The sequence below is a fragment of the Hypomesus transpacificus genome, chromosome 14, assembly GCF_021917145.1.
Source record: "Hypomesus transpacificus isolate Combined female chromosome 14, fHypTra1, whole genome shotgun sequence".
NCBI classification, from domain to species: Eukaryota; Metazoa; Chordata; class Actinopteri; order Osmeriformes; family Osmeridae; genus Hypomesus; species Hypomesus transpacificus.
The window spans coordinates 7,042,298-7,114,386 of NC_061073.1; the positions used below are offsets into that span (position 1 = coordinate 7,042,298).

General features: G+C 43.0%; 2 protein-coding genes across 6 annotated transcripts; one reads left to right on the forward strand and one right to left on the reverse strand.

The window, feature by feature from the left end:
• The first annotated feature begins 10,085 nt into the window (after positions 1-10,085).
• LOC124476810 (proprotein convertase subtilisin/kexin type 5-like) lies at positions 10,086-15,430 on the forward strand. Its single transcript, XM_047034193.1, has 9 exons — positions 10,086-10,126; positions 10,332-10,529; positions 10,626-10,868; positions 11,082-11,327; positions 11,482-11,677; positions 12,068-12,273; positions 12,473-12,573; positions 14,900-14,990; positions 15,310-15,430. Exons 3-9 carry the CDS (start codon positions 10,679-10,681, stop codon positions 15,336-15,338), a joined length of 1,059 nt encoding a protein of 352 aa, XP_046890149.1. The 5' UTR covers positions 10,086-10,126; positions 10,332-10,529; positions 10,626-10,678; the 3' UTR covers positions 15,339-15,430.
• A 1,228-nt stretch (positions 15,431-16,658) lies between these two features.
• bnip2 (BCL2 interacting protein 2) lies at positions 16,659-24,274 on the reverse strand. Of its 5 annotated transcripts, none has more exons than XM_047034167.1 (12): positions 23,902-24,274; positions 22,887-23,298; positions 21,738-21,833; positions 21,500-21,582; positions 21,195-21,377; positions 19,865-20,047; positions 19,671-19,773; positions 19,433-19,564; positions 19,239-19,325; positions 19,051-19,149; positions 18,574-18,609; positions 16,659-17,599 (listed from the first exon to the last, which is right to left on the reverse strand). In XM_047034167.1, the coding sequence occupies exons 2-12, from the start codon at positions 23,261-23,263 to the stop codon at positions 17,542-17,544; spliced, it is 1,437 nt and encodes a 478-aa protein (XP_046890123.1). In that variant the 5' UTR covers positions 23,264-23,298; positions 23,902-24,274; the 3' UTR covers positions 16,659-17,541. The 5 variants fall into 5 exon arrangements, with proteins under 5 accessions (XP_046890123.1, XP_046890126.1, XP_046890124.1 ...); XM_047034170.1 differs by having other exon boundaries at positions 22,887-23,279; positions 23,911-24,260; XM_047034168.1 differs by having other exon boundaries at positions 23,911-24,257.
• Positions 24,275-72,089: the final 47,815 nt, after the last annotated feature.

The window sequence follows — 72,089 nt, forward strand, 5'->3', positions numbered from 1 at the left end:
TCCGCATTCCGCAACAGAGTTTGGCGGCCTCTGCTGGCGAAAAAAAGGTATTGCGATAGTGTTCGTCCGACTCTTTCCGTGTACTGTGATGGGGCGGCCGGCAGGGTAGGGGGCGGCACAAGAAATCTTCATCCCGGAGGGGGGGGGGGGGGGGGGGGGGGGTATAGGTGAAGGGCTCGCCCGGGGTGGCAAATGTGCTAGAACAGCCACTGACCCTACCCCCATCCAACGTCTTCGCCTGCTTGTTCCCCGGGTGTGGCTGGCGGGTCTGTGACCAGTGCCTATCATGGCTGCAGGTCCTGATGCTGCTTGTCCATACCCTTTCCCATTGCAAGTCATGTGGTTCTGTAATGTTGTACAATGTATGTGCTTATGGGCTAAGGTGTTTTTTGCATGTTCCCAACACTCTACTCCTCTTGGAGCACAGTTTGGGGGTTGCCTTTTTTCTCTCCTACTCTCTCCTCATGTAATGCTGAACATCGCTGATAATGGCTGCCTCGGTAGGCTCCTTCCTGCCAAAGTAAATTCCTTGTCTGTGCAAACTTTCATGGCGAATAAAACCCATTCTGGTTAAACAGGCCTTTGAAATATACAGGTCACATGGCCGAAAAGCTTTTGACGTTCCAAACATTCAGAAATTCATCTATAATAGTGTGAGAGGAAAATCTTAACTCAGAATTTGATTTTATTCACCAGGAAGGTTTACACAAACACGGAATTTACTGTGGCCGGAAGGTGCAAACAATAAACATATACGGATCTTCAATCAAAAAGTATAAAACTACAGTAGTCTAATCCTAGGAAATAACAATCTATAAAATAAAACAATTTAAATTCTAAATGGTAAAATATAAATAAAAAATATCAAAATAATCTTATAATAAGAATAATATGTATGGGCAATAGTGCAAATAAGGTGGCTTGTGCGTAGTACAACAGGATTCGGATGGACTAATAATAGATAATAGTTAAATGTCAGTAGGAGTCCTTGGCCTTGTTGAAGAGGCCAGTAGAGAATGGACAGAAGCTGTTCTTGTGGCGTGAGGTTTTTGGTCCTGATGGACCGCAGCCTTCTGCCGGAGGGGAGTAGCTGTGACAGAGTGTCCAGGGTGGGAGGAGACCACAAACTTTTCTCACTCGCCTCAGGGTCCTCGAGGTGTGCAGGTCCGTCTCCTCAAGGGTAGGCAGATTGCAGCCAATCACCTTCTCAGCAGCGCGGATGATACGCTGCAGTCTGCTCTTGTCCTTGGCAGTGGCAGCAGCGTACCAGACGGTGATAGAGGAGGTGAGGATGACTCAATGATGGCTGTGTAGAAGTGCACCATCATTGTCTTTGGCAGGTTGAATTTCTTTAGCTGCCGTAGGAAGTACATCCTCTGTTGTGCTTTCTTGGTGAGGGAGCTGATTTTTAGTTCCTACTTGAGGTCCTAGGAGATGATAGTGCCCAGGAAGTGGAAGGACTCGACAGTGTTGACTGGGGAGTCGCACAGGGTGATGGGGGTGAGTGGGGCTGTGTTCTTACTGAAGTCCATATCCACTGTCTTAAGACCATTGAGCTCTAAGTTGTTCTCGATGCACCAGGTCACCAGGTTGTAAGCTTCCCAACTGTAAACAGACTCCAGTGTTTCCCACAGATTAGAAATCTAATTGTGGCAGGTAGGGGTGGGAGTTGTCAGAGGGGGGGGGGGGGGGGGGGGAGGGAAAGGGGGGGGGGGGGGAGGGGGGGTCGTAATAATTCCTTCGTTAATAATTCGTTACACAGTTAATTTGTTAATTTGTTAATTTGTTACATTACATATTAATCCAAAATGATTCACACCTTCACAAAATTAACAACAACTAACATATCATTTCTGCATTATGCATGTAGCAACGCTAGTGCTAAACAACTATTTAACTGGTCGTCTCCATGACGCCGGGTAAGTAGCTAGCTCTTGAGACTTCTCACCTAAAGAACGAAGGGGAAACTTCGAGTACTGTAAGTCGCTCTGGATAAGAGCGTCTGCTAAATGACTAAATGTAAATGTGAGTAAGGTACCTAGCGAAAAGTAGCCTCAACTTTCCTCGACTTTTAGCTACGGCACTAATGCTGAAGGCTCGCTGATATAGCTGTCGGTCTTACTAGAACGGCATATGTATGCATTGTTGCTAACGTGTGCTGACGTTGTGACTGTGTGCATATGTGAGAAAGACGCATGAGTGACAGAGAGACGGAGGGAGAGCAGGGGAAAGGAAATGCAGCTGAACGAATACGCTGCGTGTTTTAACCTAAATAGCGATAAAAAAAAATGTTTTACGAAACGCAATGTGTGGCGGCCGGTGTTGATTCTGTGGCGCACCGCCACAAATTAGTCTATGTGTGGGAAACACTGGACTCATCCCCGCCAGATATGAACCCAATCTCCCTCAGCTGGGAGAGCTTGTACTGGAGCAGGGCGGGATGATGGTATTTAAGGCAGAGTTAAAGTCCACAAACAGGATCCTGGCATAGAATGCTGAGGAGTCCAGGTGCTGTGGGGTCAAGTGGAGGGCCATGTTAACTGCGTCACAGACCGGTTGGCTCTGTAGGCAAACTGCAGGGGGTCCAGGAGGGGGTCTGTGATGGCTTTGAGGTGTGCCAGCACCAGGCGCTCGAAAGACTTAATTACCACAGAGGTTAGGGCGACGGGTTTGTAGTCATTATGTCCTCTTGACCTGGGCTTTTTGGGCAAAGGGATGATGGTGGAGGACTCGAGACAGGCTGGCACATGGCATGTGTCCAGGGATGTGTTGAAGATGGTGGTGAACACCGGAGACAACTGGTCAGCGCAGTGCTTGAGGGTGGCTGGAGATACAGAGTCCGGCCCAGCTGCTTTGCCAGGGTTCTGCCTCTTGAAAAGTCTGATAACTTCGCCCTCCTGAATGGAGAGAGTCGTCACTGTGGTGGGGAGGCCTCTTTGGTGGGGAGGTGCAGTTCAGAACAGTCCAATTGTCTTTCAAATCTGCAGTGGAACTATCTCTTTCAGGTCGTTGGCCAGTTGGGAGTCGTTAACTGTGTGGGGGGCTCAGGGCTTGTAGTTGGTGATCTGCCCGAGCCCTCTCCAAACAGAAGCAGTGTCGTTAGCAGAGAATTTGTGTTTTAGTCTGTCTGAGTTCAGCCATACAAAATGAACAAAATAATGAACAATGAACACTAGATTTGAGGATGATAGGTCACATTACCAAAAAGCTATTGAAGTTTGAAATATTCAAAAATCCATCTACAATAGTGTGAGATGAAAATGAACACAATAAAGGCTGTGCAACATGTATGCATAGTCAGCGAACATTTTGAAATAGATTTGAGGATTATATGTCACATGACCAAAAAGCTATTGAAGTTTGAAATACTAAGAAATTCATTGAAAAAAGTGTGAGGTAAAAATGAAACAACTAAAGGCTGTGCAACATGTATGTATAGTCAGTGAACACTCTGAAATGGATTTGAGGTTTATACATCACATGACCAAAAAGTGTTGTAGTTTGAATATTTATTTTTAATTAAAAAATATTGTTTTACAACCTGATATGAAAATAAACAAAACAAAGGTTGTGCAATGTGTATGCATACATTTTGAACAGTTAAACATCATTTTTATGTTCCTAGTCCTATGTTGTTGAAAAGCTATAGAGTCTATAGTATAGACTTTTGAAATTTGAAATGTGTAATTTGTTGATGGTCCCATAGACTTAAGCGTTGTTTAGGCAGCCAAAAGCATAGCCTAATTGGCTGGTCATAGCGTCTCTAAACCCCGGCTAAATTAGCACAGTGTAGCTCACTGCAACGCTGTACGTGAGACACTGCTGGAGAGGCAGTTAGAACCGAAAACTGTACTATACTGTTGATTTCAGGGGCGTAGCCAGAAATTTTTTGGGGGGTAGGCCTAGAAAAATACGGATAGGCATCTTTTCAGTTTTTTTTTACTTATTTACTTTGCGATGTGCACCCGGTGCATAATTTTTCGGAGATACTTTTTTTCGTTGGGTAGGCCTTAGAACAAATTGGGTAGGCCTGTGCCTACCTGGCCTTCCCGTGACTTCCCGTGGCTACGCCCCTGGTAGTGTCTCGTTGCAGTTGCATCGGTTGTCTTGCAGCTTTTTGTTTACTATCGTGTAAGTGCCCCACGGCCATTTTAGAAAAGGAGAACAGGCTATAAACTTTTATTTTTGAAATAGAAGTTAAACTGTTTGATACTCCAAGCTATAGCCTACTTTTGACGTCCCACTACAAGCTCAACATACAAAGTAGTCTATTTAGATAATGTTGACTGTAATGTAAAGCAGACTTGTAAACACGTAATGACTTAGTAACACATTATTTTACTCAGAGTAACGGAATTTAGGCGTGCACATGGGCCACCGTTGTAGACTCTCCTACATCTCTAATGGACATGCATACATTCTGTTGTTATCAGCGCCTCCTAGTGACATGGCGTATATCATTAATTGTAATAACTCAACATATAGGTAGCCTACATTTGCAATCAAGGGGTGTCATTTATTGTTCTTCATATGAAAATAATTAAGTATTAGGCCTGGTTTATTTTATTTTATCGTGATTATGTTGACTTCAGGTAACAGCTGGTCGGTGTCATGGAGCCGACCAGCTAAATACTTATTGAGCACTAGCATTGCCACCTGCATATACTACCTACAGCTGGCAACTTTGCTCCATTTTGCTCCTAGATTCAGACCTAGCCCCTGTAAATTGTAAAGCTAGCTAACTACTAGGCCTACACTAATAATGTGTGGGAATCGCAGGAGCTAACCAGTCGAATGGCATACAAAAATACAGGAGCACACCCCACAATTTCCCCAGAAATTGTACCTTCTCTAATTCATTAGAACCCACTTTGAAACAAGCTGATTCTAACAACATTTTCACCAGCAGTATCTCAGCTGGAATCCCTATTACAACATCACCATCTGCAAACTGAAAATATTCCTCCAAAAGCGTAAGCTTGAAATGTATTTAGGGAAAACTGGCTAATATAACAGGTTTACTGGAAGCGATACTTGACAGTAACAACATCCATGGTCTGAAGACTCGGTGCTCATATGACTGGCAATCCACGTTGTAAGTAGGGAAAAGCGCATTCAACTTTGTCAGCTTCTCTTATACTCCCTCTATATCAGCCTCTCTCAATCCTGGTGATTGATCATGGTCCCTGGGTCTATTGTAGCCCTGCAGGTTTTTTGATTTGTATCTGCTTGAAATGACTGGGTTGTGAAAACAAAAGTTGGAAGGAAGATAGATAGCCCTAATAAGTATGCCCTTTGAGCACCTCCCCCCCACCTCTCACTGAGGTCAGTCACTCACTGTTGCTGTTGCTACCCTTACAAAAAACAAGTATATGAAAGTATACTATAAGTATACTCAAATATGGATAGTACACTTTTAGCTCATTTTAGATATACTTTTAAGAAGTATGTTTAGAAAATAGTTCACTTTTGATACACTTTTGAGTATACTTAGAAAATAGTTCACATTTGATATACTTTCTAGTATGCTTTGAAAATAGTTCCGTTTTGTAAGAAGTATACTTATAAAATAGTTCACTTTTGCAAGAAGTATACTTAGAAAATAGTTCACTTTTGATGTACTTTTAAATATGTTTTGAAAATAGTTCACTATTGATATACTTTTCAGAACTATGCTTAGAAATAGAACATTGTATACATTTCTTCTGGAGTAGGCTGTACGTTTTCTATTATTTTACAGCAAAAACAGTGAAAATAATTTTTAAGTACATTACAGGTTACATTTTTTTGATCCATCTCTATTATGCATTGCACATTGAATCTTTTTTGGTACTGAATCTGTAACCTTAATTACTGCCAAAACATTCTGAAGCCCTATACTCTTATACAAATAATTATCAATTGGAGTATTAATGGAAAAAACTAAAAAGCTACTTGAGAAAGAAGCAGACAAAAGGGTTGAATTATGTATTTGAAGTTTATAATGTCAAACTGACTGAAGAACGAACTTGTCATGCCCTCTGCCCCCTAGTGGCGGGTTATTTGTGTTCCCCGGTTGTGGGTGTGGCCATGGTCTCCAGTCCCAATTACCCACTCACTCTGCCTCAGTCTTCACACCTGTCTCCCATCAACTCATCAGCCCTGCAGTTTATCAGCCCTGGTTTTCACATCATTCATCGGCGGATAATAGTTTCGTCTACCCTTGGTAGTATACTCCCGGTCCCAGTAAGACCAGTATTTTTATGTGTGACATTCCTGTACTAACCTTTTGCCTGTGCCTCCAGTATCACCAACCTTCCCTCCCAGCCAGACCCCGTACAGCCTACCTTGCCGTCCTGTCTGTTTTTTCATCTCTGCACTTACCCTAACATTAAACCCCTCTGGACCATCCCTCCCTTTTTCGCGTGTATGTGTTGTGCACTTGGGTCCACCACCACCCAGTAACAGAGCTAACAACGTGGCAAAATGAAGATAGCTTGGCTCATTGGCTGGTCAATTCCGATGATGCAAGGCGGTAAATAGTTAAAAAATGTGTTGATAAGTTTACCGTTTGTTCGAAATACAAATGTCACTTCATGAATTTCGTTTTTTAAATGTGTCTGTGTGACGGTATGTAACGGACGTGGCCACGCTCCGTCACTACAATGCGTTGTTTGCCACTCGCTGGGCTCAAACCAAGCCACCACCCCTCGCCCGTAGGCTTGAAGCAACGGCCCCGGTGGATGTAGGTGGTATTGCATGTACAGTTAGGTTTCCGACTCTTCCGGTCGTTTTTATTCTATTAACGCCATTCAACATTTACAAAACTATCTCCCCCAATCATTTTTGTTTGATTCTCGAACCTGGCTCATACTATTACCTTTTCATAGAATAATTTTTGCTAAGTTTGAAACAACCTTTGCTTAGTCAATGAAAGTTGCCTGCAAATGTGCTGGCGGCTACTAACAGGGCACGAGCACAAAAGTTCACATTGGCCGATAGCCGATTTACATGAGCTCTGGGAGCTAGGGAAAAAAAGAGACACTGTTTAAAGCTAGACAGGAAGACACGGAAGTGGAAAGATGGCAGCGTCCAGTCTCGCGATCTCGCTTGCCTCACTGCGCCACAGAGCACTTTTCATAGAAATGAATGGGGACGCCATCTTGGAAGACAAAAGTAGCTTACTCTAGTTATATTAACTCTATTGCTCGAACACACAACCTCTGACTTACCAAGCGCGACCACTACCAGCTATGCCAAAGAAAAGCTAGCTATTTGTTGACGCGGGTAGCCCATTACATACCTGAGGAGTGAGTTTCACAGGTTCACAACCGTTACATCTGCTTAGAATGTAGTGTTTTGTTGCGTGGTAAGGCCGAAATATGCTTCTGCGTCTAGATTTACGGATGGGCTGGCGCACTGATACACATGGATACGGACGGATAGACTGCGTTTCTGGTTCTCCGTAGGCTGTGGGTGCTGAACAATTCACCGCCAGAAGAGTAGGTGGCGCAACGTATTTTTGTTTAGATGTCGTTGAGTGTTTATTTACCTAGGTTACCGAGAAGTCGGAGCAAATTTACAAATGGGCCGTTTCATCAATAAAGTATGCACATTTTCAGCAACTACACTGCCCATTTCTCGTCACATTTTAATTCAGATGCTCATTTACATGTACCGTTTAGCTGAAATATGAATTGTAAAAACTTTACAAGCAATGGCGGCCAAAGGATTCTGTTTGTCCTGCTATCACGGCAACCTCGCCCCCGCCCCTGACGTAAGCGGTACTTAATACTGACCAATCACAGCCAAGTCTCCGTAGCTCTCCGTAGCTACGACGGCGGTGCACGTCAAGCTCTCCGAGGCTCTCCAAGGGCTGACGGAGAGCTTGTAGAGGGCGTTCCATGGAGACGAGGGTGTTCCCATGTGTCAGTTTTTCGAAAAACGCAGAAGCATATATCGGCCTGTAGTTGTCATTGGCTGTGTTCGAAATGTCTTAAAATGCGTCCTTCCTTCCTTCCTTTTAAGACAGCGAGGTCTGTTCGAAATGTCTTAAATCTTCTCTTCCTGTCTAATAAGATACCTTGAAATACGTCACATAACGGTCATTTTTTAAGAGAGCATCTGAGCTGCCTTGCTGTCTTAATGGCAGCACGTATTACCCATAACTCTGTGCGCGGGGTTACCGTGAGCAACAAGTTAAACAGAATCCTTTGACCGCCATTGCTCTAAGTTTTTACAATTCATATTTCAGCTAAACGGTACTTGTAAATCAGCATCTGAATAAAAATGTATCGAGAAATGGGCAGTGTAGTTGCTGAAAATGTACTTATTTTATTGATAACACTCCTAATTTGTAAATTTGCTCCGACTTTTCGATAACGTACAGTACCTAGCATCGCAGTGCAGTGCAGACACTAGCTAGTTGCTGCGTTTTATCATAATCCTATCAAATGAGTGAAATACAAACACAAATGTTATGAGCTATTGAGCCTATATCTAACACAACTTTAAATACAGCTTAATTTGACTTAGTGTGACAATAAACTCTCAATGCAATTGACTGCCGTCTGACAAAGTGCGCTAGTGCGAGCACACAAGTACACGCAGCGTGATGACGTACATCCTGTCTTAATAGGCTGTTCGAAAACAACGGTTTTTAAGATACCTTACCCCGAAGAGAGCTGTCTCGTTAGACACCTGTCTAGTAAGACATCAAGGATTAAGACAGCTGTCTAAGTTTTCGAACACAGCCCATTGTTGTGCTGGTTTACCATTGGAACCATGAGTTAAATGACTGTTACGTTTCATAAGAAGAGCTCGATTCACAAAAATCTATGTTTACGTTGGAAATGGCTTCTTTCAGCTAAGAATCTGCAGCGTAACTTTTCCCCCTCTGCCAAATGACCCCAAATCAGAGGCATTTGAAGGGCTTCTGAACATTTTAATATATTAGTAAGTCATAGTAAAATTATTTGGTTTACTTCTTGAAGTATACATCCTTTTTGTAAGGGTAGCAAAACTTCACTGAGGGGATTGTTTGAATGCGCCGGACTTAAAATACTTCATGTATATTTGAGTACACACATTCGTAGATATAGGTAATGATGGGGGAAACAAGGCTTTGCGAAGCAACGAGCTATTTGAAACAATTTTGTCAAAAAAGTATCGTTTTTTCGAAGCGTTTGATACATCTTCTCCATAGGGACACCTGCTGGTTTCTGTGTTTCTGTTTGACAGATGAGGACTTCAGTTCCAGGATAGTTCTTTTTGATTTTAACGTTTTATCTTAGAGTGTGCATATTTCACTAACAAACAAATACTAATGAGGACTTGTGCACTTTTGTGTGGACGTTCAAATGGAGTTACGGTTTCAATTGAACTAATACGTAACCTAGCAACAACAAACACATCTAGCATTAGCCTAGCCTACTCGCTGGCATTCAACACCAAACCTCCCAAACATGAGTCGTTTGTAAGTATCTTACCCTGGCACTTAAATCAAAAACACTCTTGTCTTGTGAGTCTTGTGACAGGGATCCACGTGTGTGTTACATTGGCTTATAAAATACAGAGTTTATATCGTGATAAGCAACTAAATGAGCGAAGAAACGGAAGTTACTGTGTTTTGCCTTGGCATGACCACTTATGATAGACTATAGTACACTACTGTAACTTCAAAATAGGGGTCAAAAGTGCAGTTTAAGATCAACAATTTCAAAGATTTCTCATTTAGATAATGTGTAATCACTAAAACATCAAACTGCTAGATTTCCAGTGCCCTACCTAAAATACATTTGGCAGGACAACTACTTCGAGAGTGCAAAAACTTTGAAGTCGTTTTTCTCCGTTCTACACTTCGGCGAGTTACGGTCTTTTGCCTTTGTAGGGCAGTCAAGCCCTGGACTGTTCCTCGTGTTTTGAAGGTAAACACTCCATGTGGTGCAGGGTATGTTCTGGACCAGGAGGGTTTGTGTGTGGATAACTGCCCCTCAGGGTCCTATGCTAATCCCTCCTCCCAGCTGTGTGAGGAGTGCTCCCCCAACTGTGAAACCTGTGAGCGGACTATAGTGATAACTGTCAGCTGTCCCACTGGCAGCTACCCTCTGTTCCTCTACCTGGGGAGGTGCTGGTCCAACTGCCCAGAGTGAGTCATCTTTCTTGGCCAAAGATATGTTTGCTTGTGGTGATATCTTCCTCCCCTGGTTTGAGTTTTTTCAAATAGTGTTTATAAGGATACATTTCTGTCTCTCTTCAGACATGTACACATAGTGGACAGAAATAAATTGTCCAAGACTTGTTTTATCCTAACCCTGTATATTTAAATAATGAGTGCTATGTGGTGTTTTCAGAGGTTTCTTTGAGAAAGAGAAGAGCTTGTGTGAGGTCTGTGACACCTCCTGTCTGCCTATCATGTGCAGACAACCACTTCCTGGAGAGTGGTCAGTGCAGACCCAACTGTTCCCTGAGTACCTACCCTCGGGATGATGGCACCTGTAGACGCTGTCCTGCCCATTGTGACACCTGCTCAGATGACAGGACTTGTTTCAGTGAGTGATAGCCAGATATTGATTCTTATCTAACAATGTATACCTGTCATACAATTTCGTACCACACCTTTGCCTTTCTTTTTTACTGTTTAATAGAGTGCAGTTTCCTGTACCTGATTTTAAATGGGGTGTGCAAAGCCAGTTGTCCCATGGGATACTATGAGGACATAGAGGAGGGCCGCTGTGGTCAGTGCCACAACACATGTGCCAGCTGCTCTGGGCCGCTGGCCGACGACTGTGAAACATGCTCCACTCTCACTCCCAAGCTGTACCAGGGCATTTGCTCCAAAGAATGCCCCACAGAGATGTATTATGAAAGCTTTGCTATGGAATGCCAGGGTGAGAGCAAAATAACATAGAACCTACTGGAAGACCGTCTTCAAGCACAAGCTGTTACCTGATTGTGTAAATGTGTTAATTGGTGATATATTAGGGCTGGTCATTTTATGTTAGCAAATATTGGGGGAGATAGATGGTCAATATTTATCTACCGTACAGTAATACTGTTCACAAAACAATAAGGAAATGTTGGTGTTTTAATTGATTATATAGAGTGTCACCAGACATGTACCAAGTGCTCTGGGTCTGATGCCAACCAGTGTACCCAGTGCGAGAAGGGTCTGGTGCTGGACCCAAACACACTGCTGTGTGGGGTAACGGGAGACACTGACTGTCCACCCAGAACATTCCTACATGATGACCAGTTCACCTGCAAAGCTTGTCACCGCTATTGCCAGTCCTGTGGAGGACCAGGGCATAATGAGTGCCAGACCTGCGTTGTGCCTAAATACCTTCAAAGTAAATACCTTTCACCAGGGTTACCTCCATTTGAACACCAGAACCAGCGAGTGTAACGTTCTTGTGACATTGCAGTGTGTGTGTGTGTGTGTGTGTGTGTGTGTGTGTGTGTGTGTGTGTGTGTTTTTTTGTGTGTATTTGTGTCTGTCCACAGACAGCACCTGTGTGAGTGAGTGTCCTGCAGGTACTTACAGCTCCAGACAGCAGGCCGATGGGGCCGAGCTGGGCTTCTGTTCTCCATGTGACCAAGTGTGCGCCAGCTGCTCTGGAGCCTCTCCTAAAGACTGCCTGACCTGCGCCTCAGGATACTTCAACCTCCTCCACATGTGTGTGTCCCACTGCCCCACTGGGTGAGGGAAGATAAAGCCATATCACACTCATGAGGTGTTCCTGCAACAAGTTCAAACATTTACTGTAAATTAGGCACAGTCATAATGTTTGGAGTTTTTGGTTTTTAAACCTTAATGCCACCACCCTCCGGTTCTCTGATGCAATGCTTCATCCTGGTTGTCAGTCATTAACTGACGTATGTTTAGGAATGACATACAAGGAACAAATACTGTTTGCTTTGTTTCCCAATCTTTTATTTAACATTTTGTGTTGGCCATCTGTTTGGAATCTTCCTTACACTCCCTTTAAACAAACAGTGCATTCTTTCCTTGTAATTTATTATTCCAGTAGCATACTGGCAAACTGAAGGCATTCATACTTATTAATCAGGAAACTGTTTCTGTCCTCAGCTTCTATAGTAAGAGCTCCAACTGTGAGAAGTGTGATCCCTCATGTGAACTGTGCTCCGGGTCGGGGCCTGAGTCCTGTCGGATCTGTCTGCCTCCCCTCTTGGAGCTCCAGGGGACCAGGCTGTGTGTGGAACGCTGCCCACACCGCTTCTACCCACTCCTTCATGTCTGCAGACAGTGTCACACCAGCTGCCGAACCTGCACAGGTAACCCAAACACTATCCACATACTGTATCTGTACTCAGAGGGATCATTAGTACATAATAAAGAACTCACTGCTCACTTCACTCAGTTCTTTAATCACACCATAGAACTACCTTTGGAACTGTGCCATGTGTGCGCCTACTCTGAATTACCGTAATTTTTTTGTAAGTGCTCACAGTGTGTGTGTGTGTTTGTTTGCAGATTCCACACCCCAGGGCTGTTTGATGTGTGACAGGGGTAGCACTCTACAATACAATGTCTGCTACCCACACTGTGAGGAAGGTCACTACTTTTCAGAGAATGTGAGTTTCTTTGTTACAGCACTATTTGATTTTGCCATGGAGTGCGAAGCAGGGAAAGTAAATCAATTCAAATGGGATGATATCTCTCTGTTCAGTTAAAACTGAACAGAGGTGCCACATTATCCCTACAACAGTTTTTGGCCATCAGTGCTTTTGTTAAGCAATACAATATTTACATTCTAAGTGAAGCATCATAATGCTGTGGACAACAATCACCTCTCATTAGGCCTTGAGAACTTTTGGTTTCTATACTTTTCTAAGTCACCAACATTGTCATCCAGTCTTTAAGGAGACCTGTGAACCATGTGACAGCTCATGTAGACACTGTACTGGTCCGAGACCCAACCAGTGTTTAAGGTTCCATGCTGACTCTGCTCTCCATTACGTGGAGAACCGCTGTGCTCCCTGCTGCCAGTCTGCTGGGGAGAATGGCACAGACTGCTGTGTCTGTGACCTCCGCTCTGGTAGAGTATCACAAAGAGCTTCAAACTGGCTTACTGTGTTTACGCAGTCTTGACTTCCACACAGGGGTGTCGCTAGACCCTTTTTACTGGGGCACGTGCCTCAGTATAAATCTGCTGTGCCCCAGGAAAAACATAAATTGTTAAAGTTTTGTTAGTTTTAACAATTTACTTTAATAGTCAGTGCATTCATTTAAATTGATAATCTCGGAATCCCAAACTACACTTGTAAAATTATCGCAGTTTTACTGAAAACATGAACTGATGCCTGCCGTAGAAATCTGTGCTCTTCTGTGCTTGCTATAATGGCGCACACACATAAGTCCAGGTGTCGGCACACAAGTCAGAATTGAGGTAGGCTAAGAAAACATTACTAAACTAAAGAAAGTTTCTAAACAATAGGCCAACCAATCATCTTATTTGGACGCAAACACAGTAATAACATGAGTCCAATGTAGTCCTATCATATTACATGAAGCTCAAAAAACAATTTGCTCTTAAATTGTGGGGCACCCACATGTTGATGTCCCTGCCAAAGCTGATATCAAACTTACGTCCCTGAACTGTACGTATAATGAGGAGGGGGCCTGTCCCCCAAGTAGAGCTTTATATCTAACAACGTACCTGCTTCCACATATTCTCTTCCTCTTCTCTGTTTCGAAGTTATTTGCACAAGCAACACATGCGGTAATTTAAGGTGGGGCAGAACTTGATTGTCTTTCCACTTATTATCTTTTAAATGGTTTCCTCTTTACTTCGAATGTAGACGTGTACGTGTAGTTAACTGACTAATCACATCCCCTTAGAGTTATTGACATTATGAACACTTGGAATGTATAACTTGCGCAACTTTAATTTCATCACTCACATAGCAACCAACATGATATGTTTGACAAGCAGTGAGTGACTATCTTCTGTTTCCATGTGCTAGCACTGTGTGTGGAGGCCTCTGAGCCCAGGCCGGGGAGCGGCCATATGGCTGACCTGCACTTGCCCACTATAACTCTCCAGCACACCTCGGCCGCCCTGCCCATGTCCCTGCTGCTGGCACTAGGCCTGGCGCTGGCTGTGTTTGGCCTGGTCCAGGCCCGTGCCAGGAAGAGGCTGTGCTGGAGCCAGAGCTACGAGAGATTGAGTGGCAGTGGCAACACTAGTATGTCCCATGGTGTGCCTGAGCCAGACAGTGGGGATGAGGCAGACGTTGTGTACAGCAGTAAGGATGGTTCTGTGTACCGGCGCTACAGCTTCATCCAAGACGAGATCACATCTCATCCAAGATGTGGATGAGAGCACGTATCTGAATAGATCCTAAATGCAGTGTAGCCCAGCCCGTAGTACATTTACTGTACTCTCCAATGTTAAGATCTGAAAGTTTGAGGTTTCAAATAGATATCCATGTCTAGATTTTAGAAAAGTTCAATTGGAGTCAGATTGTTTTTATCTTTTGATGTTAATAGAAGTTGTTTAGTATAAATTGTTGTTATATGAAATTGTTAATGTGCTTACCAATGCAATAAATTCATTTTAAAATAGTTTTTAGATCACAATTGGTCTCTGATTGTTAGTAAGGAACATCCAGTTTGACATTGTCAAAAAAAGTTGAAGTCATGGATGTTACCTGCCCTAAATAAGAGACAGCATCACCCAACAAAAAGTAATTCAAGGCAATGTGGTTATTTGATTACACTTATGACAGAGTTGACTTTTTTGAGTGTTCCATAGATGTCTGGTTGATTGACAAATGTAGGATAAATCAGTTAATTAGTCAAAAGTAGTTGATCATGTAGGGCAAGATTGTTCAGTATGGATTGTACAGTCCTTAATTACAGATCAGTAATCAAGGAACATACCTTTTACACTGACAGATCCTCTTCCATAACATGCCCGACAAACAGGTTCCACTTCACTCAAAGGATGTTGACCAGGATACAAAATATCACATTTCAGTGGCAAGAGGTAAGAAAAGTGTAACTGTTCCATTATGTACCCTACCCGCTCTTCAATTGCATGCCTTTAGTCAATGGTATGACACACCTCTTATGTAAATGCTGACTATCCCAGTTAAAAGGGCTCTGGGAGTCTCCTCGTCTAGTTTCACTGTAGAGCTGGCATGGTGATTGTTGGGATCTGGCATTGATAAAAAAAAATCAACTTTTTAAAGCTTAGCACCAAAATATTTTTCCATGGTAGGATCAAGGTTTCGGAGATTCATCCTGAATCTCTCTCTCATACTGATGACCACATCTATTTACTTTCTTCTCTGGCAAATTCCCAGACCGACATGCTCACAGAAGAGATCCCTGACAGTGGCAGATGTTGCACCCCAGGAGTATATTGATGACCTACCCACCTGCTCCGCCATCATCAGTGGGGACATCGAAGGCCAGGGGAAAGGTAACCTTAGTCGGCTTCTGACCTCCAGGAGGAAGAGCAGGCTTCACTCTGAAGAATTCTATATCAATGTTACTCAGGACTGTAAGGCATATGTCAAAGACCGAGGGTTCCTCACAATAACACTGAGTGAAGAAGAGAAAGACTTCCCTATTGCCTATTCTATGGTGATCCATGAGAAGATTGAGATGTTTGAGCGACTCTTGCGTGCCGTTTACACTCCTCAGAATGTATACTGTGTACATGTAGACCAGAAGTCTTCTAAGCAATTCATGAATGCAGTGAAAGCCATCATATCCTGCTTTCCCAATGTGTTTGTGGCCAGTAAACTGGAGAGTGTGATTTATGCATCTTGGTCTCGGGTGCAAGCGGATTTAAATTGCATGATGGATTTGCTGAACTCAACCATTAAGTGGAGATACCTACTCAATACATGTGGAACAGACTTTCCCATTAAAACCAACGCAGAGATGGTTCAGGCTCTTAAGTTACTCAATGGTAAGAACAGCATGGAGTCTGAAGCTACAAATGACTATAAGAAAGGCAGATGGCAGTTCCATCACAATGTTACAAACACTGTGATGTGGACCAGTGTGAAGAAGAGTCCCCCTCCCATCAGCACACCCATGTTCTCAGGTAATGCCTACTTTGTGGTCACAAGGGACTTTGTGCAACATGTGATGGAGAGTAAAGAAGTCCACAACCTTTTAGAATGGGAGAAGGATACATACAGCCCAGATGAACACCTGTGGGCTACTCTTCAGCGTATACCTTCAGTTCCAGGCTCAAAGCCTGCTAATGAGAAGTATCATGAATCCGACATGATTTCCATTGCTCGTCTGGTAAAGTGGTCTTACATAGCAGGAGATGTGAAAAGTGGTGCCCCATACCCACCATGTACTGGAACCTACAGAAGAGCGGTGTGTGTCTATGGGGTCGGAGACCTACAGTGGCTGCTACAACAACACCACCTCATAGCTAACAAGTTTGATCCAGAAGTTGATGATGTTACCATCAGATGTCTGGAGTCAGTCCTCCGACACAAAGCAATACATAGTCAATCTCAAGAACTGATGATTTTCTAAAATGTTTTTGTAATTTTCTTTGTAAATATGACAAAATATATTTATGTGTATGAATGATCTGTTTACATTTGTTCCATGTAGTTTGAATCTTAAATGTGAAGAGTGCAAGAAACAATTACCATGCAATTTGACAGCCATGGACTTTTTCTTCCGTGTTCAAGATTATTTTATTTCAGCATTGACTGTCTGCTGATACAAAACATCCAAAATATTATATGCACAGCCACCATCGAAAAATAACTGCTGTGTAGTTACATTCATGAGTCTTACATAAATCCAGTTTTATGTAAGCAATGCCTTGTACAGTAGAGACCTTTAATGTTTATTCATTTTTACATGAATAGCAGCTACTGTGTAATGCATGCATTCTACTGTAAAACACATTCTATAAAAATCATTTTTGATAAGCAGTCATTTCCAATAAATAAAAGCATACAATTGGGTTCAGAAATGTACAGTATCCACTGTTTCACATACACTCTCACTATTAGAGTGAAATACATTAAATGGCACCCACCCACGACACTCAGATAACACTATTTCACTTGGGATTCTTGTTCAATGAAACCTCCTCTAAACAATGCCACGCAACAGTTGTCTAATAGCGTAAAATATGGTTCAAATTCAAATCAAAGCAACCATAAAAAATATATTAATCTCTGTCCTTAGTCACCTTTTGAATATAAATATATATTTAAATTGAATAAAGAACATGCATCAACCATTTGAAACAGAGTGCCTTAAGTACATGGCAACAGCAACTGTGACAACATCAAAAGATATCTATGCTTGATCTATAAGAGGTTTTCAAAACATCTGAAAGAGAGCAGTGAGAGAACAACCAGATATCAGGCAAATGGAACACTAACACAGCTGACAGATAAGTTCCATAATGTAACAGGCAGTATAGTCGCAAAAAGGCACTCTGACAAAAAGAGCTAGACTCCAGTCGCAGCACACAAGTTACTGTGTTTCTATCCATGTTTTTCCTCTGTGTGTTCCTCTGTCCTGGCCTGGCAGTGCTACAGCTCTCACTCAGGAAGTGCGGCAGCAGCCATCTCCACTCTGCCGTGCATGTCCTGATCAGTCCTGAGGGAGGAGAGCAGGCGGACATCACACCTTTGTATTACTGAAACCAACTTAGCAATGAAAAGCCTTAAACCCTTCTGTTTCTCCTGATAATAAGTTGATGTGCCAATTACATTTTCATATCAGAGACACTTGGTGAGGAAAAAATCAAATAAAAACACTTGTTTGATTTAGTCAACAGAAGCCATTTGCATGAGTGGTGGGTTGTTAAGAGAATACAAAGAGTGAAAATATTTGGTTTGCATAAGCAAAGGCTAGCATCACAGAAGGGTGTAGGGTACACTGAGGTAGAACTGCAGGAATGCAGAGTCATGCAGCCAGCAGTGTGAAGGGACAAGCTAAGTGTGGGGTGAATACTGGTTAGGAGGGCCATATGCAGCCATGGCAACTGTGCAATCAAAACCCTGGTGACTCGACACCAGTCCAAACCCTTCAGTCTCAACACTGAATTTCAAAACCCAAACACCAGAAGTCGTGCTCTCTTACCAACCTACCACTTCAATTCAAAACCTGTGAGTTTTAAAGAAATGATCCTCATTACTCTGTTAACAAACGTACACAGAATTTGAGAAATATTTCATACCAAGAACACAACAGTCGTTCTTGTGCACTTTAAGATAGTCACTTGGGATCCATTCTTAATATAATTATTTCTAAACTGTACTCGAGGCCTATGAAATCAATGCATTGGTTAGCTTTGGGACAGACAACATACATCATGGTTACCACCACCACATATAAATTAAGAACCCCTTGTCCTTGATTTATGAGCAGATAAGAATCTTAATATTCCATAGGACGGTACCACTCAGGTTATCTAGTTCAGAAGGTGACAATGTCCTTTAGAGTAGGGATATAGCCTGAGGGGTTTAGTTGCATTCCTCAAAGCCAACCAACAGATTTGTTGTTAGTGTCAAGTAATGCAAGAGATGCCTCGACACCTGGCCTCAGCTCTAGGGTGAAAGTGTAGATACCTTTTATGGCTTTTCCTATTTTTTTCGTCGTCAAACCTTAGGAGGGGGGTAGGGAAAAGGGGTTAGGGTATAGAGAAATATAACAGCCAACAGCAACCAAATATCTAAAGAAGCACTATGGACAGATACCAAGAGAGAAGTAGACAACAGCTGAAGCACAATCAGCTACCATGCTAATGCATTTCTAGAAAACAGGTAATTGGAAAAGCTATTTACCCACCCTATTTGAGAAAATCCATGTTTGTCTTAACGTCTTCTCAATTCAGCTATTTACCTTTTACAAATCTTAAGTTCTCAGCTTGGCGCAAGAGGCTTCAGAACAATTGCTTTGACAGGACAGAGGAAGTCAGCAGAGGAAAATGCTCAGTCCTTCACACAGCTCCCCAAAATGTACCCTCTGTGTTATTCCTCTGATACAGTACGATCGACTGATGCCCTTGACAATAAGCTGACAGTGTCTGGGCAGAGCTTACTTACTGTTTTATGCACTCTGGTATAGAGACATACTCCATGGGGACCAGCACAGCCAGGTCAGTAAGGCTGAAAACATACTTGATCTTCTGGGTAAACTTGGAGCTGAGAAAACACAGCAGGGATGTTAAGTCTGTGAGTTTCAACAGTGCGGTAGAGCTGACCTTGTTGTTATCAAGCACTTGAGCGCCTACCTTATAAAAGGCTTAGTAATGGCCAGGAGGGTTCGTATGAACCAGGATGGGTGGACAATGATCAAAGACTTGAGATTTTTTCTTAACCTGGCGAAATAAATAAGTCTTGTTACCCTGATGGAACATCATCTTATGTATCTGGGACCTGGTTCTACAGACACTCCTGTACATGACAGATGGTGGCAGTGACTCACCTCCTGTCAACCTGTTGATAGCACTTTCTGAGCCAGCCGACACTGGGCATCTTCCTCCGAGACGTGGCCCCGTTCAAATACACAATCATGTAGTTCTCAGCCACCAGCAGCTCCAGCGTTCCAATAACATACCTGCACAAGGAAACTGCATCAGCTGGGGCCCTGCGTGGGGATCTTAAGTCAAGGAAAACATGTTTTGTTTTTTTAAGATACAAATATATAAATAAAAAGGCCTTACTTGAAGAGATTGTCCATGATGTATCTGTAGTTTGGTTGATTGCTTTCAGGCATAAAGCACACAGCAAACACAATGATGGCATTCAACCCATCTCCATAGTAACCTGCACACACACAAATAAAACAACAATGGTAACTGGACTGCTCTTTCCAGAGCCATAATTCAGGCTCTCTTGTCCATGACAGACCCCTGACCTCCGTGGCTGATGACTCTCTTGTAGGGCTCAATGGCCTTCATGTCCACGCGGTGCTCCTGCTCCCCAATGCGGAAAACCCTCCAGCGCCGGCCCTCATCCCTCTCCTCTGAGGCAGAGTACTCCTGGACCGACTCCACACCTTTATGCAGCAGCTCTGTGGCCTTGGGCTTGGGCAAGTCATCTGAAACATAAATAACTTCTTCAGCCAGTAGGTCATCTGGCACATACTGGAGCTACTGATACCCCAGTTTATCATTTCTTATTCAAGGTACTCTGACATTGTATGTGGAGCACAATATACAAAACATGATCTCTTATAGACTAGGAATAGACTAGTATCTAGAGCTGAATTGTATCAATGGTGGATGGACGTCTTTGAAACTTACCTGAACACCTGGAGTACTAATAACACATATCCAGAAAATATTACAATATATACATATATACATATCCAGCCTTTGATCCATTGCCTGATCAACATGTCCCCCAATCAAACAAGAGAACCAGTAATCACGTATCGTACGGTGTATGGAATGTGGAACATGCAATAAGTAGGAGGGACAACATGTTAAAAATTGCATAAAGCTAAAACAATCTCCAAAAAAGCATATCTTCCCCGTACAGCTCAGCTATCTGTCTGAGAAGTGGGATATAAACCATAGACGATTTGAAAGGGATAAGGAGTGAGGGCATGCTTACAAAACAAGAAAAATGACTTCAATGCAACAGACAACACATGGTCACACCATTAATTTGTTCAAATAATGGAATTGGAGGCAGAAGAACAGAATCTGGAACGTTTTGGTTGATTGAGCCAAAGCAGTGAGGAAACCAGGGGCTGTCCAGGAGACCTTACCACATGGAAGAGAGAAACCTGCTGCTGGCCTGGGGCCTGTTTCCAGGCAAAGAACGGAAACAATCCTTCCGAGCGACAAAGGAAAGCAGCAGTGTGGAAACACAAAAACACAACAGCACATTTCAACCACACTCAGAAAACTTGGTCACACCACTGAAAGGTTAGGTAAGGAAAATTGGTTTCTCCACTGAGGGGGTTCACCACTGGGAGAAACAGACCTGAGAAAGAATAGTATTGTCCCACTTTAAGGCTGACCAGGAAACAAGGCGGGTATGCTTGGCTATCTGTCAAGCCATTAACCTCTTCAAAAAGCCTGTCATTCTTATTTTCCCAAACATTGCGCCAGCAACGGATTTCACTCCATTCCGAGTGCGTCTTAAGCGATTTTAAAGACAACCTGCCAACTCAACACAAAAGGTGGACTATGCTGCAGGATAATATATGCCAGCGGGCTTTAAATTCCAATTTATACCTTCCCATTCAAACTCATTGCTGTTATCTGAGGGTGTGTCTATGTCATCCAGGTCCAGCTCAGTGCTCTCGTCCAGTTCGTCTGAAAGAAGAGAGCCCTCACTGCGGTCGAGTGTTAGGCTGATGTCTGGAGCAGCCAGTTTCTTCTTGGTCTTCTTAGTACTGTTCGCAGCATAGCCTGCACCTTAAGGGGGGCATATAAAACACAAAAAACAATAACACTTAATCATTCAATCACTTCATATGTAATCACTGGAAACAGTGGAGTGAGACGTCTGAAGGGTGATGTTTGAGAAGATCCTGTACCAGGCTGTTCTTCTCCAGATGTGCTAGTGAAGAGATCATCATCAAGATGAATGTCCTCCTCCTCCTCCTCTTCGGGTAATGGCCTAGAAATGCAGACTCACAGTCAGGTCTTTATGTCTAGAGAAAAGGCTGGAACCATCTCCCAATGTGCTACTCAGGCATTCATGAGAACTTGTTACAAAGATTGTGTGGTTGGCATGAGGGGGGGGGGGGGGGGGGGGGTACTCTGGAGCCACACCTGGGGAAATCCTCATCCTGCCATTCCTCTTTCAGCTCCACCCCTTCCATTCTCAAACGAGCCTCTGTCGTTGCCACGGATTCCTGACGCTCCAGACTGCCAAACAAAAGTCAAATTCAAATGTCATTTGAATTTCCTCTGATCTCACTATGAGATCCTCAGTGTTCCTCAAAACATTCATAATTTAAAGAACACTGACATAAATCAGCCAGTCTAATTATTCATCTGTAAACTGTGGCTTGTGACTAGTACACTCCTTAACAGCTGCCTTCCAAGCCAAGTTCAGAGTTCAGCATATAACAGATGGTGTGTGTGGACAATCAATACCTAATTCAGCCAGCTAATTAAAAATCACTCTGAACTCAGTTTGTAAGTAGAATCCCAAGCAGGCCATTGGCTTTTTAAAAGGCTTCAAAGTTAGGGTTTAGATTATAAACCATTACACTACTTTCAAATGCCTATCCATCTGTTTCCTTGCGGTATACAGAGCTACTTTGGTGTGTTAATCAGTAACACTAATGTACTTGCACAACCAGACACAAAAACATTCACAGCATTTTTCCATTCAAGAAATTCCACAACATCAGTATAGCAGTTATGCAGTGTTAATCTCCATGTTACAATGCAATCCAGCTAAGAGAGGGAGCAATGTACAAGGAATTTCCATGAGATTGAGGAACCTAAGGACCATGCACCAGAACACAGCATCACTTAGGTGCCCAATTGGCCACATCCTTTAAGAAAGGGGCATAGGCTTGTTTTCAAATGTGGGTGGGCTTCTTTTATTTATTATTACTGAGGATGCAGCCATTAAATTTCATTTTCTTTTCTTAATATAAACTGTGTGTGTGTGAGAGAGGGGGGGGGGGGGGGGGGGGGGGGGGTGCAGAGGTTTGAAACATGCTTTGACATGTTGATACAGCAATTTCCTAAGGAAACATTGATATGCTCTATGATTATTTGAAACAACCTCCTCCTTTTCTAATTACAGCTCTGTTCCAACACCCCTAATCAAACCCAGGGAAACTTCAGGATGCAAATTACAACAATGGAATGGGTATGAGGTGACTCAAGCATATGTCCATATGAAGTGTACTATCAGTGTCCTCATAATTAGAAAAACACACAAAAACAGTAAGGACATCAGACCTTCCGTTGTGTGCAGATGCTGGGCTTTGCTGGGGAACAGTGACAGGAGTAGAGCTTCGCTGCGCTTCTTGTTTTTGTCCATTGTCTAGAGTTGCCGTTTCCTGAAGTGGACCTCCTGTTTGGGTTGGACTCCACGGCGCTGCCTCTTCGCCATTTTCCAAAGTAGAAGTAGACTTGCTGTCTTGCAGGTCGTCTACTGCTTCGTACTCTTCTCCAGATACTCCAAAAGATGAAGGACTCTGAATCTCACCAACGTTACTTTCCAGTGACTCATAAGTCTTACAATCCATGTCAAGTAATTCACTGGTATTGTTGTTCAGACTCCTTTCGCCCGCACTCTTCAGCACCACCTCACTCTCAATCACATCTGTAGCCATAGGAGATTCTCGCCTGCTGTTTTCCACATAGAAATCTAAGTTAAAAAAAAGAGATGGCAATAAAATGACTCAACACCACTGTCTATGGCCTACCCAAAAGCGAGGCTAGCAAGCTGGCTATCAAGCACAAAAGTGCAACTCAGAAATACCCTTAACTCTAGCAGGACTTGACTTGTTGCTAATGCACGGTGACTGCTAGCACTAGTGTAGTGGTGTGACTAGTTGGTGCTAGCAAATAAATGCTCAAAAACTCTCTCTACTCTGGTAGAAAAATTAATATCGCGCAAGGATAACTACCACATTTATTTTTTTACTGTTGAACACAATAATTGTCAGAAGATAAAAAGCTAGCTCGGGAAATCGCTTTGCATTCGCACAGTACGTAGCCCCAGCTAGCTGGCTGGGTTGCTAGTCTGCTACTCCCTAAATTCTTCCGCCTTCCTTTTCCACTCCTGTCCTGCAAACCCCGTAAACCAGCCACTGACCAGGTCTGTTCGTTTTGTTCGATGTGCAGTAGTGTCAGAGTAACGGGACAGCTCCACATACACAGAATAAACAAAACAATTACACACCTTCAAATCAGGATCTCAGAAAAATTATATAGCTAGCTATAGTTAATACATAACTGTGCAACTTACATAACTTACGTCAGCGTGTGAACGGTGAAAAAAAAAATAGATTTAGAGTCTCCGTCGCGGGCCTGAAAAATTATGAAATATGCTCCAACAAATACACCGCGAGGAGGCAAAAGCTTATAAAACGGTACACGACTTCGGGTCCATAAACAGAGCTTTTATGAACAACATTAGGAGCCAATTAGCTACACTTGTGAACCTGACTGTCCAGAATCTTAGGTTGACTCATGTTAAATGAAGTAAACTCCCATTTAAACGGTCAAAAACAAACTAAATCAACTTCAACTGGGGGTCCGGGCTCAACTCAACACTATTTTCCAGAGTTGCTAGCCACATGTCGTCATCATCACCACCCCTCCTAACAAATTCTACGACATTGCCCTCTGTTGGTTTAGTAAATAGGGAACGCTAACGTTTCTTCCAGAACTGGTTTCTTCGTAAGTAAAACGCACACACTATACTCTACATTCTACAACAACAAAATCTTATTATTATCAGTGCCCAATGCACTTTGTAAAGCTCTCTCTTGGAAGTCGCTTTGGATAAAAGCGTCTGCTAAATGAATAAATGTAAATGTAAACAAAAAAAGAGACGTCCCCTTTTCAGGACACTGTATTTTAAAGATAATTTTGTATAGGCCTATAAGTCGAAATAACGTCTTATTCTTTATTTAAAGGTCACATGATATGCTGTTTTTGGATGCTTTATAGGCCTAATGGGTCCCTATTACTGTATCTGAAGTATCTTTCCCGAAATTCAGCCTTGGTGCATAATTACAGCCACTACGAGCAGTCCCACAATGAGCTTTCCTCAAAACGCTTTGTTTCTGTGTCTGTAGCTTTAAATGCTAATGAGGAGGAGAGGGGCGGCAACATGTTGCTAATGTTTACAAAGGATGTATCGCAATGGCTCGTAGCCCCCGTTGCTGTAAGATGCCTCGAATTTATCCATTTTCATCTGATCACTCTGGTTTGCAGAGGTGCACACTCATAGTATTGATGTTGTGCTCGATACCGTGCTCACGAAGCGGTATCGACCTTTCGAAACAATTGGTACCTACACAAATGTGTCGAGGGTGGCTTCCAATGGGCAAAATGCATAATGCAACCCTTCTGTCTGCTTCTTTCTCAAGTAGCTTTTTCCTTTTTTTTCCATTAATACTCCAATTGATAATTATTAGTATAAGATTATAGGGCTTCAGAATGTTTTGGCAGTCATTAAGGTTACAGCTTCAATATCAATAAAGATTCAATGTGCAATACATAATAGATTTTCATACACATTAATAATTAGAATGAAAAAGATCAAAAAAATTAAACCTGTAATGTACTTCAAAATTATTTGGACTGTTTTGCTGTATAATAATAGAAAACGTACATCCTACTCCATAAGAACTGTATACCGTTTTCTGTTTCTAAGCATACTTCTTAAAAGTATATCAAAAGTGAACTATTTTCAAAGCATACTTAAAAGTACATCAAAAGTGAACTATTTTCTAAGGATACTTCTTACAAAAGTGAACTATTTTCAAAGCATACTTAAAAGTATATCAAAAGTGAACTATTTTCTAAGTATATTTCTTACAAAAGTGAACTATTTTCAAAGCATACTTAAAAATAAATCAAAAGTGAACTATTTTCAAAGCATACTTCAGAGTATATCAAAAGTGAAAAATTTTCTAAGTATACTTCTAACAAAAGTGAACTATTTTCAAAGCATACTTAAAAGTATATCAAAAGGGAACTATTTTCTAAGCATATTTCTTAAAAGTATATCAAAAGTGAACTAAAAGTGTACTATCCATATTCTAGTATACTTATAGTATAGACCGATTATTTGTTTGTAAACATTCGGGTGCGTGTGCAACGTGGTTGCAGGAAACCGGAAAAGGATAGCATTTTAAATGGATAATACAAATAGTTAGATTTAAAAAGACCAAAAAGGTCGAGGACGACAGCCGTTAAGAGAGAAAGCGATTACCCATTGATCTGTCGCATCAGAATTTTGATTTGGGTCACGAAAGTCTTGAAATTTGAGTGAGAATGTCGCCTGGTACAGATCGCATGGTCGAGCGGCAACCATGTCTTCACGTAATGTCAAAAAGTTCATAATTTTACAGTTTTACAGTCAATTTTACATCTAAAAAGTCGAGCAGGGCAGCTTTCAAGAGATATGCGAATTCTGCTTTTAGCCAGCTGGTCCGATTATTTTTCTGATTTGTTTAAACTGGCAATCTGAGTGAGACGGTGTCCCCGTTACACTGTTTTGACTTTAGCCTCAGTCAGACTTGTTCACTGGCAGTGGGCACAATGTTGTATTTCACTCCATTATACACCAGAAACGTCAGGGAGGAGCGCCTAATGTAGATACGAGCTTGATGAAGATAGCCAGCATCTCAGATTTTTTTAACCGAGCCTGTTTGATTCGTCATTTGCCTGAGAAAGCGACCTGCGTTAGCCAGGCAAGTTTTGCCCGATTACTTGGTCAGGCTATTTAAGGGTATCGGGGTCAAGTGATTTTTGTGCATAGAAAAGTGAAACGTAAATGTATTTGTCCAAAGGCCAAGAGCCTCAAAAAGATAATATCAAGCCCTGCAATCCAGTGGCCAGAGATATATGATGACCTGATCGACACTCCAAGTGTAATAGACTGGTGAGAAGTTCGTCTTTTGCATCCGACATGCGCAGTTGAGCCTGCTTGACAGTTGTGTGACGTAGGGTGATAATTGGTCTATACCCAGGGTTGCCAGGTCTGTGTGACAAAACCAGCCCAATGGCCAATAAAACCAGCCCAAAAACCAGCCCAATATCAGAACTCAAAATATGCCCCTGCCAAACCATATACACTGCTTTTAAAGTCCAACAGCATTGCTTTCATTGCCAAATCTATTGTAATATCTACAAAGTAACACCAAATGTTTAGTATGCCAGCATTAAAACCAGTTTTCAGGAGATTTTCTCAGGAGACTGAGAGCATTAGGCACGTGTGCCCACGCACAGTGCGTGTGTGCATGTGTGCGTGCCCCATGTCCATGTGTGTATGTGCTGATCTGGAGTCTGTTTGGTAGGATTTGGGCATAAATAAATGATTTCATTTAAAATATAAATTTGTATTTAAAGATGTTAATGTAATTTGCATGCAAAATAGGTCTACCCCAACCAGCGGACAAAAAAATCAACCCGCGGCAACACTTCAAAAGTAGCCCAATTCCGCGGGAACACCGCAGACCTGGCAACACTGCTGTTCACCAAGATCGCTCCCGACATGGAAAAGCGCCAGCTAGAGGACGCCGTCGACATTGTCCACCGGGTTGGTCGAAAGGAGGGCTGGTCAAGGAGGAAATATGGTGCCGAAGCAAAGATTCCCTGGTATGCAAGGAGAGAAACATCCGCTTCGCTGAAATGCTACCGCTGGAGGACAGGGAGGCAAGAAAGAAGTTGTGGCCACAGATCGATCAAGCTCGCCAGGAAGGAAAACGTGCTTACTACCGTGGGCCTCATGGATACATAGAGGGTCGGCGAATTGGCTAAATAGGATAAACAGGTTCGACTTATAAACCTAAAATGAGTGTAAGAGAATAACATGGGACTCTTTATTTGTTACTTACAGCGTAGGACAACTTTCCAAGTTACTTCTAAGTTCCGTTGTTGGATTGGTTTGTTTTTTATCCAACTCAATGTTCAATTGCACCTTTTCATCTGCTACATTAAATGTGAGGGGTCTAAAAAACATAGTTTAAAGGAAAGCTTTATTTTTATTTTGTAAAGGGCGTAGAACACAATGCATTTTACTTCAGGAAACCCATTCTTCCGACTCAGATGTAAAATTCTGGTCCAACCAGTGGGGTGATCAAATATTGTTTAGTCATGGTACCAACATGTCTGCTGGTGTAGCAATCTGTTTTAAGAGGTTCCCAGGAGATATCATTACATACAGAGCATATATAACTGTTTCTCAAAACAAACAAATGCTTGATAGGATTACTAATACTGTATCAGAGCTTAAAGCTCTCCACCCCACAGACTTGGGAGGAGATTGGAATATGACTCCTGATAAATGGAAGGATGGATGGCCATCTACATTTTATAGTAACCACTACCACCCTATAATTAGAGAATTTATGAATATCAACTGCCTGGTTGATATATGGAGAATTTTAAACCCTGAGGAAAAACAATATACATGGTACAAACATAATGGTACATGTAAATCTAAAATTGACTACTGTCTTGCTGCTGATGCATTTGGGAATTTTACCTTTCAATCATCAATTTCTAAAGCCCCTTTAACTGATCACTGTATAACAGAAACGCTAAATCCAACTTCTTGAAAAAACAGCAACAAAGGGTACTGGAAATGTAAAACTACTTTGCTGAAAAATAAGGATTACTATGCAAAAATAAAATAAATAATAAGTGAAACTGAAACTACCGACACCATAATTAATTACTCTAATAAGTGGGAATATGTCAAATATAAAGTCTGAGAATTTTCTATAAAATTTAGCAAAGCGCTTAATAAGGAAAGGAGAATGGAGGAAAGCAACTTGTTTTATGAAATCAGTGAATGTTGAAGTAAACCAGAATTAAGGGTTGAAAACAATGAAAAGCTCATGAAACTACAAACCCAATAGATAACATATCTGAAGAGAGCCCAAGGTGCATTTGTAAGGTCAAGAGCTAAATGGATTGAGGAAGGAGAGAAAAACACTTCATATTTTTGCAACTTAGAAAAGAAAAGACAAGAAGGCGATGACAAGATTACTGATAGATGGAACAGAATGTAAGCAAAATAAAATAATAGAAAACGAAGTTTTCACCTTTTACAGTAAGTTTTATACATCTGTGTTGATTCCAATAATTTCTTTGACAAAATTATAAATTTCATCCCAACCATCGATGACGTATTTAAAGAAAGTTGCGAAGTGGATTTAAGAATAGAAAAATTGGATGCTCTGAATTTGAAATTGTCAGTAAACAAATCCCCTGGCTCTGATGCATTCACCGCTAGCTTTTATACGTTTTTTTGGAATTATATTAGAATTTTGCTGTTCAAGGCACTACAAGAATGTATAGAGAGAAGGGAATTAATGCTACCATGAAGCAGGGTTTGATAACTCTGATTCTAAAGCCTGACAAGGATAAAAGAGTACTAGATAATCTTAGACCAATTACATTATTCAACACAGACTATAAACTGCTTTCTGGATGTATTGCAGCTAGACTAAAATTAGGTTTGCCCCAGATAATAAATGAAACTCAGTCTGGATTTCTTGGTCGAAGATCTATCCACAATAACATAAGATTGGTTTTAGATTTGATCGATTATAGTCATCTGTTTATAGAGAGTGGATTTATTTTATTTCTAGATTTTTTACAAAGCTTTTGATTCGGTGGAACACCAATTTATTTTAAAAACTCGTAAATATTTTGGATTCTGTAACAAATTTATAGATTTAATCAGCATGTTATACAGTGACATTAACAGTTGTGTAACTCTGGATCATGCTACCTGTTCAATATTTAACGTTGAAAGAGGCATTAGACAAGGTTGCAACAGCTCCCCTCTATTATTTATCATGGTTGCTGAACTTATGTCAATTAAGATAAAAAATAATGGTACAGAAGGCATTTTGGACAAACAAATTGTAGTAAGTCAATTTGCAGATGATTCTACACTATTTCTAAAAAACGAAAGTCAAATCCCCAAAGTTTTGGACTCCATTGATCATTTCACTAAAGTAGCAGGCTTGAAATTAAATATTGACAAATGTTAATTATTTGCTTTACATAATCAGACGGCTCCAGCAATTTGTAACATAAAAGTTAAATCGCAAGTCAAATACTTGAGTATTACTGTCACCAGGAACAAAGAATTAAGAGAGAGAAAATGTTTATAAAAGGGTAGAGAAATGTAAAACAACTTTAAATTCTTGGTTACAGAGGGACATAACTATATTTGGAAGGGTCCTTTTATCTAAAATGGAAAGCCTTTCAAGAGTTATCTATCCTGCATTTTCATTGGAGGTTTCAGACAAAATGGCACAACTTATTAACAAGACAAATTTAGACTTTATCTGGAAAAATAAATGTCACTGTATTAGAAAAGCGGATGTGCGGTGATTAAGAGTGTTGAAGAGGGTGGACTAAATGCAATAGATTTCTTGGTGATGAATGGTGCTCTTAAATTAAAATGGCTAAAATCATTTATTTCACACAAAAGCTCTTTTTGGTTCACCATACCGGATGCGATTTTCCAAAATTTGGGAGGTATTGAATTTTTATTGCGATGTGACTATGATTTATGTAAACTGCCAACAAAGTTATCAGACTTCCACCAGCAAGTTCTCCTCTATTGGAATTTGATTTATAAACACAACTTTACTCCTCACAATACACCCCTATGGAACAACAGGTACATCTTATCCAATAGGAAGTCATTGTTTTTAGACACTTGGATGGAAAAAGGAATTTGGTCTGTATCTCAATTAATGAATGGATCTGGCACATTTTACAGAATTTTGTGATAAATTTAGTCTTCAGTGTTCGTTTAGAGAATACATTATAGTGATAAAACTCATTCCAATTCCCTTCAAAACAATGACTCAACAACTTTTGGTGTATTCCAATGTTATGTCAGAGATGAGGCCTCTATGTGTTGAAGGTATCAGTTTGAACAGCAAGCAGTTCACTAACAAGTTTGTTAGAAATATATTATGCACAAAATATTATCCCTTTCAACTGAAAAGAAAATATATTCTTAGAGACTATAGTAATGAAGAGGCACGAAAGATTAGGAAACAATTCTTGTCCTTTCCTCTACCACCAAAAGCCAAAGAAGTGACTTTTAAAATATTAAATTATATCTATCCATCGAATCACTTCCTACATTTAAAATTTTGTTGGGAAAATAACTTGTGTGTTTTCTGTGAGAGCGATATTGAGACGGTTGAACATGTGTTTTTTCAATTGGAACCGATTGTGGAATTTTGGCTGTCTTTTCAACACTGGCTTCAATCTAAAGGCATACTGCTGCAGCCATTAAATGAAAAAGCTGGAATATTTTTGAAGGATAAGAATCTAGAGTTCTTGATAATTAACTTAATTGTACAGTGTAAACAGTTTATTTATAGGTGTAAGTATTTGAAGGTCAAACCCCACATCAACAGTTGGAAAAATTAGCTTAAGTTATTTGCTACATCTCTTTGATGTATGTTTAAGGAAAACGCCAATAGACTCTTTTATTTGTTGGACTTACATTCCCTGCTTGACTAAGGAGACCCGCAGTATCTTTATTTCCTGTATTCTTATTTTCTTTATGTGTAATGTTTTTTGGTATATATTGTTGCTACCTCAAAGCTGTCAACATTTCTTGACAGATCTACAAACACTTTGTGCCTTGATTGTTTGTATCACTATTGTGCAATAAAACAATTTTTATTTCTCTCTATATTAGACATTCTCTGGCTTGACCTAAGAGAGTTAGTAATGATCCAGAAATGTTTGGCGCAGACATACAAAACGTTGGCAAGTTGTGCCGGCACATTTCCAGCAAAAATAAAATTAAGATACTGGTTGTGCAGAGGCTTGGATGAAGGAACTAAAAAAATACTTTTGTTTTGATTTGTACATCCAAACACTGAGCAACTGTTATGTTCGTTCGTTTGCTAGCCATGATCCCGTCTCTCCAGGAAAAACCGATATCGCACTTGCCTTTGCACGATTGTAGCTCAGTTTTTCATGGGCGGGCCAGATTATCTAGACGGGCAAAGCAGAGAGAAGGGCGGTAGCCTGGCTCCTTGCGACATCACAAGGAGGAGATTTTCAAACCAAGCGTTTGAGCCTTCATTTTCTCAAAGGCGGAGAAGAAAACCCAGGGCTTGGTTTACACCTATCGAACATTCTAGCCACTGGGGGACCAAAGGCAGGCTAGGGGAACTCATATTAATGTTAAACAACCTCCTAAAGTGAAGTTTTCATGTCATGTGACCTTTAAGATCTTTATTGTAAAGGGTTTGAACAATGTTTCCCATGTTTGTTCAATGAACCATAAACAATTCATGAACATACACCTGTGGAACTAAAACACTAGCAGCTACAGATGGTAGGCAATAAAGGTCACAGTTATAAAAACTTAGGAAAGAGATCTTTCTACTGGCTCTGAAAAACACCAAGGCATGAGAACCACAGGTGTGGCCAGGGCAAAACATAGCAATGTCCTACTGTGAGACGCCTAACAGTGCGTTCACACTGCAGCGACGCGAATCGCTTGCCATCGCTCGCCTTCCCACAGTGCACCACGCTCGGGGGCGTGTCGACAGAATAATGCTGAGTTGTAGTTCTCTAAAGTCACTGCTGTAGTTCGTATAATGTCATGGCAAAGTGTGCAGACAAATACAACTTTTACACACATTAAGCAAAAATCCAATATGCTTTCTAGATCTGACATGATCTGATCTATTGCACACAATATGTTATTTTTTCAGCACTTTGTTTTACGCCGAGTGAAAGATTAAATGCCACCCGCACTATGTAACCGGTATTGTGCCGGCTGGAATACAGAGTTGTCTATGGTCCAATGTTGTATTTATAGTGTTTACTCTAATTTGTATTAGTAATGTAGGCTATTGTAATAGGTACAAATTCTGCAAGCTAGCTAGCACCATATACAATGTTTCCAGTAACATTGTAAATAATTGTATGCATAGGCCTAGCTGGATTTTGAATGATAACCACACCCTGTATTCAGAACAAACAAATTAAATTCCCTCCCGCTCTTTATATATTTTTGGAGGGAATACATTGGTATAAATACAGGTGTTCTCCATCAATATTCTTTCATTCATCATGAATAACGTCCAGAGGATTGCTCTCGTCGCCCTGCTCTACTGCCGGAGAAGACCCCGCCGACGCTTCTGGGTTCATCCCATTCGCCGTTTGCGGGTAACCAACGGAGCTTATCACCGCCTGGTTCAGGAGCTGCGACTGGACGACGACTTGTTCCAGCGGTACTTCAGGCTCAACCGGGCCGAGTTCGATGACCTGCTGACCAGAGTGGGACCCCGGATAAAGAGGCTAAACAACTCTTTCCGCGAGGCGATCAGCCCAGCTGAACGCCTCGCTATTTGTCTACGGTAAGCTTTTATAGCCTTTATAGTAAACAGTTAATATTTCAGTGTTGTCATACTAAAATGTAGTGTAGTTATTTTCTATGCATTAAATTGTATGTATGGTATTTCTTTGTAGATACCTTGCAACGGGGGATTCGTTCATGACGATCAGCTTCAGTTACCGTGTGGGCGCAAGCACTGTGGCAGGTGTTGTTGGGGCTGTGTCCCAGGCCATTTGGGACTGCCTGGTGGAAGAATTCATGCCTGTGCCAACCAAGCAGGACTGGAGGGACATTGCTGCAGGTTTCCTTCAGAGGTGGAACTTCCCCAACTGCCTGGGCTCCATCGATGGCAAGCATGTAGTCATCCAGGCCCCTTCCAACTCAGGGTCACTGTTCCACAATTACAAGGGGACATTCTCCATCGTCTTCCTTGCCGTTGTAGACGCCGACTGCATGTTCCGGGTCATCGATGTCGGTGGCTATGGACGGAACAGTGACGGTGGGACCCTGGGGAACTCTGCATTTGGTGAGGCCCTGAAAGATGGAACCCTGGACCTCCCAGAGAACTCCATCATCCCTGGAGCAGAGCCACGTGGACCACTGCCACACGTCTTCGTAGGTGATGAGGTCTTTCCTCTGCGGAGCAACCTCATGCGCCCCTTCCCTGGGACAAACCTCGCCAGGGAGAAGAGGATGTTCAACTACCGCCTCAGCCGTGCCAGGTTGACAGTCGAGTGTGCGTTTGGTATTCTCTCCAGCCAGTGGATAATGTATCGGCGTGTCATCGGTGTCAACCCGACAAAAGCAGAGGCGTGTGTGAAGGCCACCTGCATCCTCCACAACTTCATCCGGAGGTCCAGGAGAGGGGCCACTGGATCTCCAGCAGCCAGTCCTGGCCAGGAGGGGTCAGCAGGTCTCCAGGAGGCTCCACGACTGGGCAGCAACAACGCTGCGCGTGCAGCAATTCACGTGAGGGATGCATTCACTGCATATTTCAATGCAGAAGGTGCAGTGCCCTGGCAGCAATCAGTTGTGTAGCCCATGTCATCAAGAAACAAAGGCTCTTTTAAGAGCCAACCACATTAATCAGCAAAAGGCAAACAGTTCCAGAATGTTCTTTTCATAAAATATGAGCTTAAATCTTTCTGTGGTCATGTTTAATTCTTATCATTATTCATTTTCACTACCAACCATTCACCAACAGCCCAATTCAATAAAAGCAACACAAAGTTCTGTCAGTGACAATTTCTGGTTTATTACATCACTGTGTGGCTTGCATCTCTGCCTCAAAAATCAAGCGGTGAATATTACATTTTAATTCTGCCCGCTTAGTTGGTGGCACTCTTTTCAGGGCAGGGAGAAGGCTTTTAAAAAAAGCTCATCCTCGTCCTCTGCTTGAGGTGGTGGAAGAGGAGCTGCGGCAGGTGTCTGTGCCTGCTCCAAGGCACCAAGCATCCTCTCCTCAAATGCCGACAGCTTTTCTTTGCGCACCCTCTTTCGGCCAGAGGATGCTGGTGGCTGGCTGGTGGTTGCTGCTGCTCTGGTCTCACTGGCAGGTGTTCCTGGCTCGCCTGGCTCGCTGTCTGGCTGTGTGGCTGCCTGCCCTATTTCATCCTCACTGACCTGGCTGACTGAGGATGTGGTAGCAGGCCTCGGGAAGTTGCTGCTAGAGTCCCTGTACTCCATAAATGGAGCCAGGAACCCATCACAGCAGCAAACTTCCAGGGTTTGTGATTACTCAGGCCTGCTCCACTCCTGCCCAACTCTTTCTCCTTGGTTTTCTGTCTCTTGTAGCTGTCTCTCAAATGTTTCAATTTTTTTTTGCAATCCTCAGCTAGAAAGACATTATTTGAAAACGGTTTAATAGACATACACGTTGACATGTGTAAACACGTTCTATTACATTACTCGAAGTGTCTGCTAATCTGTCGATACAACTAGGGAGTCCCAGCCTGGCTAATTAGCTAGCTCTAGTTATCACAGAACAAAGTTAAGTAATGTGACTAGACTGAATTTGAAAGTACAAAATACCCACCAGGAGCACCGACAATTTCGTCAACCTTGCGCCATGCATCATTTTTTACATTAACATCTCTGTACGAATACAGAGACGAGTCATACAGTACGGGGTACCCAGCCACACAAACGATCAGTTTCTCCTCCATCTTGAAACCTAGAAAGCTAGAAATGTTCACCATGGTTGCTACGTTACGAGAAACAAGCAAACACTCCGATTGGACATCGCTAGCGAAAATCGCTCGTCATTTGCATAAAGTTGAGAAAATCTCAACTCTGTCGCATTGCGTCGCTACCCACAATGCACCACGCAAGCGATTCGCCTGGCTCCATAGAAAATGAATGGAAAACCTGTTGTCGCTTGCATCGCGTCGCTGCAGTGTGAACGCACTGTAAGACTACAGGGAAACAGGAAGGACAGCTGATTGTCCTTGCAGTGGCAGAATGTGTTAGAAATTGTTCATCATGTGGTACACCGGTACAGGATTGGTACATCAGAAAACCACACTTGCGGAACAGGTAGGCTACAGGATGGTAACAATAACTGCCCTTCCCTTACAAAAAAGAAGTATATTAAAGTATACTATAAGTATACTAAACAGTGTTTCCCACAGATTAGAAATCTAATTGTGGCGGGGAGGGGTGGGGGTTGTCAGACGGGGATGGGGGGTCATATTAATTCCTTCGTTAATAATTCCTTACAGTTAATTTGTTAGTAATTTGTTACATTAAATATTAATCCAAAATGATTCACACCTTCACAAAATTAACAACAACTAACATATAATTTCTGCATTATGCATGTAGCAACGCTAGTGCTAAACAACTATTTAACTGGTCGGCTCCATGACGCCGGGTAAGTAGCTAGCTCTTGAGAATTCTCACCAAAAGAACGAAGGTTAAACTTCGAGTACTGTAAGTCGCTCTGGATGAGAGCGTCTGCTAAATGACTAAATGTAAATGTGAGTAAGCTACCTAGCGAAAAGTAGCCTCAACTTTCCTCGACTTTTAGCTACGGCACTAATGCTGAAGGATCGCTGATATAGCTGTCTGTCTTACTAGAACGGCATATGTATGCATTGTTGCTAACGTGTGCTGACGTTGTGACTGCGTGCATGTGAGAAAGACGCATGAGTGACAGAGAGACGGAGGGAGAGCAGGGGAAAGGAAATGCAGCTGAACAAACACGCTGCGTGTTTAACCTAAATAGCGATAAAAAAATGTTTTTTACGAAACGCAATGTGTGGCGGCCGGTGTTGATTCTGTGGCGCACCGCCACAAATAAGTCTATGTGTGGGAAACACTGCTAAAATATGGATAGTACACTTTTAGTTCACTTTTGATATACTTTAAAGTATGCTTTGAAAATAGTTCACTTTTGATATACTTTTAAGGAGTATACTTAGAAAATAGTTCACTTTTGATAGACTTTTAAGTATGCTTTGAAAATAGTTCACCTTTGATATACTTTAAGAAGTATGCTTAGAAACATTACAGGTTATATTTTTTAGATCCATCTCATTCTAATTATTCATGTCTATGAAAATCTATTATGCATTACACATTGAATCTTTTTTTGTTACTGAAGCTGTAACCTTAATTACTGCCCAAACATTCTGAAGCCCAATACTTTTATACTAATAATTATCAATTAGGGTTTTAATGGGGAAAAAAACTAAAAAGCTTCTTGAGAATTGGAAGGTTATACTATCAAACTGACTGAAGAACGAAATAATGACATGAAATAATGAAGATAGCGTGGCTCATTGGCTAGTCAATTCCCATGATGCAAGGCGGTAAATAGTGTAAACATTTGCTGATAAGTTTGCTGTTTGTTCGAAATACAAATGTAACTTGATGAATTTCGTTTTTTAAATGTGTCTGCTTAGAATGTAGTGTTTTGTTGCGTGGTAATTGTCATTGTTGTGCTGGTTTACCATTGTAACCATGAGTTAAATGACTGTTACGTTTCATGAGAAGAACTGGATTCGTAAGGTGTAGATGCGTATGCAGTAAGTAGCTTTTTGGTGTAGTGTGACTTTGAGAGGGCCCCCGTTCTCGCTATGTGTCACAAGATCTGAGGCGTATGAGGGGCCCCTAAACATTTTAATTTAATAGTAAGTCATAGTAAAATTACAATAATTACGTTTACTTCTTGAGGTACTTACATTAATTGAAAGTGCACTTGAAAGTATTGCAAAGTATACTTTGAGGCTCTTTAGGAAGTATACTTTATGAACTGAAAGTGCACTACACAGGTTACTTTAGAGTATTCCAAAGTATACTTTGAAGTACTTTAGGAAGTATACTTGATGAACTGAAAGTGCACTACACAGGCTACTTTGCAGTAAACCTTGAAATACACTAAGTGTACTTTAAAGTGTACTAAATGACCTAAATAGTGGGCCAATTCAGTTTACTTAGTACAAAAAATGTATATAAATAAGTACACTGCTAGTATACTTTAAGTAACATGATAATAGTATACTTTTTATACTAAGCATACTTACAAAATCAACTTGAAGTATACTTTTTGTAAGGGTTGTTAAAGGGGCGATTGATTGCAAAACCGATTTTACCTTGTAATAGTTCAATTACGACAGTTCGGTGGGTAAAATGAACATACAGTGAACCTCAAAGTCCATTGACACCCCTTTCCTATGCAAATCTCAAAATGTAAAAATGTGGCTGTGAAATGCTAGCTTTTCAACAAAGCCACCGAAATGACGTCAGTCCGGGGACCGCCTTTTTTGGCTCTGGTCTGTATCTTTGTCATGCCCCAAAATTTACATCCAGACCAGCCCAAGGTAGTAGATCTCCGATACTAGTTTAGCTGCGCGCTGCTCTGTGTAGGCTACTTCTAAGGAATTGCAAATAAGAACGTTTTGAATTATAACAAGGATATTGAATATGGACCACGGTCGTAAAATGCTGTGTTCCAGGCTGTACAGGGAAGGCTAACACTCAGAGTCTTCCCAAGGAGCCAAACATTCGACAGGCATGGCTGCTGTTTGTCTATGAGAAGATCCCCCTACGAAGTTCGACACTCAATTATTCATTTTCTCTGAACATTTCACCCAAGTCAGTTTTGACAACCTCGGACAACCTGAAAAGAGGTGCTGTTCCGACCGTATGCTCATTGCAACCGCAAGCTGTAAGTACAGTATGATTTAGTCGCTACTAGTATTAGCAATGCTAACGTCTCCTGTATCTAGGATAGGTAGAATGCTAAATACGTTTCTAAACACATCAACATAATTTACTTAGCAAATGACTCTAGCTAGACTAGCTGTAGTCGGCATTAGAAGGGAAGCTTCTGAAGAAATAGCCAGAAAACGAATAGCAGTTTGGCCTATTGCTAACACCTGTCTAGATTATCTATTTGAAAGAACAGGAGAAAGGCAGGTGCTAGGTTACGTTAGCATTGCTAACTAGAACATGCATTTCCTGCTGAAAATGCAGACGTCCCAAGTCTCCCGGAAGGTCCGGGAGTCTCCCTATTTGAATTTCAAGAGGCAGTGTGGAAGCTGAACTGCATCAACAAAGCTAAGAGCTTAAATAGCCTACCATGCGGGAGACACAACTGTTAACAGAAGAAGAATTAGGCTAGCTATTCGTAACAAGAATCTTATAGTTTTAACAGCTGAAATTATTGTTGGGATAGTAATATCAGTAGCAGATGTATGGAGCTAGAAAGCTGAAAAAAGTGTCTGAATTTGAATATAAAAGATCTGAAATATTTGTGTGTCAAATGTCATAAGACTGAAATATTTTGCTGTTGAATATATAATATCTGAATTATTTGTGTGCCGAATTTAATAAAACTGAATAATTTTTATCCAGAAATACACATTTCTAAAATTCATATTGCAGGAATTCAAATATTTGAAATTCATATTGCAGGAATTCAGATTATTGAAATTCAGATTGCGGAAATTCAGATTTTGTTTGAACTACGCCAAAGGTGAAACAGCTTGCTTTCACAGGGAAAAGTAGGCGATTTCAGAATGACCGAACTTTACCCAAGAACAAACTAAAGAGTTGCTAGTTGAAGGAAGACCCAGATAGCACACATACGTCTTAGATACGTCGGCAAGATGTAGTATGGAGATCGTTGGCATTTGATCCAAACTGACTTCCAGACGATGTGTGGACGATGAATCAAAGCTGTACCACCCGGCTGCACTACAGATATATACTGTTAACCAGGATAACTCCTTTATATAGATGCTGTTAACTAGCCTACTATGTCTGATCTCTCAGACAGCAAATACTTCACTATCCATAACCGTTTTGAAATGTCATTTAGCAAATTAACAGCCTATAGGCTGAACATTGTCTCCTTATATTCATATCAAAGTCAATGAGAAACAATATGCTTGAAAACCCCAAATTGGCTATTAGCAATACAGTAGCTAGCTAGCGTTGCTTGATTAAACCTGGATTTTCTGTGTTCATGTTTTATATTAGGCTGGATGTTGATGCCATCAAGCTTTTAAAAGAACTCCAACACAGAAAAGAGAACGGAACAAAAACAAATATATGGGCTACAGCTTTGCCAGTTGTTCCGCATCTTCCATCGGTGTCCGCCGCCCTCCGACTCTGTCTCGACTCACTTGGTTATGTCGCGCCTAGCAGCACGCTCAAGCACCAGATCCTCCCAGGTCACAGACAATACCTAGAAACAGAGTATGTTTATACAAGTTTATTTTTACAAAAGGCAGGACTGTGGCACAGAACAGTTGTTTTTGGGACCCCACTAGGTGCTGGACATATACCCCCCTTACTGGCCAGCTATGCTTTGACCAGCGAGCCCCCCCACAGAACACTATCACCCCACAGCAAGGTACTTAAGGACCCACAACAAAGCCGCAGCAGAGCACAGCAAAGTCACCACAAAATCACAGCACAGTCACCACAAAATCACAGCAAAGTCACTACCAAGAGGGGAGTAGTCTTGGGCTGGGCAATAGCCGACCATGGCGGGTTCTGCTACCACGCCTAACAGTCCCTTGTCCTCTCCAACAGCCTGCAGTACTGACAATTATAAATTGGTACTGGTCGGTCGGTCCCCCACCGACCAGTATTAAAAACAATGAAACAGGCAGTTTATGCAGCAGCCTTGCGCTGGATACCGTCAGTGAAGCGTGCCGTCACTGTCCAGTACGGCCGACACATGCCTTAGCCCGCTCCAGCGCTGACCCTGATCTGCGCACCGCTGTCCGTTGCGAAAGCCTCCGTAATGGCGCTGGTGACGCGCTGCTCCGCCCACCTCGAGGACTCCCCCAAGCTGCAGAGAACGGAAGTGCAGGACAGACCGCTTAGGCAACCTCACACCCTTCAACAGACCGAGCTAGTGGGACAGAAGCACAGTGAGGTGGAGTAATGAACTTCCCTTCGCAAGGCGAACGTAGAGCAGATTGACCGTCGGCCTCGACGCCAGACCAGGCACCGCGTCCGGAGCCTCTCCAGGGTCCCTTCTCAATCCATTGTCGCCAGAGCTGTCAAATTGCTAGCGCTCCCATCCGTCGTGTCAATCTCCTCCCCCACGTTCATCCACTGTCCTCTCTTATGCAGGGAACGGACCTATCCCCACACACTACACCACTCCCTTCCCATCAAGCTAATTGCCCGGTAATTGGCAATTAGCTTTGCAGCAGCCTTTGTAGGCCATAGCAACGCCCCCAATACAGACACATTCAACACAAGTCCAGCACATAATACACATGGCATTTACACTAAAACTTTACAGTACACTAGACATTTTCCCCCCCCTCTAACCAGTGGTCGTCCCGACCACTAAGCTAACGCCCAAACCTTACTGGAGGGACCCCAAAGTTGTCCCTCGTGGAGCGTCTCGGTGCTAACCCAGGACCCTCACCTACGACATCCCCCACTAAGTCACCCCCTAGCTCTTCCCTACCGGGTTCAGGCTGATCAGGCTGATCAGGCCTCGACTACCTCCATTTGGTTCTGAGGGCAGCCCGTCCGCCCAGAGCCATAGCTAAAGTTGACCGGCCAAAATCCCACCCTGGCACTATGGGTCTCTCTACCTGGTCCTCCCCCTTCTCCCATAGCCCAACCCCCTGGACAGGGGCGCAGGTTATTCCGGTAAAGAGTCCGTGTGGGCCCATCCTTCCCTTCGGGGCGCACCACATAGACCGGCTGGTCTACATTGAGCTGGGAGACAATGACCAAAGGTTCTGGAGTCCAGTATGGCCCCAGTTTGCCCCTGGAGCGCCGTCTGAAGTTTCTACACAATACCCTCTCCCCAAGGACCAAGGGAAGGGCTTTGGCCCTCCGATTGTATCTATTCTGATCCCACCCCTGCCGGCGGCGACTGTGCCCCTGCACGCATTTATATGCTGCTACCAACTGACGCTGATGATGCTGTACCCAGTCGTCTGTTGTAGCCCGGACTTGGGGTGGGGTCATGCCCAGGGCAGCATCAACTGGGAGTCGGGCATGTCGCCCAAACAAGACATAAAAGGGAGCCAGACCAGAGGAGCTGTGTGGAGTGTTGTTATAGGCCTGCAGCAAGTACGGCAACTGCTCTGTCCACCTCCTGGTCCAAGGTGTTCAATAGCCCCAAGAGAGTCTGATTGAACCGCTCACAAGCCCCGTTGCCCTGCGGGTGGTAGGGGGTCGTGCGGCTCTTTGTGCACCCATACACCTGGCAAAGCTGTCTCATCAAGTCTGATTCAGTTAGGATACGTTCTGGACACCCAAAGACCTGAATCACATTCCTCCACAACACCCTCACTGTAGTCTGGGCTGTCTGGTCCTTTGTAGGTACGGCCACTGCATATTTGGAAAACAAATCTGTCATAACCAATATATGTGGATATGCATCATTTACCCGCCCCAATGAAAGGTAATCTAAGGCCAAGATCTCAAATGGGTAGTGACTCACCACCGAGTGGAGGGGGGCCCTCACCTCTCGTCCCGCATGTCCCAGTACACACTGCTGACACTCAGCTGTCCAGCGTTGGGAGTCTCTAACCAAGCCCTCCCAGTAGACCCGGGCCCTGAGGCAGTCCACTATTCGCTGGCCTCGTGCATGGCCAAAAGCCTGGTGACAGGAAGTCCATACCTTGTGCTGCTCCCCAGCAGGCACCACCACCGGTGTCAGGGGATGCCCAGTCGACAGGTCCCAATCAGGCGCTCCCACTCCTTCAGTAGCCTCCGACCATGCAGCGTAAGGGACCGTGGGTCCAGTTGTTGGCGTGATTTCCCCTCCTCCTTCCACCGCCATATCAGTCCAAGGTCTGGGTCTTGCAGGCCTGGCCAATCGACTCCGGGCTCCTCCTCCTCCGTGGGCACAGCAGCCGCTTCCCCTGGGGGAGGGAGACGGGACCCCGACCACATGGCTGTGAACATCAGTGGGCAGCCGAGACAGTGCATCCGCATTCTGGTTCGTGGACCCAGGCCTGTAACACAGCTCAAAGTTAAAATTCGCCAACTGAGCTGCCCACCACTGTTCTGTCGCCCCCAGGGTGGCTGACTGGAGATGAGTCAAGGGCCGATTATCTGTGTATACCTTAAACACTGCCCCCCACAGGTAATCCTTGAATTTTTCGGTGACCGCCCACTTCAGTGCCAGAAATTCCAGTTTGAAGGAACTATAGTTTTGGTCATTCCTCTCGGGTGGATGGAGGCTACGGCTTGCGTAAGCAATTACCCTCTCTTTTCCCTCCTGCACTTGTGCCAACACAGCGCCAAGGCCTTGTAAACTGGCGTCAGTGTAGAGGCGGAAAGGGGCATTAAAGTCTGCAAAAGCCAACACTGGGGCCTGGAGGAGGGCTCCCTTAAGACCCTCAAAGACAGCCTGACAAGCTGGAGTCCAGGTTATGCCTGCCTTCTTTGTATTCCCCATTCCCTGCAGTAAGCTATTTAATGGGCCTGCAACCTTGGAAAACCCCGAAACGAAGCGGCGATAGTAGCCTGCAAAGCCCAGAAACGAACATACCTCCTTAACGGTGGTGGGAATGGGCCACCCCCGCACTGCAGCAGTCTTCTCTGGGTCTACAGCGACTCCCTGTTGACTCACTATATGACCCAAGTATCTCACCTCGCGTTGAAACAGCTGGCACTTTTAAGGATTCAGTTTGAGGCCATGTTGGTGGAGTTGTTTCAGCACCTGCTCAAGATGCTTCAGGTGGCTTCCAAAGTCTGTTGAGTAGATAATTACATCATCGAGATAGATCAACAGGAAATCATGTACCTGCTCTCCCAGACACCGCTGCATCAAGCGCTGGAAGGTAGCAGGCACATTACAAAGGCCAAAAGGCATCCGCTCCCACTGGTAGAGGCCCATTGGTGTCGCAAAGGCGGTCTTCTCCTTATCACAAGGGTCGACCTCCACCTGCCAGGAGCCACTGGCCAGGTCCAATGTAGAGTACCACATTGCCTTCTTGAGCCCCGTCAGGGATTCCTCAATTCAGGGAAGGGGAAAGGCATCTTTGTCGGTCACTGCATTGAGCTTGCGATAATCAACGCAGAACCGCCAGGCCCCATCCTTCTTCCTCACTAGGACTACGGGGCCCGCCCAGGGGCTGGAGCTCTCAGTAACAACCCCACCGGATAGCATCCCCTCCAGCAGGGTGCGCAACTCGGCATACAGGCTGGGTGGAACTGGCCGGTAACGCTGCCGTACTGGGGGGGCATCCCCTGTGGGGATTGAATGTAACACAGCACTGGTCCTTCCGTAGTCCTCTTCATGGGCAGAAAAGACGTGGGTCCACTTGCGCAGCAGGCTCGTCAACCGGGCCTGTTGTTCCTCGGTTAACCCCTCTCCCTGGAGGGACAAAACAGGATGGTCACCCTCAGATTCCACTCTCACAGGACGGATATCCACTTCCACTTCATCCTTTCCTTTCGGCCGCAGGATCAGATACCTCTGGCCCTGCACATCTTCAGGGTCTATTTGTACCACTTTGGCCAAGGGCCTATGGGAGGGCAGCTCCACCGGATACGGGTGGGGGTTACATATTCGAAGGGGTAATTTTGCCTGCCTGCATCTGCACTACTGCCCTACCTATCCTCCACTCACCCGCCTCTCCCCCCAGGTCCTCCACCACCACGCAACAATCAGGGTGTCCGGAAGCTTGTGGGACACGAGCCCAGACTAGCATCTTGGTCAGGGGAGGAAGCCGGACTGTATCCTGTAGCTGCAGCCGCGCAGTCCCCTGGAAGTCCACTTCAGGGCCAGTTGCTCGTACCCGCCGGCACACCTGGAAGGCCCTTTCCCACGCCTTTCCAGCTCTGCTTGAAATGGTCGACTTGAAAGCAGCCATGCCTGGGTGTCCATCCTGGAAAAGGGCCCCCCAGCAATGACTTATCACGTTCATCCCCAAGATCCCATAGTCCGACTGGAGGCATTTATCCTCCACTATGACTACACCCTTGGAAGGCACCACCACCCCCCCTATCTTAAAGTCCAATATAGCATAGCCAACATATGGCAGCTTCAGCCCGTTAGCGGCCTTTAAAGATAACCAAGGGATCTCCTCTGACCCATGGACCTGCTCCTGTTGAACGAAACGTTGGAATAATGACTGGCTAAACAGAGTCACTTGTGAACCAGTGTCTAATATGCAGGGGATAACTCTCCCCTGTACAACGACTTCGACCTCAGGGCACTCTCCAATCAATGCAGGCTTTAGGGGGATTTCAGTTGGGGTCTCTCCCTCAGCCACCTGCCCGGTGGTGGCTGAGCCAGTCAAAAATCCTGGGGCGGCACCTGGCGTTGGGGACAGTCTCTCTGCATGTGCCCCGGTCGATCACAGCGCAGGCATATGGGCTGCCCCTGGTCGTCCCACCTTAGTGGGCGCTCTCTTCGTCGTCCTTGGTTCCCCCAGTTGGACCGATTTGGGCCACCCCTGGGTCCAGGCTGGGGACGCTGAGTTTCCCGGAACTGTTGCCGTATTTCCCTCAGAATGCCCTCCTTGAGGGTAGACATCTGTTCCTTTACCTTAGCCAACACCTCTGCTTTCAAGGCCTCTCTGACCTCTCGCCATTCATCCACAGATTTAACTGGCACAGGGGCTGTTGGAGGCATAAAGGTCGATCTTGCACTGGCCTCTTCGGCATGGTGGTCTTGCTCAACCGCTTTCGCCTCCATGCTCACATCTGCAAACTTCAGGGTGGGGTTCCGCCGTAACAACTTCTGGAGCTCCACCTGCACTGGCCCCGGGCGAAGGCCAGCCACCAACTGGGACCGCAGCATCTCATCACCATCGTCATCATCCGGTCTTGGCTCCCTCGCCCGCCACCTGGCAAGACACTCCCGTAGCCGTAAGATAAACATCCCCACCCCCTCCCCAGTTTGTTGATTACAAGTGAAGAAATGGGCTCGTAGCTGAACTATGGTGGCTTTCTCTCCATACAGCCCCTCTAGTGCCCGAAATATCTTAGCTGGGGTATCGCGTTCTGCAGGGAGAAGTAACAGGATCTCTCGCCTAGCCTCCCCTTGTAGTGCGCTTAACACAAAATCTACCTGTTGGGCTTGGTTAAGATGCTGGGCACGTAGAAAGGTTTAAATTTGGATGCGCCAATCAGCAAAACCCTGCCTGTCTCTCCTCATCCCCAAACTTAGGTACCCAAGGCCCACCCAAAAACCAAGGCATCACCACATTGCAAATCCCAGCACCGGCCACATCATCCTGCCTGGCCTCGTCCGCCATATTGTCTGTGCTCAAGGAGGATCCTGCCGACTACGCCAAAATGTCGCGCCTAGCAGCACGCTCAAGCACCAGATCCTCCCAGGTCACAGACAATACCTAGAAACAGAGTATGTTTATACAAGTTTATTTTTACAAAAGGCAGGACTGTGGCACAGAACAGTTGTATTTGGGACCCCACTAGGTGCTGGACATATACCCCCCTTACTGGCCAGCTATGCTTTGACCAGCGAGCCCCCCCACAGAACAATATCACCCCACAGCAAGGTACTTAAGGACCCACAACAAAGCCGCAGCAGAGCACCACAAAATCACAGCGCAGTCACCACAAAATCACAGCAAAGTCACTACCAAGAGGGGAGTAGTCTTGGGCTGGGCAATAGCCGACCATGGCGGACCCTGCTGCCACGCCTAACAGTCCCTTGTCCTCTCCAACAGCCTGCAGTACTGACAATTATAAATTGGTACTGGTCGGTCGGTCCCCCACCGACCAGTATTAAAAACAATGAAACAGGCAGTTTATGCAGCAGCCTTGCGCTGGATACCGTCGGTGAAGCGTGCCGTCACTGTCCAGTACGGCCGACACACGCCTTCGCCCGCTCCAGCGCTGACCCTGATCTGCGCACCACTGTCCATTGCGAAAGCCTCCCTAATGGCGCTGGTGACGCGGTGCTCCGCCCACCTCGAGGACTCCCCCAAGCCGCAGAGAACGGAAGTGCAGGACAGACCGCTTAGGCAACCTCACACCCTTCAACAGACCGAGCTAGTGGGACAGAAGCACAGTGAGGTGGAGTAATGAACTTCCCTTCGCAAGGCGAACGTAGGGCAGATTGACCGTCGGCCTCGACGCCAGACCAGGCACCGCGTCCGGAGCCTCTCCAGGGTCCCTTCTCAATCCATTGTCGCCAGAGCTGTCAAATTGCTAGCGCTCCCATCCGTCGTGTCAACCTCCTCCCCCACGTTCATCCACTGTCCTCTCTTATACAGGGAACGGACCTATCCCCACACACTACACCACTCCCTTCCCATCAAGCTAATTGCCCGGTAATTGGCAATTAGCCAATTGCCCGGAATTGGCAATTAGCTTTGCAGCAGCCTTTGTAGGCCATAGCAACACCCCCAATACAGACACATTCAACACATAAGTCCAGCACATAATACACATGGCATTTACACTAAAACATTACAGTACACTTGACAGTTACAGTAGGCTAACTGCCGATTTTGGCAGAGGAGAAGACACAGGTTTTTACAAGTTTTATAAGCACTCCCTTACAAAAAATAAGTATACTTCAAGTTTATTTTGCAAGTATACTTAGTATAAAAAGTATACTATTATCATTGTACCTATTTATATACTTTTTTTGTATATAAATAGTACTAAGTAACTGAATTGGCCCACTTTTTAGGTCAATTAGTACACTTTAAAGTACACTTATATTGTATTTCAAGGTTTACTTTTGAATACTGCAAAGTAGCCTGTGTAGTGCACTTTCAGTTCATCGAGTATACTTCCTCAAGTACTTAAAAGTATACTTTGGAATACTCTAAAGTAATCTCTGTGTAGTGCACTTTCAGTTCATCAAGAATACTTCCTAAAGACCCTCAAAGTATACTTGCAATACTTTCAAGTGCACTTTCATTTAATGTAAGTACATCTAGAAGCAATCTTCTAAATTTAATTTTACTATTACTTACTAATGTATTAAAATGTTTAGGGGCCCCTCAAATGCCTCAGATGTTTAGGTCTCTTGACGAGAATGGGGCCCTCGGAACAATTCACTACAGATTTTCAGCTGAAAGAAGTTATTCACTGCATTAACATTATAGGAATCCAGCTGTTCTTATGAAATGTAACAGTCATTTAACTCATGGTGGTAAACCAGCACAACAATGACTATTACCACGCAACAAAACACTACATTCTAAGCACACAAGCAACGAAATTCATGAAGTTACATTTGTATTTCGAACAAACGGCAAACTTATCAGCAAATGTTAACACCATTTACCGCCTTGCATCTTGGGAATTGACTAGCCACTAAGCCACACTATCTTCATTATTTCACGTTGTTTTTCGTTCTTCAGTCAGTTTGACATTATAACCTTCAAATGCATAATGCAACCCTTCTGTCTGCTTCTTTCTCAAATAGGTTTTTTGTTTTTTTTTCCATTAATACTCCAATTGATAATTATTAGTTTAAGATTATAGGGGTTCAGAATGTTTTGGCAGTAATTAAGGTTACAGCTTCAATACCAAAAAAGATTCAATGTGCAATGCATGATAGATTTTCATAGACATTAATAATTAGAATGAGATGGATCTAAAATGGAGATGTTACCTGTAATGTACTTGTAGCACCCTGTTAAATTGTTCTATTGTATTTGTGTTCAGGAGGGGAAAACGTTGGTACATTCTTGTGTAGATAGAGTGATTAGCCAATCAGAGTGGCTAAGATGTTGTTTGGTTAGGAGGGGGCGGGTTCAGGAGGAGAAGAAAAGAACGAGAGAATAACGAGTGAAGTACGAGAGAAGATCGAGAGGAGAGTTCAAGTTGGATTACAGTTGAACAACGGGAGATTTCGTGTCGTTGGTGTGGCTCTACTGTGGTCGAGAGTGGTTTCACTGAGTGGGGCTGGACTTGTTGATGAGTTGGAGCTAGCGGCGTGGCTGGTGGCTGGTTGAAGAAACGGCTAGCTAACGGCTTGCTAGCTTGCCGAGGAACAGTGAGTCAACAACTTTCAAGCGCGCCAACGTGGTACCACACACACACACAGTAGCCTAACCATAGAAAACCCCGGCCGGGTATAGTTTGGTTTAAACTTGCCTGTCACTGTAATAAATATGTTGTACTGGGTTCATTGGTTTTGTTAATGTGTCTATCGAATAACTGTATAGCTATATAATAAGCTAACCAGGCCTCTCTGCACCCTAGGCAGTATTGTGCCCGAATTGTAAGTAAATATACTTGTACATTTGAGTAATCCTCACCGAGTGAGAGGGCTACACGTGGGGGCTCGTCCGGGATTGTTTACTGTTTCTTTGATTTGTGAGAATATGTAAAAAAATTTTAAAAAAAATGATGATGATAAATTAGGTAGATAGCATATAATCACTAGCTTGTGTTTTGGGGGTGCATTTCATGACTGAATGTGCGTGAAGCTAATGTAACATCATGGCGTCACAGCAGATATCTAAATGGTGTGAGAGTAAAGGTATTGATGTAAAAAAAGCAATTGTGCTTAGTGATGTTTCTCTGGAAGCTACTGATAATACCATTTATAAAGTACTAGATGGGGAAACAATTTTTGGTCGTTGTAAAATAAGAGGACGGTGTGTAGATCACTCTGGTAAAAGTCAATTAGTTTTAGTTGAAACCACTAATGACATGACCAAGACTGACATACCTGAACAGTTAGTAGCTGGAGATGAGTTGGGAACTTGGATAGTCAATGTCAGTGAGACCCAAAGTTGGCACGCATCTGGTGAAGAAGAAGGATTCCAGTCCAAGCTACTATCATTCCTAGCCAACGAAGGGAAGACTTTAGCTGATGTAACAGGCTTGTTTCGCCATATTCCTGCTCCACCCGCAGCTCCAGAACTGAACACAGAGCTAGTTAAGGCCATCTCCTCATTAGTTGAAAAATGTCAAGTACAGCCTACGGATGGACCAAGCTATCGCAAACTTTGCTTGTTCTCAGGTATGAAACCCACTCCAAATGGAGAAGAGGAGTATGACGCCTGGGCAGAACAGACTATCCACATGCTGGATGAGTGGCAGTGTTCTGATATTGCCAAGAAACAGAGAGTAGCTGAGAGCCTTAAAGGGCCAGCAGCGGACATTGTCCGAGGGTTGAGAGTCACCAATCTATTTGCCACTGCAAATGATTACCTTAAAGCCCTGGAAACAGCTTTTGGAACTACAGACAGTGCAGCTGATCTCATGTTGAAGTTCCGTAACACATTCCAACAAGAAGGCGAGAAACTGTCAGCATGCGTGCTCAGACTGGAGAAGTTGTTGCATGCAGTCCATCGTAAAGGTGGAATTGAGGTGGCTGATATGAACCAAGCACGCATTGAACAGGTCGCAAGAGGTGGTCTCTCTCACGACTTTGCTGCGCTTTGCATAAAAATGACTTTCAAGCTCAAGTCTCCTCCAAGCTTCACTGAACTGCTTCGTGAGGTAAGAGAAGAAGAGGAGATGATCCTCGAGAGACCGACTGTCAAGAATGTTGCTTCTTCAGCTGTGGGTAGGTGTACCGTAGCCTCTGTTTTACCAGTGCAGCCAGTTCCTACGCCAGTACCTGCCACTGTAGAGAATTATCCTGCCATAGAGAGTCTGAGAAAAGAATTTCAGGGGTTGAAGAATGATGTTGCACGCCTGTTTTCTGCCTCTGTAGCTGCATCTGAAAGTGTGCCACAGCATGTAGCCCAAAAACGCAACCAGGAAGCTAAGAAAAACGCATATGCAGTGGGAAAGGAGGGAGTTCCAAGACGCCAGCATCGTGCTGATGTCTTTTGCTATCGGTGTGGGGAAGATGGTCATTTCCAGCGAGAGTGTCGAAACTCAGAAAATCTCAGGAAAGTGAACATGCGTCTCCTGAAAATGCAACATCCAGCGGGAAACTTCCCAGGGGCTCAGTAGAGGAACGACCTGATGCTCCGGAGAAGATACGTTCCAAGTGTGACACACTACAGGAAAGGAAGGTTGATCTGCCAGAGGGTTTAGTTGGCCCTAGCTCTATTGTCTCTGTACAAATTGAGGGCATTTATGCCAAAGCTTTACTTGATAGTGGGTCTCAGGTTACCCTTCTGTATCGCTCCTTTTATAACAAGTATCTGAAGCACCTGGCGTTGACCCCAATTGAGTGCCTTGAGATCTGGGGCCTCAGTGTCAATAAGTATCCATATGATGGCTATATGTGCTTAAAACTTGAGTTTAGTGAAGTTGTAGTTGGAATAGCTGAGACCATAGAAACACTTGTTCTTGTGTGTCCTGATCCGGTCATGGAAAGTGAGATTTCCATTGTGGTTGGCACAAACACCTCTATAGTCAGGAGACTATTCCAGTCCTGTAAGGCCCACAAGGGAGATCACTTCCTAAGCACCCTCTCGGTTCACCCTGTAATCAGACAAGCTTATGAGAAGATTGAGGAAACTCCGGAAGACACAAGTGAGACAAAAAGAGGCACAGTCTGGTTCACAAGAGAGAAGCCTTTCAGTCTGCCGCCTGGCGGAGTTGCAACAGTTGTTGGCATTCCAAAGTTTCCTAAAAGTGTCCCTGATCGAGCTGTTCTCATAGACCGTCCAGAGGATGGTTGGTTTCCTGAAGAGCTTTTGGTGATGCCTGTTGTTGAAAAGTCAAATACTGTCCATTGTCGTCGCATCACAGTCACTCTGAGAAATGTATCGAGTCATCCTGTAACAGTAAAACGTGGCATGGCCATTGCTCACCTGTTTCCAGTGGATGTGATGAATACAGTCCCTGAAAAGTTGCGCCCACATCGCAACTGTCCCCCGCCTCTTTCAACTTTGGCGATTCTCCTGTGTCTCCTGAGTGGAGGGAGAGACTGTGTCAAAAGATGATGGAGAGAAAAGAGGTTTTCTCCTGCAGTGAGTTTGATGTTGGCTGTGCACAGAGTACACAACACAGCATTCGGGTGACTGATGAAAAACCATTCAGAGAGCGTTCCAGACGACTACCTCCAGGTGACTTGGAAGATGTGAGGAAACATCTTCATGATCTTAAAGAGGCTGGAATAATTTCAGAATCCAGAAGCCCCTATGCTTCCCCAATTGTCGTGGTTCGAAAGAAAAATGGAACCATACGCATGTGTGTGGATTACAGGATGTTGAACAAGAGAACGATCCCTGACCAATACACTGTGCCTCGTGTGGAAGATGCTCTGTCTTGCCTGAATGGTAGCCAATGGTTCAGCGTGCTTGACCTCAGAAGTGGCTATTACCAGATCCCGCTAAGTGCTGATGACAAAGAAAAGACGGCATTCATTTGCCCAGCAGGATTCTATCAATTTGACCGGATGCCACAGGGAATTTGTGGAGCACCTGCCACATTTCAACGGGTCATGGAAAGGACTGTTGGGGATATGAACCTACTGGAAGTGCTAGTGTACCTTGACGATGTAATCGTTTTTGGAGAACATTGGAGGAACACGAACAGCGCCTCTTTAAAGTGCTTGACAGATTAAAGGAGGAAGGACTTAAGTTATCGTTAGATAAGTGTCAGTTCTGCTGCCCCTCTGTAACATACCTTGGTCATGTTGTGTCTAGAGATGGCATTGCCACAGACCCTTCAAAGATTGAAGCTGTGAGATCCTGGCCACGCCCGGAGAATGTTACTGCTCTTCGCTCTTTCCTTGGCTTCTGTGGATATTACAGGCGGTTTGTGAAAGACTTTTCCAGAGTGTGTTATCCCCTCAACCAGTTGCTACAGGGCTGTACTGTGGCTGGAAGAACAGAAAAAAAGAATATCAAAGAAGAATGGAAAGATAAAACTGACAAAGAAACCAAAGAATGGTACCACCCCAAAGAGCCGTTAGGGCCTAGGTGGGATGAAGACTGTGAGAAAGCTTTCGAGACTTTAAAGAGAAGTCTTACAGAAGCACCGGTTCTGGCAATCGCCAACCCCAAACTACCGTATGTCCTACATGTGGATGCAAGCAGAGAAGGCTTGGGGGGTGTCCTCTATCAGGATGAAGGACAGGGTTTGCGCCCTGTTGCTTTTGTCAGCAGAAGCCTCTCTCCATCAGAAAATAATTATCCCACACACAAACTGGAATTTCTGGCTTTGAAATGGGCTGTCACCAACAAGCTGCATGATTACCTCTATGGAGTCAAGTTTGAGGTCCACACGGACAACAACCCATTAACATATGTCCTGACCACAGCTAAACTGGATGCAACCGGGCATCGATGGTTGGCGGAGCTGTCCAACTATGATTGGAACATTGATATGAACAACTATGAACTATGAACAAAACATTGATGCGGATGCATTATCACAGCGTCCTCATGTAGACAACAATGCTTCTCCGGAGGAGGAAACAACCATGCCTGCCGCCACCATCAAAGCTGTCTGTCATATGTCAGAAGTCAGACCACTCCGCTACCGTCACTGCAGAGCTGTTGATCTCACTGGCTCATCCAAACATGCTGTACCCAGAGCCTATTGTAACTTGTCTTTCCTGAGCTCCCAGCAGCTGCCCAAAATGACTTCAGGCGACATCTCCCAGGCTCAGCAGAAAGACCCATGTCTTGGGGAAGTGTGGCATGCTGTTAGTCAGAACAGTGCTGACTGTGCCAACAAAGGGAATCATCCTGATGTGTCATTGTTGCTAAAGGAGTGGGAAAAGCTGCACATCAAAGACTCTGTCTTGTATCGAATAAGTAAGCCACCAAATAAACAATGTCGCCAACAACTGTTACTCCCACAAGAGTTCAGAGAAGATGTGCTCCAGTCCTTGCATGACCAATCGGGCCACCTCGGCTTTGACAAGACCTATGGGTTGACAAGGGAGAGGTTTTATTGGCCTCGTATGAAGGTACAAGTTGAAAAGTACTGCAAAGGTTGTCCCCGGTGTATTCAGTGAAAGACACTGCCGAAGAGAGCTGCTGAGTTGGCACACCTAAACAGTGACGGACCGATGGATCTCGTCTGCATGGATTTTCTTTCGATCGAGCCTGACTCCAGAAACATCTGCAATGTGCTTGTAGTTACAGATCACTACACGCGATATGCCCAAGCTTTTGCAACTAAGGATCAAAAGGCATCGACGGTTGCTAGGGTTCTGTGGGAACAATATTTTGTCCACTATGGTCTACCAAGGAGAGTACACTCGGATCAGGGCAGGGATTTCGAGAGTCGTCTCATCCATGAACTGTTGAGCATGCTGGGCATAAAGAAATCCAGAACTACACCCTACCACCCTCAGGGCGACCCACAGCCTGAACGGTTCAATAGAACTCTTCTTGACATGCTTGGAACCCTTGAAACAAAAGACAAATGCCAATGGAGTAAACATCTCAGCCACCTTGTGCACGCCTACAATTGCACACGGAATGAGTCAACGGGATATTCTCCATACTTTCTCATGTTTGGACGAGAAGCCAGGCTGCCAGTGGATGTGACCTTTGGTGTCTCCAGTGATGGTACATCCACCAAATCCTACTTGAGATATGTCAAAAATATGAAACGTGAGCTCCAGGCTGCCTATCAGTTGGCTGAGAGTATGGCAGAGAAGAAAAATGGGGGAAACAAGCAACGCTATGATCAGAGAGTTTGTTTCTGTCCATTGGACCCTGGGGACAGGGTCTTGATTCGAAACCTTGGGTTACAAGGAAAACACAAGCTTGCTGACCGGTGGAAAGATACCCCTTACGTTGTGGAGAGTCAACGGCCGGGGTTGCCTGTGTTCAAACTGAAGCCAGAAAGTGGACATGGCCCTGAGAAGGTACTGCACCGCAATCACATTCTGCCGATTGGACAGGAGGTGCAGCTTAGGTCTGAAGACCAAGAGAAATCTAAACCTAAAAGGAGAGCCAGTAAACGCCTCAAAGCAAAGATGACTGAGAACTGTGATCTCTCTAACCCATCAGCCCCTGAGCAGGACGTAAACATTGAGTCTGCATCTGAATCAGAAAATGATGAAATGGGTGTATGGTCTGACTATTACCCACAGCAAGATTCACAGGAGACGGAACTCCAGACCAATCAACACTCAGAGCCTTTCAGTCTGGATTTGGATCTAGCTCTTCTCACAAGTAACTCAGGGATGGAGGGGGTCGCAGCTGATGAGCCTGGGACAGTGGATGAGAATGAACGTTCAGTACCAGAAGAGAACGTTGAAAGGATTGCTGGAGCTGAGAGAGACACTGACACACAGATGGTACATGAGACTGATAATCAGGACGGTGTCATAGAACCCTCCGAACAGACACTACGACCCCAGAGACTAAAAAGGGTTCCAACCAGACTGACCTATGACTTGCTAGGGAATCCAACTTCAGTGGCAGTTGGTTCATATGGTGCTACCTTAACTGAGGGTGATGACAAGACCGTTGGTCTATCCTTATCTCCTATTACGAGGTACATAAGCACTTTTTACAAGTGGATAGGTTAAAGGGAAAGTGTAGTGTGTAACTTGTTAATGCTGTCTTTGTTGTTTATGTATACCTGTCATGAGGACATGACTGTTTTTGATGGGGGGAGAATGTAGCACCCTGTTAAATTGTTCTATTGTATTTGTGTTCAGGAGGGGAAAACGTTGGTACGTTCTTGTGTAGATAGAGTGATTAGCCAATCAGAGTGGCTAAGACGTTGTTTGGTTAGGAGGGGGCGGGTTCAGGAGGAGAAGAAAAGAACGAGAGAATAACGAGTGAAGTACGAGAGAAGATCGAGAGGAGAGTTCAAGTTGGATTACAGTTGAACAACGGGAGATTTCGTGTCGTTGGTGTGGCTCTACTGTGGTCGAGAGTGGTTTCACTGAGTGGGGCTGGACTTGTTGATGAGTTGGAGCTAGCGGCGTGGCTGGTGGCTGGTTGAAGAAACGGCTAGCTAACGGCTTGCTAGCTTGCCGAGGAACAGTGAGTCAACAACTTTCAAGCGCGCCAACGTGGTACCACACACACACACAGTAGCCTAACCATAGAAAACCCCGGCCGGGTATAGTTTGGTTTAAACTTGCCTGTCACTGTAATAAATATGTTGTACTGGGTTCATTGGTTTTGTTAATGTGTCTATCGAATAACTGTATAGCTATATAATAAGCTAACCAGGCCTCTCTGCACCCTAGGCAGTATTGTGCCCGAATTGTAAGTAAATATACTTGTACATTTGAGTAATCCTCACCGAGTGAGAGGGCTACACGTGGGGGCTCGTCCGGGATTGTTTACTGTTTCTTTGATTTGTGAGAATATGTAAAAAAAAAAAAAAAAAAATGATGATGATAAATTAGGTAGATAGCATATAATCACTAGCTTGTGTTTTGGGGGTGCATTTCATGACTGAATGTGCGTGAAGCTAATGTAACATCATGGCGTCACAGCAGATATCTAAATGGTGTGAGAGTAAAGGTATTGATGTAAAAAAAGCAATTGTGCTTAGTGATGTTTCTCTGGAAGCTACTGATAATACCATTTATAAAGTACTAGATGGGGAAACAATTTTTGGTCGTTGTAAAATAAGAGGACGGTGTGTAGATCACTCTGGTAAAAGTCAATTAGTTTTAGTTGAAACCACTAATGACATGACCAAGACTGACATACCTGAACAGTTAGTAGCTGGAGATGAGTTGGGAACTTGGATAGTCAATGTCAGTGAGACCCAAAGTTGGCACGCATCTGGTGAAGAAGAAGGATTCCAGTCCAAGCTACTATCATTCCTAGCCAACGAAGGGAAGACTTTAGCTGATGTAACAGGCTTGTTTCGCCATATTCCTGCTCCACCCGCAGCTCCAGAACTGAACACAGAGCTAGTTAAGGCCATCTCCTCACTAGTTGAAAAATGTCAAGTACAGCCTACGGATGGACCAAGCTATCGCAAACTTTGCTTGTTCTCAGGTATGAAACCCACTCCAAATGGAGAAGAGGAGTATGACGCCTGGGCAGAACAGACTATCCACATGCTGGATGAGTGGCACTGTTCTGATATTGCCAAGAAACAGAGAGTAGCTGAGAGCCTTAAAGGGCCAGCAGCGGACATTGTCCGAGGGTTGAGAGTCACCAATCTATTTGCCACTGCAAATGATTACCTTAAAGCCCTGGAAACAGCTTTTGGAACTACATTAAAAGTACATCAGAAGTAAACTATTTTCTAAGAATACTTCTTACAAAAGTGAACTATTTTCAAAGCATACTTAAAAGTATATCAAAAGTGAACTATTTTCTAAGTATGCTTCTTAAAAGTATATCAAAAGTGAACTAAAAGTGTACTATCCATATTTTAGTATACTTATAGTATACTTTAATATACTTCTTTTTTGTAAGGGCTTATACCTCGATAGGGCTCCAATCCCTGTTTTCCCTGTGAAAGCAAGCTGTTTCACCTTTGGCCTACTTCAGACAAAATCTGAATTTCCCTAATCTGAATTTCCGCAATCTGAATTTCAAGAATCTGATTTCCCGCAATCTGAATTTTATAAATTTGTATTTCTGGATCTAAATAATTTTTGTTTAATTCAGCATGCACATAATTCATATATTACATAGGGCCTAACAGTAAAATATTTCAGTTTTATGAAATTCGACATACAAATATTTCAGATCTTTCATATTCAAATTCAGATACTTTTGTCAGCTTTCTAGCTTCATACAGATGTAGCCTATCATTGACTGCGTTTACTCTGCTTTCTTAGTAGGATTCAATGTGTTGATTGAATGAAACATACAGCAGTAGGGCCGATATAGGAAGACGCGGCGACACTTTGTTGCAGAAAGATGATGGTAGGGAGGACAAACATCTGCTCTCAATCATTGAGTCATGTAATCACAGTTCCAAGCAACTCATGCAAACTGAACTCATTTAACATTGTGATAAAAACACAATTGTGATAAATAATGTACAATACGATGTACACTGATATTATTAGTACCTTTACTTTTGAAAAGAGTAGTCAATTTTCGCTTGTTGTCTGAGGCATTAGCATAATTAACCTCTGTTGGACATATACGATAGCCGTCAGTGATACATCCGTTTTTTATCGTAAAAATATTAAACATGCCTCACATATCAATGAACGTTTTATGATTATTATGACATTATATTACTAGTAAACAATTAATGGGTACAATAGGGGTTATGCGGAGCGCTCAGCGTTCGAACCGGAAAACAGATGTAATCCTTTCCGCTTCTCACTTCTTTACACATCTGCAGCGCTCGGTGATCCAAATAACTTATATTGACAGGGAAGTTCAAGGATTTTATAAGTTGTATTACTCTCTACATTAGGGTAAGTGTGACAGGAATAAAGTGATGAGTTCATATAACGTTATAATAGCCTAACGTTAGACCGTTTCCCAGGAGGTAGCACTAACACTAGCTCTACACATTAACTACAACGTTACAGTAGGCTACATAGCTACACAACTAGTGCTAAGTTATCAATGAAATATATGAATTCAGCAAATTAATTTAAGAAGCTCATTTTAATTTAGTGTCATATCCATATCATTATTCTGGTTTCTATAGCTAGGACCTATCGTTCCTAGAAGGAATTACGTTTACTAGCCTACCACTAGGCCAAAAAAAACGTTAAAGTTAGCAGGTGTATAAGATTACGCTACCGACAAATTGACCTGTAATAAATACTGTCACACTGGTAGTTGTTGCAGTTGAGTGCCAAACACTGCATTCTTTGAGTCCACTTGGACTTCTACAGGTACAGTCTTCGTTTGACTGTTTTAATCGTCTGCGAGCAACAAAAAAAGGCTACTCCCCAGGGTACTCGGGGCTCTGGAAGTCCGTTTGGCAATCCTGTGTACATGGGAAATTGTAATTAAGGGTAGCTCCTTTAAACACCGGCTATAATAGGTGGCCTTAACTACGCTGTGTTTACCTCAAAAGCGGCTGGCCGGAAGTAGTTAAGCAGTAAACATCTGTTTTGTAGAACCCGGAAGAAAGTTGCGCATATTATCATTAGGTGCGTTCGACATGACCCGACTTCATGCGGCGCCGCAGCCGGCTGCAGGCGGCTGACTTGAAAAAGTGCCTTCTGGTTAGACTTTTTGTCCGACTTGAGACGGCGCCGGGGACACGTCACTGTGACGTCGTCATCAAAGTACAGTGAGATCGATTCGAGAACTGCCGGCTGTGTAGCCGAGCGCATTTTCTCAAGAGCAACTGCACGGGTTCAAGTGACGACACAGCTATTTCATGATTGGCCAGACTCACACACGACAACTTTGACGCGTGTTTTGGAATATCCGGACACCTTCAGTTTCGCCAACACTCAAAAAGGTTTAATTGAATAAGAAATGTGTTGAAGAAAGGGTTTTAGTCAGCCTCTTCACTAACGGAAAGACTAAGTTAAATTATAATTAAAGTAAAGTAAGCAAACAGCGCTTGATCGGCCATGACTGACATCAACGCAGCAAACCACGAGAAGCTGGAATGCCCGACTTCACAGACCCATTTTCAACTCCTCCCCGACTGCAAGCGGCTACTCTCGCCGGTCGTTTCATGCAGCCGCAGTCCATGTCGAACGCACTTAACATATAGAGGGTTTTCACCAACGTCACGTTCTGGGTGGTAACCCGGATGTGCGGCCATTTTGGAGGCACTCGGTGTAAACAACTGAACGGAGTACAACCAAAGAACGTATATTATATACTCTTTGGTACAACTGTAGCCATGTCTTAACGACCGAATTGGTCATCAAAACGCATCCAAGATCCAAAGGCATATAGGGAAGGACTTGGACCACAAGAAAAGGGTCGATATTTTGAGAAATTAGGATTTATTGGCGGTGCAGATCCCTACCAGTTAGCTCCATCTACTTGGATCCGTGACGACCTGGTGATTCTGTCTTCAGTTGGATATCTCGATATTGTTAACTACCTGGTTTTCTTGCCGAACCCATACACATGCAGTAGTTTGATATGAATTATATTATGTCAACGTCAGCTTTACAGTAAAATAAGCGCACAGTAAAAACAATAAAAGCAGTAATTGTTTTTACTATTTACTATTAAAAATATTATCATTACAATAGAAAATTAGTTTTGAGCCGCTGAAATAAACATTTCACAATACCTGACAAGAAATGTGCCGAACAAATCCGTATGTTGTCCAGATTTTTCCCTCGTAGATGAGGTTGAGCTTTGCCAACCACAAGCGCCTCCTTTCCTCTGACAATCTCTGGCATTCCTTTCCCTGGTTTTTAATAACTTTTGGAAGTCGATAATATACCAAATGTTTTTCACGATCTGTCCTATTTGTACAACCTGAAACACGGCAATAATTCACCATTTTCCTTGACGACGTTCGGGATATACTTCAGTGCCAGTGCTTTGTTGTGATGCGGAGTGCCTCCAAGATGGCGACTTCCGGTCTGATGACGCGTCGGTGAAAACCCTCTATAGTAGTTTTAGACCAGTGTAGCTCACTGTAATGATGTACCCATAGAGTTGATATAACTAGAGACAGCTACTTCTGTCTTCCAAGATGGCGTCCCCATTCATTTCTCTGAAAAGTGCTCAGTGGCGCAGTGAGGCAAGCGAGAGCTCCTAACGGACCGCACCATCTTTCCAGACCGACTCGTCCGGTCTTGCGCAGAAGCTTGTTCCTAGCTCCGAAACTTGTGCATGCTTGCAACTAGCTGTATACGTCATACTTTGCGACAACCAGTCCCGAGCTTGTGAGCTGGAGCTAAGGCATCGCAGAAAACGGTCAGAATGTGGTAAAAGTCCGATCAAGAAGCAGATAGCCTACACGTGAACTTTACGAAAATCAATACAATTAGTACTGTAGTATTATACGTGCAGGGCCTATACGTTGTTCTTTTTGCTTCGTGTTTATAGTTTAACTGCTTATGTATTGTGTTGGTTAAATAAACTGTAAACCTGAATATCTGGCCCCGTCGTTGTTCTAGCTTGGCAAAGCAAATTAAGCATATACCTTTGTTACTATTATAATGATGATGAGTGTTGTTTAGTATTACTAGCTTATTGTTAATGCCATCGTTGTGGTGTTAACTGACTTAAAGTTCTAACAATATAACGACCATAACAATATTGACGTTATCAGACATGATTTATTCATCTTTGTCTTTGCCTCAGAATAACATGTCAACAATATATAATGACGCCGTAACATGCCACAATATTATAACTTATTATATTAGGCTATAATTACGTTTGTCATGCCATGAGCATAATAGCGTTCATTACAAAATGATTAAATCTGCTTTAAAATAACTGAAATTAACTCTACAAACAACCGTCATGTATGTGCAACCATTTGTAAAACGTGCCTCAATAAAGGCAGGCAGCTGTAGATTATCAAATCCTTTCTCCTTGTTCAGGTAAATCAGCGATTTGCTGATGCTCCCTTTTGTGCTCGTTCATTGTACGTATCCGCGAGCACGTTTCCAGGCAACTTTTCTTGACGTAAGCAAATAAATGGGCTGCTAGTTTACCCATTTCGTATTGGTTTCAATCTTAGCAAAAATCAGGAAAAATTATTCTATGGAAAAGCTAGTAGTATGAGCCAGGTTCGAGAATCGAACAAAAATTATTGGGGGAGATAGTTTTAGACATGTTGACTGGAGTTAATAGAATAAAAACGACCGGACGAGTCGGGTAGAAAATCGGAAATGCAATACCACCTACATCCACTGGGGCTGTTGCCTCAAGTCGAGGGGTGGGGGCTTGGATGTACCTGACAAATTCTACTGCTGTTTAAGATGCCAAACGGCGACAGTAAAATCTCGGCACTCCCCTTACAAAAATCAAAATTCCCGATATTGTATCTGACTGTAAAAGTATATTATATTCATATATATATACTTGAATGTTCTGTACACTTCTTCTTGCAATAGAGGGTTTTCATGGACGTCACATTCTGGGCAGTAACCCGGATGCACGGCCATCTTGGAGGCACTCGATGTAAACAACTCAACGGAGTACAACAAAAATAACGCAAATTCTATACTCTTTGGTACAACTCTAGCCATGTCTAAACGACCGAAAAGGCCACCAAAACGTGTCCAAGATCCTAAGGAATACAGGGAAGGCCTTGGACCGCAAGAAAACGTCGGTATGATGAGAAAATTGGATTTATTGGCGCTGCAGATCCTTACCAGTTAGCTCCCTCTTCTTGGATCTGTGACAACCCTGTGATTCTGCCGTCAGTCGGATATCCAGATATTGTGAACTACCTAGTTTCTCGCCGAGCCCATATACAGCGGAAGACCTTAAAGCTTACAAAGGTTTGGAGGCCTATAATCAGATGGTGTGTGGAAGGGTGAGGGAGATGCAGTACCAAGTCCTCAACGACCGTTGTGTTGTGAAGGCCAAAGTAAGTAATGCAATAACGTCTTAAATCAACCTAACCATAACTGACACTCAATCCTGTTTTTCTTTTCATTTCAAAGACCCCCAGTTTGCTATGTAGGCCTACACTGTACACTATCTGAGTTAGTTTCATAAGATAAGCCTACATGTTATCATTTATTGATAAAAAGTGGTGAGAAACTATTTTGTTATTAGTCTTGGTTGAGCTTTGCCAACCACAAGCGCCTCCTTTCCTCTGACAATCTCTGGCATTCCTTTCCCTGGTTTTTAATAACTTTTGGAAGTCGATAATAAACCAAATGATTTTCTCGATCTGTCCTATTTGAACAACCTGAAACACGGCAATAATTCACAATTTTCCTCGCCGATGTTCGGGATTTACTTCAGTACCAGTGCAGTGTTGTAATGGGGAGTGCCTCCAAGATGGCGACTTCCGGTCTGATGACGCGTCCGTGAAAACCCTCTATAATGAAAAACAAAAAAATCCCAGTTGAGTTTTTCAATAGGTGAATCAATCTGTCACTCAAATTAGAGCCAATCCCTGTGTGAATACCATCTCGTATGTGGCACAGAGATTTTCCCATTTTAAGAGTCGGCTACTAACCGGAACTTCAATGCCACAGCCTCAAGATGATGTCATTCTGTTCACGAGAGGTCTCCTCTACAAGACTGAAAACCGCAAACATTTCCCAGCTCGGGGATTTTTTATAATCGAGTTTATGTCCGAGCAGTGCCCCTGTTTTAGAGCTACATTTTGAGTGCTAACAAACTCCCCATCGCTCTATCCAGCTAGTTAACTTGCCACTAGCATTCCTCTCCCTGCTTCGCTAACAAAATATGGACAGATGTGCCTTGTTTTCGCTAATTTAATCGGATCGACCTTAAAATCCGTTAACATATAGTGGAAACGTATATATCTACAAATGTGTGGTCTCAAATATACATACAGATAAACATTTTTTAATTCCAGGGCATTCAAACAGTCCCCTCAGTATAAGTTGGCTAGCAAGTTACAGCAGCACCCAGCAGCAAAGGGCACACTAAATGGTATCTTGCCTCCAACAAATTTTTTAGACAACCCATTCATTTGTAGAAGATCAATCTAAAAACATGCAAGCTAGTAGGCCCGAAAACTATGATTGAGAGAGGTTGATGTAGAGGGAGTATGAGAGAGGTTGATGTAGAGGGAGTATAAGAAAAGTTGTCTAAGCTGAATGAGTATTTTAAATTTAAAAAGGGAAAACAAACATTATGGAGATCCATAATTACTGAAGAGCTCTGGCAGTAGTGCAATGATTGATAATGGTTTACTATATCAGAACTTGATGACTAACTCGATGTATTAGATCGAGTACAACATTTAAATTATAGAAGCCAATGACAAAAGGCTCTCACAAACAAGCTAGAAGTGGGTAGATCTCACTTGTGCTTTCCAGTCAGTAACTAGTTTTGATTGCTGTAACCAAGACTTGTCCTGCTTAATAAGAATCAAACTCTAGTCTGCTATTTTTATACCTTGGTTCTATGAGAAGCCTTTAAAAAACATGTAAGTCACATTCACTGTTGACCATTCTCCTTAGTAGTTGAGGCAAACTGACCATCCACATCCTCAAACACTGGAGTGGCATCCATGGGCTCATAACTGCTCATCTGTAAATGTAACTGTTTCCTCTGTGTATATGTAAAAAACACTGTGATTTCCCACACTGACAATAAGACTTACATTTGTATAATATATCTTACAATAACTTTGATCAGTGCATCAAGCATCTTATTGACAGTGTGGGAAATCTACACAGTACCGTTTACATGTACACTGGGTAAAATGTATTGTGCCATAACATGTATAGTAGGCCCACATGATGATGTAATTAGTATGTGGATACAAGTATGTATGTGGTACTTAATAAGATGGCTCAACAAAATAAGTCAAGTTGTGACCATCCTTGTCTGGCTCATAGAAACGACAAGTAGACAGGGGCAGTTTCATGGTTTGCAGATGAGCAGTACTAAGTCTACAAATGTTGTTCAGATGTATGAGGATGTAGTTGATCGGTTTGCCTGACACTGACTGGAAAGTGCAAGTATGCTACTATAACTAAAACTTGTTTGTTGGAGCAGAGATCATTTTGTCATTCTCATTTTTTAATTCAACCTAATAAACACAATAAAGTAGGCTTGTTTTGTCCTTGGCTAATGCATGGACCAGGGGCGTCGTTAGACCCATTTTACTGGGGCACAGTGCACCGTCACTTCAGGAGTACCTGTGTACAGGATCTTGAAAGTGACATTATCAGCGGTGGAGCCTACATGTGAAGATATGTTATGCCAAAGCAGTATCCCAATTAAAGCAGTTAAACCGAAAACTCAAACCGATGCCCGCAGAATTCCATGTCAGCGCTCTTCTGAGCTTGCCAAATAGCCACTGCAACACGCACACAGTCCAGCAGCCTGTTGCACCAGTTGTGCTTAAGTTCTTTCTTAGTCTAGGGTGCAAAGTCCATACTAACCGATACGTTTAAACTAGTTAGTTTGATACTAAAGCTGAGAGGATGTTTGGTTGCACCACGGATACGTATGTTTAATCTTAGGTACACTGGCGTAAAGTCGACACTAATCTAAATAATGTCGCGGAAAGTGACGTTTAATCTTTCTGTGGCCAATCAGTGATAAGCACTATTCTTGATGCAGTGTTTAGTACTGTTTTGTCCAAAAATATATTATATTATTAAAACAGCTGACAAATGATAACGCTTGGTGGGTTTCATAGACTAGCTACTCAGCTAACTTAGTGCAAGCTAACAATGTAACGTAACGCACATCTGTGTTAGGCACTCTTCCATTTATGCAATGATCATCTCGGAAATAAAGTACTTGTATTGTCATTCATTGTGTTACTGTTGTTTTTAATGTGACCATGACAGTTTTTGTAGGCAAGAACGTGCACTTCAAACATGTCTCTCGTGCCCATCTATCAGTTTGAACACTTAGCTACGCAGCTACGCATCTACAAGAGGCTAACCGCAAAACGATAATCACGAAACAACAAAAAAAACGTATCTAGACTACGTTAACTAGGAAAAAATGTTAAGTGATAACTAAAGTACTACCTTAATATTCATGTAAACAGCTAGTGCAACACAGCGAAGACGAGTGGTGATCAGTGAAACCGTCAACTCTTAAGATATCAGGCCAGGGTTCATAACGGTAACTAGCTGCAACAGCGAGTAGTTACATGTCATAATTTATTTTTCCAACTTAACAACTCATGAAACATCTTGTATATTGAGCCTATTGGTCTTTAATTATAGTTTTATGGTTTTTGAACAATCACATTCTTCATACATTTATTTGTGTTGTTGTTATTTTGGATGTAAATATAATACATAGTACATTGTTGTGCAATGTACTTTTGATCCCAACAGGTTATGGTGTGATCTCTGGTGTGTTGTAGTTAATAACTACTACGCAGCCTTCAGACACCTGGAGGAAAATGGCATGTTGGATCCTGATGAAGACCTACATGTTATCTGCCTGCATTATGTAATGCTTCCCAGGATCAATTGGCACCTCCAACTCTTCTTTCAGACCCGGGACCATCATCCTCTGTCTTCTGAGGGTAACCGATCACCTCAACAGCTGTGGGTAGCAGGACAGCTGTTGGATGAATTGCAGACTCCAGAGCAGGTATGTAGCAGGTATGTAATTCAAAAGATATCAGACAATATAACAGACAAACTAAGGGACTTTAATTACAGTGGATACTTCTGCCAGACACCCTGCTAAAATTTCCTTGAATGTTTTACAAGCAAGTAAACTATTCATTAAATATAAGTGGTTTTTTTTTTTACAGATTGAGGATGCTAATTGAGGCATCGACTGGGATGGACCTTTTGGTCAACCCGATGACCAGCAACAGGTTAATGTCCCAGCTGCCGCAACTACTTTAAAAGAACAAATTGAGGCCCATCTGAGGGACAATATCGGCCCGTTCCTGACCAGTGATGTGTTTGGGATAGATATCTACATAGAGGCTGTAAGATTGTCTCAAGAACTTCTGGCCAGTTAGCCTAATACTGCAGCCTTTAAACACCCAGGGGTGCGTTTCCCGATAACGATGGATCGTAGCTGTTACGAGGGTTCTCTACGATGAAAATAACGATCCATCGTTATTTCTTACGTGCGTTTCCCGAACATGCTCGTAAGGAGAACCATCGTACGTATCTCTTAAGTTGCACTTAACAAGATGCTGTCCATTGAACTGAAATGTGATTCTTCTGACGCAACTTTAAGACTTTAAAATTAAAACGTTAACCAAAATATTTGACGAATTACGGTACACAAAAATACTACTTATTTGAGTACTTTTCAATGTGATGCTACATGAAGGTAAAGACAATAAGGTGAACGTGCAAACTATGCTGCATCTGAGTTTTACACCGGTGTTAGGACCTTGCAATCAGCGACACAGGATGCTAAATACCAATAGGAGGTCTTGTAAATTAAGTGGGCTCTTCTCCGAATTGAGGCGAGAAAGCTTTTGTTTGAAGAGATGAAGTTCACAAGGCCCACCATTTCTGTGCCTTTTCTGCTGCCCAATCAACAAGGTAGTGTCACATTTAGGTTACCTTATAGCCTTAAGCATACAATGTTTATTTAAATTAAGTAAAGGCTGAATTGTGTATTGTATCATATATTCAGTGTTCCTGTCCAATCCTTACATGTGTTTTCACCTAATAGATCCATGTGAGGAGCAGGAACAGGGAGAGAACAAACCCCCATAACCTCCCATAAAACAACTATTTCTCGAATTACTTGTGCCTTGGTTTTTAACTCTTCTTGGTACTTCACTTTCCATATGCATATATATGAGTCCTATATTTACTACATGATTGAACTACAAGGTTAAAAAACATGCATATAAATGGTATCACACATGGCATGTCCAAGCTAGCAGCCTAAACAATTCAATGTACAAATACAAGCATCTCAATCCAACATATTTACTGTCTTATTTTCTAGTGCTGACTATATATACAATCTTGCATAGGCCAAAAGCTTCCCAAGACCATGTTTGCAATCTCATAATTCTCACATATTGGCCACAAATTACATTATGACAAATGACAAACACAGAAGTAATGAATACCCCATGTCTTCAACATGGAATCATTGTTTCTGACATGAATAATCAACTCTACTTTAATTGATGGTTGATCAATTATACTCATTATGAGTGTAAGATATGTCAGATGACATCATGATATCATGATGCTCCTGAACCACATAGAAGCAGACCTGCAGAGGCTAACAAGGAGGTCCTTTGCACTGACCCCTGTAACCCAACTACTGGCAGTGTTAAGGTTCTATGCCATTGGCAGTTTTCTGGAGGTTATTGGAGATGGACATGGGCTCGCCAAGGCCTCAGTGTCAAGATCTGTGCAGGCTGTCACAACTGCATTACTTTGCCACATCCCAGACCACATCCAATTCCCCATATCAGAGGGGACAAGTCTGCAGTGCAGGACTTAGGCTATCTTCAATAGCTTTTATGATTTTTGTACGAGTTTTCACTCCCTCCCAGCCCCTTCACCCTGTGTGACTTCCCAGTCAACCCTGTGGAGTCTTTCCATTTCCTGGGCGCCACCTCCTCCATCTCCTAACATCAGGCCCGGCTCTGCCACCAGCCTCTTCATCCACCGGGCTTGGCGTGCTACCAGCCCTATAATTCTAATAAACATCTTCAATGTTCAATTGTTGTTGTGTTATTGTACTCGTAAAAGCGTTACGTTAATGCATTTCTAGTTACTATTGCACATTACAACAGCCATATTTCAATGTTATAGTTTTTGAATAAGACTGACATTTGTTTTTTAAATACCTTCATTGCATGCGCCAAACCCACTAAATCAAATTATTTTGTGTAACCTAAATTTACTTGAGAATAAACCGGATTCTGATATTTTTTCGGCAGTTAAACTTGTATGGTTCACTAAGAAATATCCCAGTTCCAGCGTAACTGGTTTAAAAAGAGGACCAAAAGAATCTTATTTTCCATCGGAAGTAACTTTCAGCATGAGTTTAATGTAGTTTTCATGGTCGGCCTACGTGTGTCTCCATTGAGTCTCTGTGCTACGATGCACTTAGCGATCTACGAATGGTCTGGAGCTCTCGTTAATCTACGACGATTTTCAAGTGCCTCTTTAGCTACGATGGTGTCGGGAAACGGCCCGTACAACTAAGATCCATCGTACGATGGACTCTACGATCAATTTAGGCTTACGATGATTTCGGGAAACGCACCCCAGACCAGTAAAGTCTTTAGCATAGACGTTTACATGTAGACCGTAAGTCTAATACAAAATAGGATGTGAAGGAACACAGGACACAATTTAGGGTGTAAACATATGGGGGACATTTGTTTTCAACTATGTTTTCAATGCAAGCTGTAACACTTGTGCCATGTCCTATGTCATAAACGTTCATGAACACAATTTTAAGTATGCTTTTTGACTGATCTTTGTTCTCTGGCCATATCGACACTCAACTAATTTCAGGCGCTTTTAGACTATGTTGTCACGGGTATCTGGGAGTTTTCAGAAATAAAATTGGTGATTGGACAGCGAAGATATTAAGCCAGGAACCATGGGAAAAATTGTTCCCATAGGCCTATTTGAATGGTAATATCCCACGTTAAATTGACCGCGCTCAGCATTCAATGCAGTGCATTCTATGCAATTTTCGTAGAAGTTAAAACAATAATAAATAAAGCTCTGTTTGGAACATGTCGGAGACAAATGAGAGGTAAGCCTATGACAACCAAACGACAATGAACAATATGCACATAAGATGGTAAAAATAACCCAGCTAACACATGACGTTGCGGCAACGTTGCCAGTAAGTGCTCAGTTGGTAACCCGCGACGTTACCTTCTGGCAACGTCGTGGCAATGTCGTAGCAACGTTATAAAGGGAATGTTGCCAGTTGGTCCCATGGGCAACGTTGCCACGACGTCGTACCTTGGTCCGCTGGTAACGTCATTTTTAGGTCCGTGGGCAACGTTGCCGCGACGTCGTACCTTGGTCGGCTGGTTACGTTATTTTTTGGTCCCATGGACGACGTTGCCGCAACGTCGTACCTTGGTTGGCTGGTAACGTCATCTTTTGGTCCGTGGGCAACGTTGCCGCGACGTTGTACCTTGGTCGGCTGGTTACGTTAATTTTTGATCCCGTGGACAACGTTGCCGCGACGTTGTACCTTGGTCGGCTGGTTACCTTATTTTTAGACCCGTGGACAACGTTGCCGCGACGTCGTCCCTTGGTCGACTGGTTACCTTATTTTTGTCGCAGGACAACGGTTCTTGAGTGCAATATAGTGGTTTATATATATAAATGTAGACACTGCATGTAATTCATGTGCTGCTCAGCCCCAGCAGGTCATTGGTCATCAATGTTCTCATATGCAGACACATAGCGTAAATTAAAAAAGACAGAATGTGGAATGTAATTTAGTCTTTCATTCTTTACTATAAACATGTACAAAAGCAATCAATGTGTGATGAGTAACATGATTAAGCAAACATTATTTGTAGGCTATAGCACACCAAAGCTGTATGACACACAATGCAAATTTGTGCTCCAATAGTTTTGTAATACAAAATTGTTAAATGTGACCAAAAGGTAAGCGACTCTTAAGAGTTTCATTTTCAAAGACAAGTCATCACAGAATATTACAATTCTTCCTTAGCAAACCTGCCCCTCAGTCTGCCCCTGAGCAACAACTTTGCGCATGCCCATTTCAACGCATAGCTGAAACTGGGCTTCCTAAACAGTTTTTGCCGGGGTCCTACCGTCTTTCACACAATGGATTTTACCTGGAAATAAGTTACTTCAAAGGTGAGTTTCTTTACAGACATAGTTTTAAATATATAAACATATTTTTAGAAATTGGATGGGGCATATAGGTTTGAAATTGAGTTGTTTATAGCGTTATATCAGATTCTCATTGTTTACGTTAGGATTTCGCTAGCTAGGTTAAACCCTCCAGAAAGTTATTTTGAAATACTGAAAATGCATACATGTTATCAAAGTTTAGCGTCTGAAAAATCACCCTCAAAAGAATCAGTGAAAATAAACGTTCAGAACTGTTAGAAAACCTTGTCCCAAAATAGTTTATTTAGCTACAGTAGCTAGCCCTGAATTTTCAAAGACGCTAGCGCGTGGCTGATCACGTTCACAGTCGGTCATGGCATGCACAGCAATGGCGTCTGTATAAGTATCATGTCACTAATTCTTCCAATTTGTACATGACATTTGTTTTTGGATAAGTTTATTCGTTTTAACCTTTAGATGCGTGAGTTCTAAATATTTCAGACACTTTCACCAGAGTACGTGAGTTATTTTTCCAAAACGGAAGCTATGTAGCTTTAATTAGCTTCCGTTACCTAGCAACCTAAGATAATACTCGTACCAATGCTACTACTTGCTAGTGTTACTTGTTAGCCTACTAATTGTACATTTTGAAGCCATACTGTAGTGTTTATCATATAGTTTCTGCCCATCGGAAAATAGTTGGTTGGAATGTTCAGAATCACACATGTGCGACGCTACGCTGTGGGGCCCTGCTTTCGAACATATCACATATACGATGCTTCTTCAATATCAATACTAATAGGCTACTATGTACGTAAACTACATTCCACTTTCATTTCTGTACAGGTGATCCGACCACCATCACAAGTACTGTGTCCCTTGGAAATTATGGTAAAGTAATGAATGACCGTTTATAACAGTGACAATAATTGTATGAGCCATGGCAACCCTAAAGGCTATGCTTTGAAGCAAAAGTATGACTTAAAACGTTTGCATCACCAGATGCCATACCTCTAGGTGTCAACTCTGGTCTGGTGGAGGAGAACCCATAGGGCGCCCCGGAAAACAGCTGGCAGCCAGGCAAGTGCAAATATAAGACACTCAAAAAAATACTCATGCCATTGTAAGGCATACCTAATTGTAAGGCATACTTAAGTTGTTCTGATCGTGGGGGGAAACATATTTGTCAAAACAACAAATGTTGTCTTACTAATGCTTTGTATACCCCATTCAGCTGTACCATCTTGGGCAAAGACCAATCAAGGTAACATTTGTTATGTACATCAATGTTACAGCTAATCTAGAAGAATTACAGGTTATGTTCCGGAAGATGGAGACATTGGAAGAGAACCAGCGAGAGGCTCTCCTGTTCAGGCGACCACAGGGCAGACACACTGAAGAGGTGCCAGTGATGGACCTACAGGTGGCCCAAACACAGGCTGAACTTCAAGACCTTGAGGAGCGCCTTAAGGTGCTGGAGTTGCGAAAGAGAGCGGTAAGTGTTTGGAGATCCCACAAACTATGGCTTACACGCATTCAACGTTCACATTGGTGCTGACAATAAGTTCATGACTTCTAATTCCAGACGCTGTGATGAAGTAGAAGACGGGACTGGGAGAGAAAGCTGTGGAGCTCCGCATAGAGGAAATACTCAAACACACCCCGGCAGCCCATTCAAAACCAGCCAGGTGAATGAATCATGTTTGCAACTTCCATATCCAATCTTTCACATGGCTATGACACAAATCTAGAATTACATAATATTTTAATTGATGATGTATATTATTTTAGATGTGATTTTTTAAGACTTGTATAGCCCCTTTTCACACGCGCGATTATGTTAATCGAACACTAACTTATTTTGTGCTTCCTTGTCAGGGCCAACAGACAGGACTCATGGCGGGGACTGGAAGAAGATTTTAATTCATTTTTTGCACTTTGTTTGTTTGGCACTTTTGTTTTGCAGTGTTTTTTTCTTTGCAGTGTTTGTTTTGCAGTGGCACTTGTTATCACGTATGTATATATTTTGGCCATTTTAGTTTTTATTGTAAATGTTACATGCATACTTTGTGCATTGTCATTTTAGCAGACGCTCTTATTTACAGTAAGTACAGGGATATTCCCTGGAGGAAAGTAAGGTGAAGTGTCTTGCCCAAGGACACATCATTTGGCAACCTTCTGATTTAATAGCCTGATTCCCCAACCGATCAGCCATCTGACTCCCCTTTAGTATAGGTAGACCACATATTTAGGATTCCTATATGGTGAATGTATATACCTTCCTGCCACAGTAAATTCCTTGCCTGTGCAAACTTTCATGGCGATTAAAACACTTTCTGATTCTGAAATGCTGCCTCGTTTATGATTTAGCTTGAGTCAGGCTACACATCACACAAACATATTCCTCCTAAGGTTGGCTATCTATTATACCAAAACAAGTAGCCTTCTGGGCAAATGAGGTCTGCATATGAAGGTTACTTCA

Bases quoted from the DNA above. Each gene is read 5' to 3' on its own strand.
- LOC124476810 (XM_047034193.1), top strand. From the start codon at position 10,679: ATGGGATACTATGAGGACATAGAGGAGGGCCGCTGTGGTCAGTGCCAC. The intron at 10,869-11,081 runs GTGAGAGCAAAA...TTGATTATATAG, and splicing joins CTTTGCTATGGAATGCCAGG to AGTGTCACCAGACATGTACC. The intron at 14,991-15,309 runs GTAAGAAAAGTG...GCAAATTCCCAG, and splicing joins TCACATTTCAGTGGCAAGAG to ACCGACATGCTCACAGAAGA.
- bnip2 (XM_047034166.1), bottom strand. From the start codon at position 23,807: ATGTGGAGCTGTCCCGTTACTCTGACACTACTGCACATCGAACAAAAC. The intron at 21,378-21,499 runs GTACAGGATCTT...GCCCCCCTTAAG, and splicing joins ATCTGGAGAAGAACAGCCTG to GTGCAGGCTATGCTGCGAAC. The intron at 17,600-18,573 runs GTATCTACACTT...CTCCTCCCTCAG, and splicing joins AATAGGAAAAGCCATAAAAG to GACTGATCAGGACATGCACG.